Here is a 72,089-nt window from a genome sequence, read left to right as displayed (position 1 = left end):
CTCAAATGTCAATATTTCCCCCAAACCTCTTCACTATCCTCTGTCTTCCGCCATGTCCGGGTATGAAAATTCCCTTCATGAGGAGAGAGTACAGAGGCTGGTAAGTTTCACTTTGGAGCGAAGAAGGTGAACCAGAGATTTCCTGCGGCTGTTGATAATGATGTGGGAGGGAGCGGTGGGGATGGGCGCTTTGACGAACAGGAAGAAAACTTGCCACCGTCCAGGGTCAGGACATGGAGGACTGTGATTAACGGAATCGAATGAAAAGTTGCACTTTTGCACAGTACATTCAGAGGATACTGCAGAAACTCGATGTGTCCAGCAGTATCCGTGGGAAGAGAAACGGTCAAGGTTTTGATCGTGGCACAGTTCTGATTAAGAACTCGAGGTTACAAAATCAAATCGAACAACTCAATTTTCATGTAGGTAGAATAGTGAACAAGGCGTATGGTATGCTTTCCTTTATTGTTCAGAGTACTGAGTACAAGTGTTGGGACGTCATGTTGCGGCTATAAAGGACATTGTTTGTTGAGCTTGTTCTTTTTTCAAGTTTGAGCCCGAAATCGTCCTTTTGGAATCATTGAAAACGTAGTCGGCAGAATTCGAAACCGCGTGGGGTAGTCCCAATGGATTTCTAACCCATCATCTTTCCCACTCGGACACGGCTACACATTTAACTCCTGTGCTTAATACATCTCATGAAATGAATGTTTCCAACCTGAAACACCAGTATTTGGCTTGCTCTGTCCGCAGCCTGACCCCAGCATTCGCTGTCCCCCTCTCATGGTTCAGAACGGAGTAGGATGCTGGGTGATCCAGTTGAATTACACGCGTTGATGAGAGATAATTGTGGCTTAACAGTTAGCACTGCTGCCTCGCATCACCATGGTCCCAAGTTTGCTTCCAACGTCGGGCCACTGTCTGTGTGCTGTTTGCATATTCGCCCCCTGTCTGCCTGGGTTTCCTTCCACAGTCCAAACATGTGTTCGTCAGGTGAATTTGCCGTGGTAAATTGCCCATAGTGTTTGGTGCATTACTCACAGGGAAATCAGTCTGGGTGGGTTACTCTTCAGAGGGTCATTGTGGACTGGTAGGGCCGAGGGACCACACTGGAGGGAATTTAATCCATTAAAGTGGATGGGAAGGATCCATTTACATGTGCAGAGAGATTAATAAACATAGTAATGGATCGAGAAAATAAAAACTTTGTTGTATTGGTCCAGTCCTTTCATCGCCAGCTCGATTACAACAGGATCTCGACCAGATGGGTCAATGGGCTGAGAAGTGACAGCAGGAATTTAATTGAGATAAATGCGAGGTGCTGCATTATAGGAAAGCAAATCTTAGCAGGACTTATGCCATTAATGGTAAGATCCTTGGGAGTGTTGCTGAACAAGGAGACCTTCGAATGCACGTTCGTAGCTCCTTGAAAGTGGAGTCGCAGGTAGGTAGAATAGTGAACAAGGCGTCTGGTCTGCTTTCCTTTATTGGTCAGAGTCCTGAGTACAGGAGTTGGGAGGTCATGTTGCGGCTGTAAAGGACATTGCTTAAGCCAATGTTGGAATATTGCGTGCAATTTTGTTTACCTTCCTATCGGAAAGATGTTGTGAAGATTGAAAGGGTTCAGGATAGATTCACAAGGATGTTACCAGGGTTGGAGGATCTGAGCTGCAGGGAGAGGCTGATCAGGCTGGGGCTATTTTCCCGGCTGCGTCGGAGGCTGAGGGGTGACCTTCTCGAGATTTACAAAATTATGAGGGGCATGGATAGGATTAATAGACAAAAACTTTTTCCTGGGGTCGGGGAGTCCAGAACTAGAGGGCATAGGTTTAGGGTTAGGGGTGAAAGATATAAAAGAGACCTATGGAGCAATGTTTTCACGCAGAGGGTGGTACGTGTATGGAATGAGCTGCCAGAGGATGTGGTGGAGGCCGGTACAATTGCAACACTTAAGAGGCATTTGGATGGGGAAATGAATAGAAAGGGTTGGAGGGATGTGGGCCAGGTGCTGGCAGGTGTGACTAGATTGGGTTGGGATATCTGGTCGGCATGGACGAGTTGGACCAAAGTGTCTGTTTCCATGCTGTGCATCTCTATGACTCTATGATTCTATGTGATCTTGAAGAAGTTTCGCTTTTGGCAAATCTAATGTGCAATTCATGTCTGTTTGTGTCATCTGAGGTCAAGATATGAAAATGTTTCAAATACTCACAGCTGGCTCTGCAGAGTTAAGACCGAGCTTCGGGTGTTTATTCTGCTGTGATTTACACCTGGGAAGATGTGGGACCAGTGGGCCTTATCACAGCGGATGGGGTCAAACATGTGAGACTGACGTGAGGAAAATATTCTCTCTTTCAGAGGATAGCAAGTCTGTGGAAATGGATCCAACAGAAGTCTGTCAAGAATGAGTACATTCAAGGCTGAGATAGACAGTTATTTAGTCAGCCCGCAATCAAGGGCCACGGAGATAAGGCAAAAAGTTGAGTTGAGGATTATACAAATAAGCCGAGATATCATTGACAGCTGTCGCTGACTTGATGGACTAAATTGCTGCTATCTGCTCTAATGTCTTTGCTGTCATTTGGAAAATGCTAGACACCATTTAAAATGAGTAAAACACAACGTTAGGAGGAGATGTTTGCAGTCAAACTGAGTCAACAGTATTTATTGAAAGGAAAATCACACTTGCCAATTTGCCAGATTTCTTTGCTAACATGACCAGTGGAGCTGATCAAGGGAGCTGTTCGGTATCGTCCTTTCGAATTTCTGTCAAATACTCAATTAGGAGCCATATCATTGCACACTGAGAGGGTTCACGGTGCTGGGTAATAAATCAGCATTAACTGTCCACTGTCTACTCACAAGAAGTCACCGAATCGGGATTATTGAACAGTTTTCAAGTTGAAAACATATAATTAGTGAAATCCAGAATGGTCTGTCATCGGGCTTCAATGATTTATCTGTCTGAATGACTTGAAGGAAGTGGCAGAGTGAAATGTGTCCAGTTCTGCTGCCGATACGCAATCAGTGAGCGGGCTTATTTTGATGAGGACGTGCAAAACTGCAAAAAGATAATGATAGTATGAGTGAGTGGTAAAATCTTACAGTTTCATGTTGTGAGTGTGAGGTCATGCACTTTGTTAGGAATAATCAAAAGACAGACTAATATTAATATGGAAAGAAACCCAGTAAAAGTGTGGTTCAGGTGGTTTCCAAGAAAAGACGGAAACTAAGCCGCTTGTAAAGTAATCGATGACCAAGATATGGCTTGTCTTGTTCTATGGACCATACAAATTTTATTGATTATTGTTCTCCAAACATTCTTTACAATAGAACCGAGAGTGGGAGAGGGGAAATTAAGATCACCCATGATTCCTGCCATCTTTTAGCACTCACACACAGTACTCTTTCTTGTACGTCTTATTTCTCACTCTGGTTACTGCGAGTGGGCTTGTCAACTACACCTGCTACTGACTTCTTTTCTCACTGTTCGTTATCTCGACACAAAACACATTTTACATCCTTATTTCCCGAATCAAGGCAATCTCTAATCATTGCATAAATATCACTAAAATCTCGGCCTTTCGCACGCCTCTGTGCGTCATCTTCCAATATTAATTGATTCTTCACTGTGTTGTAATTGCACATGATAAGAGAAATACAAAAAAGACATTGGTGGACCTGGGCTTCACACGCGCGTTATTGAAGTTACAACGCAGATTACTGCCCACAATACGATCATAGAAGCACTCACTTAATCTTCAGGAAGCACAGAATAAGTACAGTGCACCAGAAACACAACAGAAATACTGCTCTGGGCTACTATTTTGTACGTATTTCTCAATGAGCAATAGACTTTTACATATGTTCCATCAGGAAGTACTTCACACAAGGAAGTAACCAGTGCTGCAGACGGTCATATGATCCCATTTCCAACTCCCGGGATCAGTGATACTCAGTGTCCTGCATATCGATATGAGGAACAGCTGTCCGAGCAATATACGGGCTAGATGAACTTTATGAATGCAGCTCTCAGGTTGTCAGCCTCTTTCTCCTATATATTGTTTCGTGCAGTCCCTTGGTGGAATCTCGTCAAATACTTTGTCCTGCACTTGATGGGTCCTGGGTCTTGTGTTCTCAAACCCCAACAATCGGAAGGGAAACTATTGATTGAAACTAATTCAATTCATAACACTCACAGGACCGCAGCGTTTCACATGAGCTTCAGCAGCGCTGAGAATGTCATCGAGGAAGGGGAGGAAAAGGCTGGAAACCTTCTTCCCAGCTCCGCTGAAAATTCCAACAACAACTCCGAGGACTGGAGCTTCACATCTTTCTGCTCCAAAACTCTATGGTTTTCTGCCGCAGAGAATTGCACCCTCAATTCCCGCGTGCAAAGTGAGGATACCAAGCCCGACACTATCAAGGATGGTAGTTAGAGCGAGGACAGCCACAATCACACTCTTTTCATATGGAAGTCCATTCCTTCACACTCTCTTCATGTTACCATCATCTCAGAGATTATTCTGATAAAACAGCTTTGCACTGCCTCTGTGACAAGGAGACCATTGATTTATAATGGTCAGAAAGTCTGTCCACAATAGCCGAAATACTGCCTCAACAACACTCCACAACTCCTACACATGATTCATTTTGTAATGAAGGCTGACATTTCATTTCCTCTCCTGGTTAATGGATGCCCTGCATGAATTCTGTTCGTGATGCGTGACCAAGGACATTCCGGTCCTTTTTGGCAAAAGCACTTCCCAACCTCTCACCTTCTAATAAATACAACATGAAAAGGAATGTATAAGTTAACAAAAAAGAACAAAGGAAATTTACAGCCCAGGAACAGGCCTTTCGGCCTCCAAGTCTGAGCCGATCCAAATGTACTGTCTAAACCTGTCGTTCAATTCCTAAGCATCTGTATCCCTCTGCTCTCCATCTACTACATCTGTCCACACGCATCTTAAATGAATCTACCGTGCCTGCCTCTACCACCTCTGCTGGCAGCGCCTTCCAAACGGACACCACCCTCTGTGTGAAGTACTTGCCGCGTGTATCCCCCTTAATCTTTCCACCTCTCACCTTGAAAGCGTTACCTCTCGTTATTGAATCCTTCACTCTGGGAAAAAGCTTGTCTCTCTCCACCCTGTCAATACCCTTCACGATTTTGTAAAGCTCAATCAGGTCCCCCCCCCCGCCCCCGCCCGCCCCCCCCCCCCCCCCTCAATCTCCTGCACAATGTAAACATGATTTGCCAGCTCGTATACTCAATACGCCGTCCAATGAAGGCAAGCAAACCATATTCCTTCTTGACTACTCTATCCATCTGTGCAGCAACCTTCAGGATATAATCGACCTGCACTCCCAGATCTCTCTGCCCAACAACTTTTCTCAAGGCTCTTCCGTTCATTGTATAATTCGCTCGAGAATTAGTCTTGCCTACATGCATTACCTTACATTTGTCTGGATTGAAAACCATCTGCCACTTTCCGCCCAAATCTCCAGTCCCTCTATATCCTCCTGCATTCTCTGACAGTCCCTTATGCTTTCTGCTACTCCAACAATCTTCGTGTCATCTGCAATCTTGCTGATCATACCAACAGTATCCTCTTCCAGATCAATTATTTATATTACAAACAACAGTTGCCCCAACACTGACCCCTGTGGATCACCACTGGTCACCTTTCACCATTTGGAGAAACTACCTTCAAATACTCCTCTCTGTCTCCTGTTTCTCAACCTGTTCTTTATCCACCTAGCTAGAATACCCTGCACACCATATGACTTCAATTTCTCCATTAGTCTACCATGGGGAATCTTATCAAATGCCTTACTAAAGTCCATGTATATGACATGTACAGCCCTTCTTTCATCTAGCAAATTGCTCACTTCCTCAAAGAGCTCAATTAAGTTGGTAAGGCACGATCTCCCCCCTGCACAAAACCATTTTGTCTATCACTGTAAACCCATTCTTTTCTAAATATAAGTAGATCCTATCGCTCAGTACCTTCTCCATCAACTTTCCCACCAATGACGTCATGCACACTTGTCTTTGGTTACCCAGAATATTCCTACTACCCTTTTTGTACAGGGGGAAAACATAAGCTACCCTCCAATCCTCCGGCACCTCACCTTTATTTAAGGATTCCACAAAGATATCTGTCAGGGCCCCAGCTATTTCCCCTCTCACCTCCCTCAGCAAATTGGGATAGATCCCATCCGGTCCTGGGGATTTGTCCACCTTAACAACCACTAGCCTACCCAACACATCTTCGCTACTTATGTCAGCATGATCAAGACTAATCAAACTTCTATCTCTAATCTCAACATTCATCATGTTCCTCTCCTCAGTGAACACTGATACAAAGTAATCATTCAGAATCTCACCCATTCTCTCAGGTTCGACACACAGCTTTAGTGGACCAATCCTTTCTCTAGTTACCCTCTTGCTTCTTGTATAAGAATAAAATGCTTTGTGATACTCCTTAATTCTGCTCGCGAAAGTTATTTCATAACCCGTTTAAGCCCGCTTGATTCCTCGTTTAAGACTCGTCCTACTTTTCCGATATGCTTCCAGGGGTCGTTCTGTTCTTAGCTGCCTAGACCTTATGTGTGCTTCCTTTTTACACTTGGCTAGTCGTAGAATTTCTCCTGTCATTCACGGTTCATGAATGTTGCACTTCATATCCTTTGCCTTCAACGGGACATGCCTATCCTGCACTATCCTTAACCTACCTTTCAAAGCATCCCACGTCTCAAATGTGGTCTTCCCTTCAAATAGCTGTGTCCATTCCACATTTCCGAGCTTCTGCCGAATTTTGATATAATTGGTCTTGGCTCAGTTTAGTACTCTTCCCTTAGGACCACTCTCTTCTTTATCCATGAGTATTCTAAAACTTACAGAATTGTGGTCACTGTTCCCAAAGAAATCCCCCACCGCAACTTCTACCACCTGTCCTGGCTTGTTCCCCAGTACCAGGTCCAATATGACCCTTCCCTCGTCGGACTATTGACATACTGCAGTAGAAAACTCTCCTGGACATTTCTTACAAATTCCACCCCATCCAGACCTCTGACGCTAAGTATATCCCAGTCAATGTTGGGAAAATTAAAATCTCTCATCACCACTACCCTGTTGCCTCGACATATTTCCAAAATCTGTTTACCTATTTGTTCTTCTACCACATGCTCACTGTTGGGAGGCCTGTAATACAGCCCCAACAGTATAACTGCACTCTTCTAATTTCTCTGCTCCACCCATAATGCCTCACTAACCAAGACCTCCATAGTGTGCTCCTTTAGCACAGCCGTGATATCGTCCTTGACCAGCAATGCAACTCCACCCCTCCCTTTTACTTCCCTCCCTGTCCTGTCTGAAGCGTCTATATTCAGGGATGTTTAATTGCCAATCTTCATGCCCTTACTTCAACCAAGTCTCTGTGATTTCAATGACATGATACTCCCAGGCACCAATCCAAGCCCTAAGTTCATCTGCCTTTCACACTATACTCCTTGAATTAAAGTAGACGCATCTTAGGCTCCCAGTTTTTTTTGTGCTCATCTACTTTCTGTCTACTCTTCCCCTTATGAATGAAATCTTCATAATTCTTACAGTCTCCGGTCTCCACATCACTGCCTACTTATTTTCTCTTCTGGTTCCCAGTCTCCTGCCACATTAGTTTAAATATTCCCAAATGCAGTAGCAAAAAACCCACTAAGGACATTGGTTCCAGTCTGATTTAGATGTAGACCGTCTATTTTCTAATAGTCCCACCTGCCCCAGAACCGGTCCCAATGTCCAACAAATTGAGACCCTCCATTCTACACCATCTCTCAAGCCATGTGTTCAACCTGTCTTTTTTTATTTCTACGCTGGCTAGCACGTGGCACTGGTAGTAATCCCGAGATCACTACCTTTGAGGTCCTCCTCTTTAACTTCTCTCCTAGCTCCCTGAATTCTTCTTTGAGTTCCTCATCTAATTTTCTACTTGTATCGTTGGTGTCCATAGGCACCAATACAACTGGCTGTTCACCCTCCCCTTTTAGAACGATCTGCAGCTGATCGGTGGCATACCTGACCTGAGCACCTGTTAGGCAACATACCATCCAGAAGTCCCATTCCAGCACAGAACCGCCTACCTTACTCCCTTCACAAGACAATTCCCTGTGACAATGGTCCTACGAGTCGTTTTACCGCCCTTCTGAACAGCAGTGTCTGCCACGATGCAATGAACCATGCAACTGCTGACCTCCCCTGGTAAGTAATCTCCCCCAACAGCATGCAAAACGGTACACCTGTTTTGGAGGGAGATGACGGCCGGGGACACTTGCACTGTCTTCTTACTCTTTTTCTGTCTTTTGGTCACCCATTCACTGTCTCCCTCAGCAATTCTAAACTGTGTTGTGACCAGCTCACTAAACGTGCTATCCACGGCATCCTCAGCATTACAGATGCTCCACATTGAGTCCATCCGCAGCTCCAGAGTCGTCATGCGGTCAAACAAGAGCTGCAGCTGGACACACTTCTTACAAGTGTAAGAGTCTGGAGCGTCAGCCACGTTCCTAAGCTCCCACATCAAGCAAGAGGCACAGGCCACGGGTCTGAGTCAACCATTGTTGTTTTGCTAAAAGGTTGACATAGTACAGTGGAAGTTTACAGTATCCATTTGCCTTACAGACATCTTACATTTCATGATTTCCCTTATCCATGGTGTGTGTGTGTGTATGTGTGTGAGAGAGACAGTGACAGAGAGAGAGAGGGGTGCTGACAAGAATCCTATTGTTATTTTGGTATACTCTAATTATATTCAGGGGTTCAGCCTTTTTTACATGAATGTTCATTACTTCGGTGTTTGTTTGGAACTGAGAATTAACCAGAGTTCAGAATGGTTAGGATAATATAACTTGAGCAGCTATTTAAAACAAATCTGTATCTCCTCAAATCTTCAAATTATTGACTCACAGTCCATGACTCACGAAGGAATTAATATAAAGCTGACATGACAAAGAAAGGCTAAAAAATAACTTCAGAGGACATTGGGGCGCTATAGAGAAATATAGGTTAAGTGAGTAGTCAAAGGCCTGACAAATAGAGCTTTACGTGGATAAAAGTGAAGTTGTCCATTTTGACTGGAAGAAAAGCATTTTGTTTTGATAGAGAGAGATTCCATAGCTCTGAGATGCAGTGTGATCAGAGTGTAACATTACCTGAATCACAAAGTGCTAGCAGTACGTAATTAGGACAGTGAATAAATGTTTTCCTTTTATCATGGGGGAATTTAAACACAAAAGTAGAGAGCACTGTTCAGCTTGTATCTTGAATCCTCTAATTCTTATCGGTCACCCTGATTATGGAAGGAAGTAAATACGTTGGAGGCAATTCGGAAAATGCTTACCAGGATACTACTTACAGAATGACTTGTCATACAAAGGGAATTCGGATAGTCTGGGCTTTTTGTCAGTTTGTGGTTAGGAGAGGAAGAGGCAAATTAATTGAAACAAGATGTTTCCTCTTACAGAAGAGACGAGAATGAAGGGTTGCTGTCCAAATGTCAGTGGTTGCCCATTTAAAACACATCCAGATGATTTGTTTTCTCTCAAAATGTGGAAACTCTGGCACGTTAGTAAAGCAGATTTTTGGAATATTTTAAAGGCAAACATAAACAGTTTATTGTTGAGAAAGAGATGGCGAAAGGTTTTCAGGGTAGGCAGGAATGTATATTTAAAGTTACAATTAATGAGACATTTTCATGTTGAATATCTAACTCATCCCAGTTTGTATGGGATGTGGCAGGTTGATTAAACTGTTAAATTGGAGTTTCAATGTAAAGATCCAACAAACAAGTTTATAATGCCGAAATCCTCCATCTTCAGAGCTTTTTCAATGGTTGAATTTTTCACGTGTTTGTTAAAAATCACTTAATTTGTGTTGTAACACTAATTGCCGATATGGACACTGTGAGACTTCCAAGACAGAAGAGATTCCAGTAATGAATGTAGTGATCACAAAGAAAGTTTTAGTCCAATGTCTGGCTTAATTAAGGTTCATCTGGAACACAACAATGTGAAAGAAAACTAGTGCCACTTCCTGTAAGTTCTATGGAGGGGCTTCTGTCTGAGTAATGCCACAGTCATGCAACAAACACCGACCTACGGCAGTCACATTAACAAAGTTGCTTTAATATGTCTATAATGTTTGCATTTTTCTGAGAGATTAGAGATTTTGTTGCTTAAAAAATAGTTGCATCAATACAAAACCTTCAAAAGTGGTCATTGGAAATTGCTTGCCCATTCAATATTCAGATCTCAATTTGTATTCGAACATTTCGATAGCTGAACTCTGAATAAAGAATAAATATATTGAACAATTAGGATTCCTATATCCTCTGCTCCCCTCATTCTGCCTGTGATGTCTTTCAAAGCCCCTATGAAAGTTTTAAAGAAAAAAACCTACTGTTTTCCATTATCCCACTTCCTCTGGAAGTTGATCTACTTAATAAATACAGTTGATCAAAGAATATAATACTGAATGCCTGAGCATCCATCAATTTTATACCAGCCATCAGCCAATTGTGCATTCAAGACCTAGCTTAAAATGTTATCTTTCATGACTAATTTCAGCTGCGTATACTGTGAAGAACCGGGAAATCTAATTTCTCCAGGGACAGTTGCAGAAAATAAGTTTGCTCCAGTTTGTGTATAAATGATCCTTGATTCAGAATTCAAAGACGTGAAAGGAAATTGCTGGAGAGCTGTTGTTTAGATTGTTCTGGGGCTTCCTCTTGAAAGCATGTGACAGCAGTGCAACAAACACCTTTGCAGACCAGACCACAGCAATCGCACTAAATTTGCTTCCCTAATGCTTGCTTTGTTCCTACTGATTGAAGCTCTTATTTAACTAGAACAACAGAAAGCATCCAAATAAAACCCGAAAGAAATGCGAATGCTGTAAATCAGAAGAAAAACAGAGTTGCTGGAAAAGCCATTGCTTTAAAACATCCCAATCTCTTCAGTGAAACGTTTCCCCTTAATCAGCCCGGTCCTGATCGTTTTACCTCCCATTGACCTCTCTGGTCTATACTGCAAGGAAAAATTCCATCTCCCCGACATTCTCTGCCTCTCCCCCTACCTGTGCTCTGACTTCTTGCAAACCAGTTATGTAAGTTTGACAAAAAAAATCACCAACTCATGCAGTCATCCTTCTGCAGTGTGAGCAGTTTTTTTTAAAAAAAAACAGCTCAATAAGTGCTGTAATACTGAATCCAGATCCTTCAGCCATTCCAGCAGCTGGCACACAATTGTACACGCAGACAAATGCTGATTTCAGTGACTAAACGTGCCTATTCAATTGCAAGCCTGGTAAACGTGACAGCCTAAACTGCGATGGAGATGGAAAACCGTGCCTTCCAAATCTAAGGCGGTCTCGAAAAAGTATGTTTGATACGATATGTGACCATGATTTTGCTTCATTCAGAGTACAAGAAAGTGAAAGTAAGTTGCTGGTGGGCAGGCAGTTATGGTAAGATAACGTACAGACCCCTCATGAAAACCCCACACAGCAGTGCAGAGATTGCCACTCCCGACCATAGCAATCACATACTGCCTCTCCATTATCCACATTGTTCTTTGGGTCGGAGAGTTCTTTTCAAAACAAACAGTTTTAGGAAAGGACATCAAGGAAGCTTGAATTCAAAATTGCTTGCAAATTTGGGTTACTTATTCCTGATTATTTTAGTCTCTTAAAATGAATATATTTAAGAAATATGTATCCCATCACACACTCACCCTTCTCACCAGCTATAGTGTCCTATGAAAGGGGTTGAAGAATAAAATCAGTATTGATTGCAGTATCCGTCTGGATTGTAAGAAGTTTAACAAAAGCAGCTGAACTCAAGAGTCTTCTTGAGAGAATCCAAGGCTAAAGAATCCAGAGTCTTCAGCCATTCAAGCAGCTGGCACTCAATCGTAGCTGGAGGCAAATGCTCACATAAGGACTTTAATTTATCTTGCCTGACCAGTTACAGGCATGGCAAGTTTGACAATCCAAACTGCATGGGATATGGAAAATATAGTTCTCCAGGATTCGTTGCAGTAACTACAAAAAATATGTTTGATCTTTTATGTACTTCGTACTTCATTTGATATTATATTCTCCAAGGCAATTACTGGAGAACAAGCAGTTCCTGTGAAGTTATGGAGATATTTCCTTCTGCATCCAGGAACCATGTAGCAGGCCCGAGTTACCACACTCAGCTTAACCCGAAAAATATGTATTACATCCAGAAGTTGGAAGATGGCGTTCTTTCTTACACAAGACCTTTGCAGCCATAATTTTATGAATTCTGGTGAAGCCTGCTGGTTGAACTGAGAGCTGGATTATAACGCGATGGTTGGCAGTGCCAAGGGTGGCATGGTACTGACAGTAGCTAATACAGAAGTTGCTGCCTGGTCACAAACCATTATTGAAATGTCATGATCCCAGGAGCTAACAGCAATAACAGAGTGAAGGCAGGGCAACGACCTTTCCTTTGCTGCCATTAGTGATGGGTATTGCTGAGCCTGTACTAAACAGATTGCAGGCAAAAGCTCACTGTGGAAGTTGAGGAGCTCGACTGTTCAAAACACAGACAGACTTGAGTGGCTCTCAATTGATGCCTTCATTTGCCCACCACTGACAAGATAATATAATGGTGCAGAAGGGGTTGGGCTTTACTCCTGAACTCCCCTCCACTTGGCTGACTCATCAGAATCTTGGCAAGAGCAAATTGACGTGGAAAATTCAGCCCTGTATGTCGAGACAGTACCAAAGATCCTCATTGGAGACATTGGAAAATTGGTTGCCTCGCCTCCATTTGGGCCTGGAGCTCTTCAGTTGGGATATTTTGAGATGTTGCAACAAGTATAAAGTATTGAGGAAATGAATTGGTTGCATCGTATCTCCCTTTCTTTGCTCACTCGCTCCAGCCTCATTACCTTGTCTTGCAAACAGCCAATGAGGGTTTTGGGGTAATAAATCACCATCTACTGTAATTGTGCCTTGAACTAGATTTACAAAACCAGCTGTCCATGGTTTGAAATACTGACTCAATGTTTCAGGTTAATAATGATGATTTTATTGTGGATGTAGATGTACACTTAAAATGACTGAATAGCACTTTTCTGACTATTAGCAGACCACCTGACAGTCCATAGTACAAGGTCTATGGAAAACTGTAGACTCCAAAATCTATCATGAGAAAAGTAAGTTTGAAAACAAGATGTGATTAATGTTTTGTTTCATTCAGAGTACAGAAAATAGAAAGGAAATTACTTTCTAGGTACTTTTCAGGAAACATCACACAGCAGCGGAGGGAACACCACTCCAGGCAAGAGCATTTGCATTACTGTCTCTCTGTTATCTGCATTAGAATTAGGGCTTCAGAATTTTGGTTCAAAAATATTGTATTAGGAGAGGACATCAAAGACACTTCATTGTAAGTTTGCTTGTATTTTGTTATTGAAGTTTCTAAACTCTGAATATGAATACATTCAAGAACTTGATATCCCCTTTCTGTCGCTAATCGTTATCACCAGCAACAAAGGTTTTGAAGAACAAATTCACCATCTAATGCAGTCACCCATCTGGAGTGTGACCAGTTTCACTCAAACGGCTGAATGCAGGCTGCAGTCCTGAATCCAGAATCTTCAGTCTTTCAAACAGCTGGCACACAATTGTGGGATGGAGCCAAATGCTTATTTAAATAACTTCATTTATCTTTTATGACCAATTGCAGGCATGGTAAGTGCGACAATCCAAAGTGGGCTGGAAATGAAACCAATAGTCCGTCAGGAACAACTGAAGAAATTAAAGAGTCAGTTTGATCCAAAGTGCAATTTAATTCCTGATTAATATTGTATTTGGAATAAAGGTTATTGCTGGAGAACCAGCAATTCCTGTGCAGTTATGTAGATACTTCCTTCTGCTACATCCGAGAACAATGTCAAATACGCTATTCCAGGCCATAGTTAACACATGACAGAAACTGCTGGGCTCTGCCTCCCAAGTGTGTATTTTTTCTAGAAGTTAGATTGTGGTGGTCTTTCTTAAAAACAAGCCATTTGCAGTAATAATGTTGTGAATTGTGGTGGAGCCCTGCTGCTTGGACTGAGAGCTGGACCCAGCGCTGCTGTGAATGATGGTACCACTAATGTTGGCATGCTGCTGATGTGGACTGATCAAGAAGCTGTTGCTGGGTCACGATCCCAAGAAGGAAACGGCCAAATCTAAAGAGCTGATGGCTCAATTGGAGCAAAAGCAGAGTGGCAAACCTTTCTGTGTCACTATTAATGTTTGCAATTGCTGAGCCACTACCCTTTGATGAGGAAAAGTCAATCCTGTATGTAGAACTAGAATCCAAAGCTCTTAAATGGAGAAATTGGACAGTTAGTTGCCCTTCTCTAATTGCCCTAAGCTCTTTATTTGAGACTTTTCTAGACTGTGCAACACGTGGAAAGTATTGAAGAAATGGGTTTGTCACATCCTTCATTCCATTTTCCAGCCTGACTGTCAGTGGCTTGAAATCCTGACACTCCTATTCAAGTTTCTAAAAATGTTTTTATTCTGAACATAAATGTTTGATTCAATTGACTTAATGGCACTTGATGACCATTTGCAGCTCTGAAAACATCAACCGCTGAAAGTGCAAGGGAGCTGGTCTTTCTGCTTCTCCAGAAACTAAGAAGGTCATTGAAAAGTAAGCTGAACACAATGTGTGACTGTCTACTAAAAGCTAGCAGATCTGGCTGCATTTGTGGAGTGAAAGCAGAGTTAATGTTTTTCGTTGAATGACTCATGATCACAACTTCAGATGTCTCTGAAGAAGGGTCACTTGACTCAAGGTGAACTCTGCTTTCTCTCCACAGATGCTGCAAAATATGTTGAGTTTCTCCAGCAATTTCTGTATTTCTTTCAGTTTGTCAACTTCCACAGTTTGTTATTTTACATTTAAGAGATTATTGACTGGCATATAATCGTTGCTCTATCGTTCGTCTTGTAAAAAAACATTTTAGGTGAAGCTTGCAGTAAATGCTGCAGACCTGATGCTGGGACTGAAACCTGGAGGTTTTGGCGTATGCTAAGGATGGTATATTGCCAGCAGTGACCAATGAAGAGATTCTTCATTGATGAAGGGCTTTTGCCCGAAACGGCGATTTTCCTGCTCCTCAGATGCTGCCTGAACTGCTGTGCTTTTCCACCTCCATTCTAATCTAAAATGAAGAGATTCTTGCCAGGGTTACTCATCAGTTGACAGCGCAGCTTAGTTTCAAGAGTTGCTACTCCAGTAAGAGGGAGCACAGATCAACACATTTCTGAGCCCTACTGTTCATACTGATCATTGCTGAGGCTGCAAAGGTGGGCACAATCAGGGACATGAGGGAGGCAGGCTTGAGAGATCATGGAGAGTCAAGATGTCAAAGAGAACTGGTCTATGTCAGCATGGCTTAGCAATGAGAAGTGCCAGAGTCCCTACCTGCCATTTTCTAAATCCTACCACCTCCCAGTTAAAAGCCAGTGAATAATTGAGCATGCATTGACACAAAGTCATTCAATAATCATTTCCAGACCTTCAATGTTCAGGCCTTCAGTTGTTCACTTCAAAGCACTGGACTGTGCAATGAGGATAAACATATTGAAAACACATTGACTACCTAACTCTCTGCTTCCCAATACTATTACATCGGCCACCTCCCCTCACCCCATCTCTTCAAAAAGAACAGACCATGGTGTCCTGCAAACTTCTGTGCAAGTTGAAAAAAAGGCAACATATATTGCAGTCATAGGTTTTGAAAGTGGCCTTTTTTAAGAGAATGTAATATGAACAGGAATTTCTGGAAAGCAGGAATTTCTGTAAGATTCCTCTTGACAACATCTCCCAGTGATATAGCAAACACTACCATTCCAGACTACAGTCCCTCCCAATATTTGCATTACTCTGGTGAGTAGAGTGATTCCTCTTTTTTTTAAAAAAATGTTGAATCAGCTCAATAGAGCCTTTTGATCTTCAGGGTTTATTTCCAAATGTTTGCAAGTTGGTTATAGGTGTGAGCCTTTTGCTTAATTTGTGCTTCATGATGACGTATGACTGGGGACGTTTTGACAGACCAGATTGTCAGGAGGATGGGAATCAAAGTTTGCCAGACGTGAGGGCAACCATGAAGAAGCAAGTTTGATTTGATCTGATTTTGATGTGGTTTAATTATGCTTCATTTGGAATATAACAAGGTGAAAAGGGAATGTTGGAGAACCACTGATTCCTTTAAAATATTTTGTGCAATGCGACAAATGCCAGTTCAGACAACAGCAGCTACATTAACGATGCTGCTAGACTGCCTCGCAAGGAATTTAATATTAGGGACAGAGTTGTCTTAAACAGTAGTACCACCACCCTAAATGCTGAGACGGGAAATTATTTGCTGATCAATATTGAGGTTCTGTTTCTGGCCATTGGAGCTATAGTCAAAATACTGAAGAATCGGGTTCCTCTCCTTCACCCCACCTCATCGCTTCTCTTTTATTCTCTTTCCTGCTCATCCTCACTCCCCCACCCACCATTCCACACTCCCTCCAAAATTATTGCATGGTCTCCAGACTTTGGTGACATTTGATGAAATATGGCTATGGATTGCGACCAGCTCCTGGTCTCCACGTCTTGTCTATCTCCCACACAATGTCGCCATTGAATGCTTCGCACTTTTTATAATTTAAGTTGACCAGAGGCCATGTGTATCCACGGAGTCAGGCATGTTCCGTAGTAATAGTTATTTGTTTGAATCAAACTTATAAAGTGCTTTCATGGTGAATTCAATACAGGCAGCATCACATCCACACCGTTTCACTGATGTCATCAATTAATCGAAGCCTAAATACTGAGGTCATTACACTGCTCTGGGTCAGAGACCTGTAATTAATTCTGGGTTTATTATGGTCAGATCTTGCAGTAAACTCCGAATGGATGAAGGAGCATGAAAGGAAAAGGAATATTTTTTTTTTCAACAATACAGCCAATACTGACTAATATGACATGAACCTTCAGTGAATTTGCAAAATGAGAAATTACTATATTCGGATTCTGAATCAAACATTGAGTTACAAATTGTGCGTGTAAGGGTTAAATTTGCAATAGTATGTGAAGAGCTTGAGTTTCTTTTACTAAGATCAGGAAGTTAAACTTAAATCCTTGCATTTGGGATGTTTTCCCTCTGTCCCAGTGCAGAAAGTCTTTATTTGATCTCTTTTCTCCCCAACCACCAGCTCCTGCCCTCACAGCCAAAACTCTCGATGTTGATAAGAAGTGCCAAATATTAACTTGGTGATCATGCACATATTTAAAATGATCTAATTGGCACTTTATGATGAGTTGCAGCTGTGAAAATGTTGACACCTCACACTGTGAATTAGGTGGAAACCTAAGTTTGTCAGAAACAAAACGAAACAGATTGGCAAGTAAGTCTGGTATAACGTCAGATTTAAAACTGCTATGTTAGGGATCCAATATTGTGAAAGGGAAGTGCTGGCAGTTGTTGTAAGATTATGTCAGGGTTGCCTCACGAAGGCATCCCAAGGCAGTGTGGTGAACACTAACACAGATGAGAACAATCCCTGAAAACAACTGCTTGATTGGTTCAGAAATGCTTGGCTTATTTTGAGAGACCAATCTTGAATCAGCATAAAACATCAAAAGTTTTTCAACGGTCGGTTGAATTTTGCTTGTTTTTTAGTATGAAGGTCTTGCATAGCCCAGAAATGGCTATAAACAATGGTGACATCCTAAATAAATGGTTTTCTCTTCTTTTCACCCTGTACTGTCTCTTCCACACCCCAACCCCAGCATTCCCTCAGTGTGGTGTACTGTAGACATCCTGTGGAAGTCAAAAGAACCACATACCAACACGACCACGATGGTTCATGATGCATCTTGAAAACAAATAAAGTCCCAGCAACATTTTCCAGATCATAGGACAGCATTGCCAATACACTCCACGGGGATGGGTGGTGATAGCAGCAAAACTAATAACATTAGCAAGATTACAAGACTGGGATTCGAGGTATACTGCTTTGTCATTACCCCCTCATTAACTTCACCATTTCAAGGCTAAAATCGGGAGCATTGGAATCTTCACTGCTCACCTGGTGATTGGTTTAATTGCAACAATAGTCAAGAAGCTCAATATGATCAAAGAGAGAGCAGTTTGATTGACTGGCAAAAGAACTAACGTACCTAATTTCCACTCCCTTCATCATCACTGAGCTACGATGTTGGGTTACCGAGCACTTACACTCCACGGAATGGACGACAGCAACTCATTAGACTTACACTGAAAGGACCTTTCCTGTCTATAATCTCTATTTCTGAAGAGAACAACGATGAGCTAAAGGCCTGTTACACCTGATTCTGACTTTGCATGGATATCTCTGTTCTTTTATTATCACTGTGGCAAAATAATGCGATTTATTAAAATTGCACAGTCATTGACTAACTTAAGAAAACTAGTCGATCAGGCTTGGAAGATTGAATCTCAAGTCTGCGATTATTTTTTGTTGTTAAATTGCTTTGGACTTAATTCTGGATAAGGTAACTGATGTTAAATGACTGAATTTGTGCTCTTTGATGAATTGCAGTTCTGGAAACATTGTCAGTGCAAACAGTGAGGGAAATGGGAATGCAGGTTCTCCTGCATCAAGTTAAGTAATTGCAAAGTAAGTTTAGTTGCAGGCATGACTAAGTTAGTCATTATACCAGAATATGACAAACCATTAGAAAATAACTGGTGAGCTGGTAGTTTGTGCAATGTTATACAATGATCAATGGTAACAGATCGGACGCAATGATTTGATCAGCTCTCAAAGAGGAACTTGCCTATGTCCACTCCCAAGTCCTTTTACTATGTGATACTGCAAAACCTCTCCTTATGATAATTGTTGATTCCTTTTGAAGACCTCAGTTGAAGCTGCCTCCTCCACTATACCATTAGGCAGAACATTCCAGTTTCCGAACAATGCAGTTTTTTTTTAAGTATTCCTTGTCACCATTGATTTTTTTTGCTGATCATCTTAAATCAGTGTCCTTTTCTTCTCAAGCCTTTTTTAAATAGAATCCGCACAGTATGGAAACAGGCCACTTGGCCCAATAAGTCCACACCAACCCTCCACAGAGTTACAAATCCAGATGCATTCTCCTACCCTTTTACTCTACTCTATCCAAATCCTCATGATTTTGAACACTTGTAAAATGTCTTATTTATCTTCAGTTCTCCAAAATGAGCAGCCCGAGCTTCTTCAAACTAGCCACATAGTTGTCCAGTTACTCATCTCTAGTACCATTCTTGTGTACCTTTTGTGCACCATCTCAAATCCCTTCCTGAAGCGTGCTGCATAAATACTAGACATGAGGGAAAAGCAGGACTGTTTATAACCATTTGTCATAATTTCCTTATTTTGCATGCCACGGTCCTGTTTATAATGTTCAGAATCCTAATGATATCTTCAATCTGCACTGCCAACTATATATTTTGTGTGCATACACACAATATGTATAAAATGCATTAAATATTAGACTGGGATCATTTAAGGAAGCATTGATACTTGTATAGAAAGAATTTATCTTGTGTATAAAATGAACAAAGAACAATCCAGAATAATTCTGAGTTGGAGGAGGGTTGAGTTCAATGGGCCAAGAGGGCATTTGAGCACAAATCTGGGCAATGTTCAGCTTCAGCTGTCCAGTACAGCTTAACATTTCCACAAGCAGGAAATGGTGGCAAAAACAATACTCTAATTCCCTGCATGATGTTGCAAAGAAAATGGATTATTGTTAACCCCAGTGAGAACCATGCTAAATACAGACAGTTCAGAGGGGAAATAAAGATTAAGGGAGACTGACAGCTAACTTTAAAACCGAATCTAAAAGTCATTATTAGTCACAAACAGTGAAAGGGCGGCAAAAGAATGAGTGGGGCCAATGATCATGAATCCCCTGTTTAAAATTCACAGGTGCAGGGGCCTGGCTGTGGTATTATGAAGAGGAAGTTCATGCCCAGTTCATGGTGAAAAAAAGTAGTTGAGACTTGGATGAGATGAAATTTGACAGAATTTTAGAAAGGCTAAAATAAATCAAAATTGCAGATGCTGGAAATCTGAAACAAAAATGAAACTGCTGGGGAATCTCAGCAGGTTTGGCAGCATCTGTGGCGGGAAAGCAGAGTTAATGTTTTTGAGTCCTGTGACACTTGAGCATCTCCAGCTATTTCTGCTTCATTTAGAAAGGCTGATTGTCATTGAGTGTTGGTAACTGATGACAGCTGAATTGGAGACACCTGAGGATACAGAGAAGAGGATCATTGAAGCTGCAGCGGTAATATCCACAACAACCTCATCCTGTTCAAATAGAGGCATGGAATCAGAGACTGGAGAATCACAACATTTAAAATACTTTTGTTCAAAATTGTCTGGATAAATCCAGCAACCAGATTCATCTTAGTGATGGGAAAGCTTCTAATGAACTGTAATCTCAGCCTCAAGCAATAATACTGGGAAATCATATGGACTAACTTTATATGCTGACTAGAAAATCTAATGTGTAACCTGTTTACCTAAATCATCTGATGACGGCTTATAATTTTGAATCTTCAGTTTTCTTGGATATTTAAGCCGGTTCAGAAACGTAGAAAATAGGAGCAGGAGGAGGCCATGCAATCTTTCGAGCTTGCTCTGCCATTCATCACGATCATGGCTGATTGTCCAACTCAATAGCCTAATCATGCTTTCTCCCCATGACATTCGATCCCATTTGCCCCAAGTGCTATATCAAGCTGCCTCTTTAATTGTAGTTGGAAGTGCTTGCTTGAAGTGTCTTAATTTGTCCTTACGTTCAATTGAAGCTGAGAAACAAACATGGAGTCCAAACTCTGTCCGAAGTCTGAGGAAGTTGACAATTTAAGTTCACGAGAAAAGACAGTGACAGTCAAAAAGTAAGTTTGATCCAATGTACGACCATGTTATGCTTCATCATGTGTTCAGTCTCTTTCTGAACCTGTGCCAATCTTCAAAGTTTAAATCTGTAGGATGTTGCTTGATTGGAACAGCATTCCCTCAATCAATATTATGTGTAGTGAGATTAGCAATTCCCAGGTTATTCCCACATATCTCCCCATGTGATTATTTTAACTCTTTCAGGTCATTTCGATTTTCATCTGGAAGTAACTCAGCAGTTTATCCAAGTTTTCCAGAACTTCCTCATTGTTCAATTTAATTTGAGGAATGTCTAATTCACAATCATCTTGATTAGCTTTTGAACAAAATCCATCTCTTCAAGCCACAGAATGGTCACAGAAATAGGTGGAGCAGTAAGCCATTCAGCACCTTAAGCATGCGCTGCTGTTCAAAATGATGATGGCTGATTATCCAACTCTGCACTCTGTTCCATCATTCTTTGATCCCTTTAGTCCGAAAAAAATCTATTATGTTTTGGACTCAAACAATTTCTATGACAGTGAATTCCAAAGAGTCACCACTGTCAGGGTGAAGAAAAATTTCCTCATCTCAGTCCAAAATGCCCGAGCCAGTGTCCTTAGACCGTGAGCCCTGGTTCGGGACTCCCCAGCCATGGAGAACATTCTTCTTGGTTATCTAATTCTGGGCATAAACACTGGCTTGTGCTGCATCTTGTGATCTTCGCCTGGGTCATGTATGGGGAGGGTTGTTCTCTGTATTGCCACACTTTGACAGTGCAAGTTAACCTCTTGCTGATAGCAGGCTGGAAAAGAGATAGGACTGAGTGCTCACTGCCCATATTCAAAAGGGAAGAATGAACTACAAGGAGAGATATTACAGAACATTTTGTAGCTTTAACGGTGGACACTGATAGAAATTACTGACTCCAGTAGAACACACAGTGAATCAGCAAAGGTGACCCAAAGTGCTGATTCCTAATTACACATGTTGCACTTTCCAAATGACAACAGCCCATTTTCCTTTTTTAAAAATTAAAATGTTCAGCAATGTATGACACACCTCTGGAGTAGGTGAGACAGGAATCCAAGTCTACTAAATCTAATTTAGGAACTTAAGCCTACTGACCAAAAGTTGGGAGACTATCATTCTATCATCAGAGGTCTGTTTTGTATCTCATACAGAATTGATGCAATTGCCGTTAATTGCTTCATTAATCCCTGGGGATGTAAATAAAAAGCCACTTGTCAGAGCATTGTGTGCTGCTCAGGTGCAACTGAGTATAATGCTGATCGTTGAGTCGGAGGGTTCAAGATCTACCCTCGGGTTTAGAATACACTAATTGATACTGCCACGCAGTGCAATCCTGAGATAATCCTGCACATCAGACGTGTATGAGGCATTAAACCAAAGCAACTCTGCCCTCTAATGGGACCCTTATTATTTTGAATTAAAGTGAGATTATATCTGGTGTCCCGGCCAATATTTATCTCTCAATCCCGATGAGCAGACCATCTGGTCATCATCTCCTTTCTTCTTTTCTCACGGTACACAAATTAGATATCACATTTCTGACATGTGACTACATGATCAAAAGTGCTTCGGTTGTTGTATAGAACATCTCTGATTGAAAATTGGCTTTGTCAGAACCTGCATGTATTATTACTCAACTTGGCCGTTCATTTTTCACTCTCTTGACCCTCTGTTGTAAGAAAGCACTCCTTTCCAACTTCCACCAAAGGAGAATGAGACAAAGCTCAGTGCTGTAATATTTTACTTTATACTAACATCTGGATCAAACTGAAATACCATTCAATGCAAATATAAAACGAACTGAACCAGTTTTAAAGGATTAAAACAAATCATATTTGTCACCAAAGGAGTGTATTGAAATATTTCAATAGTTCTCATTGTGTCAAGTACAAGCAAACAGTGGAGTCTGTTGCAATCTATTTTATCTTGTCTAAAGAATAGGCTGAGGAAAAGCATTGGAAGATCTTAAAATTCGAGAATGAGGAAAGGAGTACAGTGTGGAACAGTGACTAACAGCAGGAAAAATATTCTTCAGATTAGAATAGATATGTAGTAGAATATACTAAAATGATAGAATGAGAGAAGCTAAAGTGGGATATTGTCAGCGGAATGTTTTATAAGCTTGTTAATATCGGATCAGTCAGGATCTTATTGAATGGTGGAACAGGCTCGAAGCGCCAAGTGACATATTCTCATTTACTGTTCATACCTCGAAACAATTTTGTTAGTTACTCGAGCGGAGGTATTAAACACATTTTAAACTGTTACATGGGCACATGCTGATATTTCCGTCTATGATTCCCTGGGTTTGATAGTATGTAGTTGACAGTGGCCCCAGGGGTTCTGCACTTGTTTCAGAGGTCTGGAAAGAGATGTTTAGGATACTCTGAGGTGGCATTAAGATGTTATATAAATGCACAACTTTTCTACTCTGCATGGGTAGAGAGGATTTTGCTCTCTATCAAACCTTTGCATCATTTGACTTCAATCTGCTTTTCTTTGTTGCATTATTGTACGGAGTTTATTCTCTTAAGTCAATAGCCTGGGCTTTGCCCAAAGTTTAAGAGGTTTTTATTCACATTGGTGAGTTTCTGTATCCCATGAGGTAGATTCATCAAATATAATGTTGTTAACTGTTATTACATCTTTTAACATGGATAACTATGTGCTGTTCTATGAACCTCAAGATTTAAAAGCCTTTTCAGTGGAGCCACTGTTGATTTAACCAATGCGCTATACTGGTGAACTCACTGATACTGAAATGTCTATAATCTGGGACAATGATGAAATAGAAACTGGCTGGAACTGCAACTTATCAAGAAAACAAGGGATCAGCGAGAGGTTAGGGCCGAAGCTCAGAATACAGAGGCAATGCAAACCCAAACACCCATTGACACAGCTTCTGGAGATGAGTTTTGATGTGGTTCTGCACTATTCGGTCCTGATCTCTGTGGTTTGTGGAAAAAAATGATGTCTGCTAGAAGACAACTACAAAGCTCTCTTTCGATAATGTGACACAGAATCAAGTGAAATTTGGAGTTCTCCTTATGGGGCTTCTTTCATCCTTTCAAGTGGCAGCTGAATTTGGTGATCAGGTATCAGTTACTATCAAATTGGATGAAATCTTGATAGTGATTCCTTTATTTACATTTCCCTATTTCTGAGGTTTGCCCCATTTCTTTATTAAAGGGCCAATGGGTGTGAAATCTCTTTAGTGTTGTCCGTAGGATAGTCGTGCTGCTGCTACTGTGCAACTTCATATTGATATCTGCCTTTAAAACAATCTGAATCTATGATCAAATACTGGTGTCGGAACTAACCGGGATTCATAATAGAATGACTAATTCTTCAACTGCTGCAAACCAATATGGGCTAGACTTTCAAACTGTCATTATCACAAAGGTGCTTTTGGTGCCACATTCAGTATTCAGAATGACAATTAGGTTTTCTCTTGGTGCAGAATTTCTCTCTATTACTTTAAATAATAGTGTGCTGTGTGTATGTGCACGTGGTTTGTTCCTATTTATTTCTGTTCCTCAATGGCTTTGAAATTGTTGTTGTATAGGATCAAAGGCAAAGTCATGTCTCCACAAGGACATTGTTGCTGGTTTTCCTCTGAGACCAGTGCAGAACTTTACCAGTTCATTGTCGGCCTGATACATTATAGTTAAGTTTCATCTCTGCCAGCTGGTACAACATGGAAATTTGAGTATTGATGAAAATAAAGTTTTTTTTATTTAAGTCTTTAATATTGTACTTATCAGGACACTCTCAAGAATTCCAATGGAAAAGGAGAAAGCATTTAATCTGTCTGGGTAGTGAGTGCTGATTGGTAACGGAATGGAGAGTGGACCAGGTGATGGTTGGCAGTTAACTGCCAATGCTTGTTGTGATTCGACTAAATTGGTGATGGCCATTCTCTGCCTCATTTGGCATAACAATACCTTGACCACTTAGGCAACCTGCCAATTGAAAACATAACAAAGTTCAGTTGTCAACTGTCCATCACCATCTGACCAGTCCATTTTCCAATTGGGAACATCTCGATCAATCATTGTGCACTTTCCAAAGCATCAGAACTCTTTTCTTGTTCAGTATAAAATGTTGTTTCCCTTTATGTCAAAATATTTCAGTATTTGCAAACAATCGTTTGAATTTGGGAACCTTTTGTTAATGGAGTATCCAACATCCAGCTGATATGATTAAAATGGAATCTAGTTTTCGAATTTGAAATGATTTAACCCCCTGACAAGCCCACTTTGTTCATGAAGATCCTCTTTGAATATTGTATCAGTCTGGCTGTAGAAAGACAGCTTTGGAAAGTTGTTTACTTTGGTTAATTTCTATTTAATGAATTGCTGAAACGGTGAAAAATGCATTCTATTGCATTTACAAAACTAAGATATCTTGTGAAATCAGGAGATGTGCACAGTGCAAATAAAAATCCCATTTACTGCTGGCCTGGACAAGACTGGTAAACTTAAACTTGTGCTTATAGAGAAAGGACTGAGATCTAATGTATTGAGTTTAAACTTACGTCTATCTCTAAATTCTTCAAAGCCTTGATCCACGCTGTCTCTTGTACCCCTTATATACACCCTCTGTTCGTTGGTTCTCTGATTGCTTTATATCTTTTTGTCCATGAGTATTGCCAAGCCCCTTAATTAGCTGTACTTTACTGATAAACTTCCTCAGATGCCCTCTGGTACTCATTCTCTCTTTGAAAGCTTGCTTAAAAGCCGGTTTCATGTTTTTGGTCTTGGTCCTAACTCTTCTGATACGTGCCAATAAACTTCCCCTGTTTGGCATTTGGTGCATCCTTTTCTAGTTTGGAAGGTCGGACTCGAATAAATATAGGGTTAAAGACAGGATTCTTGGCAGTGTGGAGGAACAGAGGGATCTGGGTGTGCAGTACATAGATCCCTCAAAGTTACCACCTAAATGGATAGGGTTGTTAAGAAATCATTTGGTGTTTTGGCTTTAATTAACAGGGGGATCGAGTTTGAGAGTCGCGAGGTTTTGCGACAGCTCTTTAAGTCCCTGGTGAGAGCACACTTGGAATATTGTGTCCAGTTCTGGTCGCCCTACGATAAGAAAGAGGCTTTGGAGAGCATTCAAAGAAGGTTTACCAGAATTCTGCCTGGACTGAGGGCTTGCCTTATGAAGAAAGGTTGAATAAGCTCAGACGTTTCTCTCTGGAGAGAAGGAGGAAGAGAGGAGACCTGATTGAGGTATACAAGATAATGAGAGGAATAGATAAAGTCAATAGCTAGACACTTTTCCCCAGGGCAGGATTGACTGGTACGAGGGAGGTCATAATTTTAAGATATTAGGAGAAAGGTATAGAGGAGACGTCAGAGGTAGGTTCTTTACGTAGAGAGTTGTGAATGCATGGAATGCATCGCCAGTGGTGGTGGTGGAAGCAGAGTCATTCGGGACTTTTAAGCGACTGCTGGACATGCACATGTTTCGCAGTGAGTTGAGGGGTGTGTAGGTTGTTATTATATTTTACATTAGGATTAAACCTCAGCAAAAGATCGTGTGCCAATGAGCCTGTTCTGTGCTGTACTTTTCTATGTACTATGTTAAAGCATCTCATAAATGTGAGTATTTAATGTTCACTTTGGCAGATTTAATTGATTCTAATTGGAATGTATCTGCCAAAGCTTTAGCAAAACTGAATCAGCAAACAGCTTCAAACTGTGCACACATCCATCATATAACATTGCTGCTCCACATTAACGTTTCAAATGCACTGCTCCATTCCAAATAGCGGACCACCCGTTCCCATTCATAGAAATTTGTTTCTGATGGATGGAAATGGTTGTTTCGGTACTTCTGCCATTTTTATTGAACTCATCTCAAGTTGCACTTTAGAATTTAACACTCAGGACAAGACTGTTTGTGTTAAGCTTTATCAATTTTGACCAGTCTGCCAGCTCTTCATGTTCTTGAATATTGCAATGGGACTGGGTTCTATCAGCCCTCTAGTGACAGGCTGCAGGTCATTAGGTGGATAATAATAAGGGAGGAAGGAGTTTCAGTGGCTCTCATATTTCCACCTCCATAGTATTTTATTGATCCCAAATTAGGGAAAGGATGGCCAATCAGGTGGTCAATGTAGAGTCTGTTCCCGCCAATGCTGGCAGTTTATCAGTAGGTGGGTCCTCCATTGTGTGTGAGACGTTCTCCTGCATCCTAGAGACACACCTGCAGGATGTCCCTCCTAATGAAGTACCTTATGGCTCATAACAGAGCATCCCATCTGCATACTGGAACAGTCTCCTGTCCATGGTGGCGATCATTACGGGAACTGGAAATCAGAGTGAGTGAAAGAAGCCGTGAGGGCTAGAGTGTTCACAACATTCCCAGGACCAGGTTGGCAGGTCCTACTGAGACCATTAATAAGTCAGTAAGATCCCCCAATTGGTGCATGGACACTGGGTTACTCCTACTCCTAGTTAGAGTACTGTGATTACTGCTGTTTCAGTGCTAGCAAGCAAATAGTGAAGTGTGGCCATGTGATAAAATCATTAACATTCAGTGGTGAATACTTGAGACTTTTTTGTGAGAAACATTATAATTCTTCTCGATGTTTTTAATACACGTTTTGTTTCATACAATGGTGATTTTCTACATCGGATTACAGAGGTAAAATAGACCATTTGGCACAATCAGTTCATGCCAGCGCTTATGTTCCACTCAAGATGTTTCACATCTTTCCTCATCTAAATCGCCCATTGTAATTCTCTATTCCCATCCCTTCCAAGTGCTCACCTAGTTTCCTTGAAATACATCTCAACTAATGATTTCAACTATTCCGTCTGGTCACATATTCCCCGTTCTCATCATTCTTTCAGTGAAGAGGTTTCTTCTGAGTTCCCTTTTGAATTTCTTGAGGTACCATCTTGTATTGACAGCCTCTAGTTATGTTCTACCCCGTAGTGAAATGTTTTCTCTGTACCTTCTCTTTTCAAAACCTTTCATAATTTTAGAACTGTCAGCCTTCTTTACAAGAGAAAAGTGAACAGCACAGCAATTCTTCCTTGATATACACAGCCAGAAACTTGTGTAGCATTCTTATAAATCTTCTCTTCACACTCTCTCATCCATTCTATAATATGTCAACTCGAACTGCAAGCAATACTCTTAATTATAGTCAAACAGATTTTTATAGGAACCCTACTTTCAAATCTATCCCTTTAGAGATAAAGCTTAGAGCTTTGTTTGCATTTTTATGGCCTTCCGAACCTGTGGTGAAATTGTTAGTGACTGACGTCATTGTCTGAGATCCCTTTGTTTCTCTCCCTCACTTAGACGTGCATCTTTGAATAAGTGACCTGCACATTATTCCTACCAAGATGTAACACCTTACGTTTATCTGTGTGAATCTTCATTTGCTAATTATTTGAACATACCGTAAATTAATTAATGATCTCTTGCAACTTCTTGTACTCCTCAGAATTGGCTACATTACAACATTCCTTTCCAATTTGGTGTCATTGAATTGCTAATTTTTTGTAGTAATTAGATACAATATTAATTTGCAGTTTTACTTTATTTTGTTTTGAATTTTTAGAGAGGTGCAGTAATCCACACGGTAACTATAACAACGAAATGTAGAATGACAGATAGATGAAAATTATTACACACACAGGACTAATTAATAGACTCTATTAACTTCAAGGTCAAAATAGGGAATTATTTTTTACACGAATGATATGGTGAGATTATCCGTAGTACAATCACTTTTTGTCCATTTTTTTGTTGCAGTTTATTTCCCCAGGTCTTTCTGGGCTACTGGTATGAAATTGCAAAGGCACCCATCCTCCATTTTAAACTATATGATAATTTAAAAAAGCATTTATATAAAATGCAACATGATTTATGAAGCCATCCCTCTAGGCTTATACATATTCACAGCCATGTAGAGTTATATAGGGAGAGGCTGAATAAGCTTGGGCTGAATTCCCTGGAGCGTTGGAGGCTGAGGTGTGACTTTATAAAGGTTTATAAAATCATCAGAGGCATGGATACGGTGAATAGACAAGGTCTTTTCCCTGAGGTGGGTGGAGTCTCATCTAAACCTATAATCGTGAGTACAGGTTTAGAGTGAGAGGGGATAAAGTTGAAAGTACCTTAGCAGTAACGTTTTCATGCAGAGGATGGTGTGTATGGAATGAACTGCCAGAGGAAGCTGGTGCAATTTCAACATTTAAAAGGCATCTGAGTGTGTATACGAATACGAAGGATTTAGAGGGATATGGGCCAAGTACTGGCAAATGGGATTAGATTAGTTTAGGATATCTGGTCAGCATGGGCAAGTGAGACTGAAAGATCTGTTTCCAAGTTGTACATCTCTATGACTCTATGATCTACCCCTTTGCTCTTAATGTACTAGTCAAATCTCATTGGATTATCTTTAACATTATCTCCCAAGGCTATCTCATTTTCCTTTCTTGCCCTCCTCATTTCCCTCTTTAGAATGTCCCTGCACCTCTTGTACTCTTCGAGATTCACTTGATCCCATTTATCTATATCTAATATATGATTCATTCTTCATCCGAACCAAAGGCTCAATATCTTTATTCCTCCAATGTTCCCTCCTCTTACCAGCCTTACCTTCACACTAACAGGAACATCCCGCCTCCGAACTCCCGTTATCTCACTTCTGAAAGCTTCACTCTTCCCGGCCGTCCCTTGAGCAGCAAACAGTCTACTCCAATCAACCCTTGAAAGGTTTTGTCTCATACTATCAAAATTTGCCCTCGTCCAATTAAGAACATTAACTTATATATAATGCCAATCCTTTCCAAAAATATTTTACAACTAATGGCATTATGATCCCGGCCCCCAAAAGCTCCCCTACTAACCATTCAGTCCCTTGCCCTGCCTTATATCACAAGAGTAGGTCAGGTTTGCTCCTTCTGTGATAGTTACATCTGCATATTAATGAAGAAAATTGACTTTAGCACTTACCAAATTCCTCACCATCCAAGCTCTTAAGACCATGGCTGTCCCACTTTATGTAAAGAAATTAAACATTAAAATTTGCTATTATTACAATCCTATTATTCTCACGTATAAATAAGATCTTTCGACATATATGCTACTCAATTTCACTCTGACTACTGGGGGGACTATTGCAATCGCATCAAAGTAATCATGCTTTTCTTATTTCTGAGTTCCATCCACATAGCTTCACTAGACCATCCCTCAGAAATGCCTTGTGTCAGAACAGTAGTAATGTTTCACCACAAGAAAAATTGACTCCAATCTCCTTCCAGCTCTTCTTACTTCTGCCGTACCTTTGATGATGGGAGGGGCTTTGAACATAAATTATTCAATTTACTGGTGTTGGTTAGTAGCTGAAAGTAAAGATACTATGGGTGACTTGGGTGATGGGAAATAAAAGGTTACATTGTATGGAAGGAAAATTCTGGATAGAAACAAGAATTTTAAAAAACGAACTCCATTCAGTGTTTGGAGTCCTTGTTGGTTCAACCTGTGCTTTGGTCTATAATACAAAATTACAGAAAAATATTAATAGCAATTTAAAATAAAATGTTAGGATATTGGAAGAACAGCTAAGAGCTTCAAAGCTTGACAGACGGCTTGTGGGAAAGGACATGGAAAGCAGCAGGGTTTCCAGAACTTCTCATCTCTGCCTTCCCTGATCGAAATCAATCTGTGATTTATAATTGTTGAGGATTGTTATTCATTAATATCGGTGTGTCAGGTAGATCTCAGTCTCAGGGAGGGGTGACCTGCTTCTTTGTTTTGTGATGAACTCAGGGGAACATACAATAGTAAGGGGGTAAACCCAAAGGGGTGAAGGAGCAGAGGATCCCCCGTGTGTATGTGCACAAATCAGGGAATGTACCATGACACATGGACAGAAGAGCAAATAAACCCTACTTCATCACCCTACGCTGTAGAGAACAAACACAAAGCAATTATGTTAAACTGAAATAAAAAGACTCTTGTCTCACCTGGAAAGTTGCATCTAGTTTCAGGTGCCATGTTTTTGAAAAAAATGCAAAGTTATGAGATTGGGTGTGTGACTGATTCACAACACTATTCCCGGGATGATACACCTCACCAACTCTGAGAAATTGAGAATGTTCTCCTCTGCTGATAGTTTGCAGACTCTGTGACCAGTTGCTATGATTGGTTCTCAATTCCGTCTTGCGTCATATGGATCTCAATGGCTGAATATTTCAGGTACTCATGAGCTGTGCCTTGCCTGATCACAGCGCCCTCTGATTTATTATTTTTGAGGGTTGCTGTTCAGTAATATCCCTGTATCAGACAGATCTCAGTCTCATTCCCTGGGATTTGACAGGTATGGTGTGTCAAGTAGATCCCAGGAATTGCGCTCCATGAGATTTATGTGTGAGAAAAACTCCAGTTCTGAGAATCCACCCTTGGATTGTGCACGTGTTGTGTCTGAATACCTGACTGAACGTTGACATTTTTGGCTGATGAATGTTTCGTTGGGCGCTTTAGGTGGCGATTTCTGCATTACTAACCCAGGCTGCCCTGACATTGGGAGTACTTTTAGTTTAGACAGTGTAGAGAAAACCTTCAAGCTCCGTTGTCTGCCTTTTTTCGGCTTCTGGTGGAACCTATAAAATTATCATGAGGTGACCCGAGGCCGTGACCCTTGGTGCATAAGCGGAATTGTTCTCTAATCATTCTGCCTCTGGAGTGTTCCATCAGGCATATCGTGTGAAAGGCGCATTTACATTAGTGGGCTGCATGGTAGCGCAGCATTAAACTAAATGACTGGATAATATACATTCAAACAGAACAAGCGAAAGTATTTGGCTGGGAAAGGAGTAGGATGTGGGTAAATGTATTATTACTGACTGGCCTTGAAGAAAGAATTAAGCAAACTCAAGATTAGTGCATATTCATTCGAGATTTATTAACCATTTCAGAAAGCATTTTTATCCAAAAGATTGATGTAAAAGCTAACAGAAGTGAATATAATGGCTGGATGCCACATTGAGACGAGAACACATGCGCTGTGAGCTGGGAATTTTCTGTACATCAGTAACAGTCACAAGAAAGGGAATACAAAGGCTCATCAGAAAGGGTAGGCAACCATTCTGAGTAAGGAACAAATAAAAACAAAACAAACGGGCTTCAAACAACTGGGAAGCTACAAATTCTTCCAACCACAACCATATCAAAGATATCAAAGTAAGAAGGAAAATCCATCAATAATTGTCTCAGTTACACGCTGATAAACTGAAGTCATCTCACTGTTAGAGTCAGCAACAGGACAGATTGGAGATTGGGAATTCAGAGACCTTGATAAGCAGATCAGGAAAATCAAAGGGGTCCACAACTCATTCACTTAACCTGGAAAAGAGAGAGAAAGCAATGACGCAGATGTTTATGATCAGGGACTTTCAGATTTAATGTTTTTTCAATGGCACACTTAGAGATTTCACAAAACATATCGGGCTGCTTGGCGTGAGAAAGATGTGATTATTCTCACCTTCACCAGAGTGACGGCAGCGCTGTAGAAAATACTCAGGAAGAACAAGGTGATGAACGTGGAAGCAGTTGTCCAGATGTTGCTGTTATCATCCTCATAGTCTTCAATCTAAGTGCGATCTATTGAATCTATGAATATAAAGCCGAGAGAACGCATTGAGATTGTTTATTGATCCATATCGATCTATCTGCATCCAAGTCATGTAATTGGAGACCATTACATCTTCATAAAGCAGTCAGGTATTTCTCAAGTGTGACTCTTATCTGTATCTATTAGTGCGTTATTGACTCAGCAAGAAATTACAAATACTAACTGCACATGTTCTTTCTTCATTGTCCATGTCAGAACGTTTTAAATTATTTTTCTTTTCATCTATTATTTAAGGATATTATTATTTGAGGAATGCTTATGACCAATGATGATTTTAATTATATCAATATATTTTAAATATAGGCTGTGACAGCACTTTAGTTGAAAATTGTGGCCAGCACTGAATAAAAGTTCAAATGTGATTCTCATCTTTTGTATTGGTGACCAATTGCTTGGCAAATCATGAATATAAGTGACATCACAGTCAGGACATTGCTTCATATTTTAGTTTGTAGGATCTGTATATTTAGGAATATGTTTTTGTACGTGTGTCCCTTAATTTATTTGATCTACTGCTTGGTGTGTTTGGTTTCCCTTTAATGTTTGTGTATGTGGTTATAAGAGTCTCTTACTTCACTCTAGCCCATGTTGGAGTCTGTGAATGAATAAACATATTCCTGTTCCTTTACTGCTGGTGTGCTCATGTGTTTGTGCACCGACATTTTGGTCTTTTCACATTGTGTAAGCATCATCATGCTAATATGCCACTTCGTTGCTGCCTATGCTTATCTTGTAATGTCTTTGTGAGTGTTCACTTTTCATTAGTGCTATCTAAAACGTATGCTTATGTGTCTGTTTCAGATCCTACCTACACTGGGTTATTTTCATGTTTATGCTTAATAAATGTTAGCATGCAATGTTATGTTTTGTTGGATGTTTATATTTAGATGATGATGTTTGCTTGTGTGGCAATCTTTCCCAAACCATCTCCTGATCAGCTTGTTTGTACTATTGTTTGTGGATACTTGCTGCTCCTTGTGCCCATTATCCTTATTTAATAAACGCCCCTCTATTTGTTCATCTATGCACTTGTGTGTCTGCATGTGAGACTCTGAATTTGTGTGTGCGTGTGATATTGTATATATGCTGATCAATGTGGTTTCAAAATAACTAATTAAGCTGCCTCTGTCATCGCATGTTTGTGATTCTGAAAATGGGAAAATAATGATATTAATGTTTATCTCTGTGCACTTACGTGCCTGTGTGAGTTGACATGTGTGAGGACATTTTTCAGATTTTGTATCTGTGTGTTCATGTGTGTATGTCTGTACGCATTGTGCTGTATGAATGTATATGTATTCATGCCCATTTGTGTGTTACCGTGTGTCGATGTTTCTCATGGTTATGTCTGAGTACCCCTGTTCATTTGTGCAAATGATTTTCTTTCGGAGTATGTGAGTTTTTGTATGAGCTTAGGTGAGTGTTCAAGTACCACTTGCATGTGTGGCTCTGTGCGAGTATGCGTGTGTGACATCTTATCTATATGCACATTTGAGTGTGCACATAAACATGTGTCTTTCGGTGAGAGCCCATATATGTGTCATTACGTGTGTATTTGCGATCATCTCTCTGTGTCTGTTCTTATACCAGACTGCAATTTTCATTATTCTAATTTATTGTTCTAATTTTAATGCATTGCCCATAATTAGATTTGACCTTGGTGTTACAGGAAACATTTCCCATCGTCGTGCAGAGATAAGCGTTTTATGAGCAACACTTCTGTTGCAGTGATAGAACTTCTGTCTCTGAGAGAAAAGGCGTGAGTTCAAATCCACACTGCCCCAGAGATAACATTTCTGAATATGTTTATTAGAAAATGTCTACTTGTGTTCTGTATGTGAAACAAAATGATATCAGGTATTCGAATACCAGAATTGATCCCATGTGTTCCAGAAAACTGAGATAAAATTATGGAATTCAAACTGGGATGATGCAAACACCAGTTTTGGATTATGGGAATCAATGTTAATCATTTGTTAACAGAGCCAAGCGTGTCTAACATGCTTCAAAGGTATTGTTTTGCATGGAAATGTAAAATCTTTGGACAGTAAGCAAGAAGCTGACTGTCCCTGTTAGCAACTGGGTTACATTACAGAGGACATCCACCATGAAAACTCTGCACAGGGAGCAAGAGGACAGACCATTCATCGTTCCCCTCCCCTCTGCTCCACAACAACTTATCTGTTGATTCTCTTTGGTGTGAAAGTGAAGATACATTCTGTCAACTCATGCGCTGGCGCAAGATCCCTGGCAGTTCCCCAGAAACAAAGGTTACATTCAAACTGTTCCGCACTCTTTACGATTGGTATGTTCCAATCAAATTTAATTTTAAAGTGTCTTAAATTTACATTTCCAATTGGTGCAATTTGGCAGTTTAAAACTGACATGAATTTTGTAAGAATGTCCAATTGGGGGAATCAAAACACCAAGTTCAAAACTCGTGCCCTACCCTTGACATAAAATGGACATTGTCAGATTTTGTCACAGAGGGATTTAGGATGGATAACGTCCTTGGCGGAATCCTGCAATGAGTGAGCTTTACTCTGTCTCTGACCCAGGGTGTATCTGATCAGGGAACATTAACTGCACAAGACACTCGTTCTAGACCTGTTAATAATCCACTTTAACTACACAGATGGAATGTAAGTCAGAGTGAGAAACAACTAATTCAGTATTTAACACACAACTGGAGGAAAAAAAACACTTCATTACTTCTGTTGAATTATTAAATGCAACTTTGAGATTTTTATTGACATGAATTAACAGTGTCCATCAGTGCAAGTGAAATGTTTACAAAACTCGGTTTACCGCTGGATTTATCGACTGTTCTGTTGATGATCTTCAATGGAATCGCTTCATGTCCCACCACACAGGAGTAAGAAGCACCGCTGGCCCACTCCTCCGCTGTAATGGATAACAGGCTGTAGATGAAGAAGGAGGTGTTGTCACTCTCTGCCATCACCTCGGTGTTCTTGTAGTTACTGGGATTCACCGGCTTGTCATTGTTTGTCCACTTGACGAAGATCTCTCGGGGGGAGAAACCTCTCACTAAACAGGTGAGGGAGAGAAACCTCTGAGCGGAGATTTCTTCTGTTGGTGGCAGGAGGACCGACACTGATGGCTCCAGCGGATTAATCACTGCAGAATATTGGAGACAAATATAAATCAACCAAAAAAATCCTGAACCAATATCAAAATTTCACTAAATATTAAAATACGCCATGTTAATTTGGGATTTATTCACTTTTGTTTTTTAAAGGAGCAGAGTGGTACACATTCTGTTCAGTAAAAAAAGGAAAGTTTAATGTGAAAGTTGTCTCCATGTTTCCAGCCCACAACGAGGACATTCTGGCAATTTGTCATTGCTGATGGTGACGTCACAACTCAGGCTTCTTCCCACCTTATCTGACTTAATCAGAGTACAATATCCTTTGGTCCAACTTTTCCTTAATCAGCTAATTAGCTATCCTGCCTTCAGATGCATCATTAATGCCCCCAACGGTGTTGGTTCATTTCCAATCAAAGCCTGTCATTGGTGTAACTGGATCTGGGTTACACATGGGATGCTTTGTGCTTTAATCTCACCGCTCACCTTTCTCCTTGTGGATGGAGTCTCTCAGCGGAGTCGGTAGATTCTGATGGTACACCACACATTCAAAAGTAACGCCACTCAGCCAGGCTTCAGTAGAAATGTCTAATTTGCTGATCACGCTGTCGGGATTCTGTCCAGGCTGCTCAGCAATCTCTGATTTCAGAGGCTTCTTTTCTTGTCTCCAGGTCACATTGACTCCAGAAGGAAGATTGGACACAACGCAGGTTAACGTCACCGTCGCCTCCAGTAAGACTTGTTCTACTGGCGGTGGGAGGATTTTAACGGTGTTAGGGTGGCACTCGGTATCTTCCATGAAACAAAAATCAAAGTCAATGAAAAATGCCCCTTTCTGATACAAACCGCCAATCTTCAGATTACTCCTTCACAGGGTGAAGTCACCACCTTCAAAATGGCAACTCCAACTATTGCTGAAACTATGCTTACTATTGTTGATGTATTTTGATCTGTGAAACATTTGTGATTACCTATAACATACCCTGTGTAATTATTCCTGAAGAACACTGGCTTTGTAACAAGTGAAACCTGTGAAAAAAGTAAAATCATCGAAGATACCATCATGTAACCCATGGAATTATCTTTCTTTTGGAGTTTGTCTCTCACTTAAGACCATCTATTGACACTTGTGACAAGAGTAATCTGAATATAATGAGTTCATTTCCATGTTCATAACCTTTAGGTGCAAGTGCTGCTGGTCACACTGACTGCCAAATCACATCCCAAATTTTGGACAGATTATAATAAATAATAATTATTCTCTTTGCAGAGTTCTAAAGTGTTACAGGAGTGGTGAACAGCCATGGAAATTCTGTTCATTATATTTAACGTGATCAAAAATACTTTGCGTTATTGGTGTGATGTCATTCTCTAATTTATGTCATTGTTCCTCGTGGGCTGTGTTTGGAATAGATCTGAAAACAAGACATTGAGTACAGCATTGGATATCGGGAAGGACACCCATCTCCTTAAGACTTTCCCTCCATTCAGTTAGTTCATGACTGGTCTGTACTTTCACTTTATTTACCAAGCTGCATTTTTAAATTTCTTCAAAAAGCAGGGGAGAAAAAAACAAACAAAAGCGTCTTAAATTAATCTACAAACGCGATGGAAATGTCACTAATTTTATAGACATCCACTACTCACTGTGTAAACATCGCCACCCCAAACCAGGCTAAATCAGCCTGTCTTGAGTTCCGAGTTCATTCATCCCTATTGTAGCATTCCCACCAGAATTTATTCTCCTGCCTCAGCCACTAATTACAGAGAGCATCTTAAAGAAGCTCAGTGAGATCACGTTTATCCCAGTTCATCAAATGTGATACCCACTTGGTCTGTGGTCTGATCCCATAAATGAAGTTAAAGAGCTCAGTACCAGATAAAAATCGATGTCGTACAATGTCCAACCAACAGGTCATTCCTGAGCAGGGAATGAAGCATTGAACGCATTTTAATTTATTCTCAAGTAAGGGTCACTGCATATGTTAACCACATCAATTTGATAGAGGATCAGAATAAGGCTGTTCGGCCAATCCAGAGTTTAGATCAGAACGATGCTGGAAAAGCACAGCAGGTCAGGCAGCATCCGATGAGCAGGAAAATCGACATTTCGGGCTAAAGCCATTCTCCTGCCTTCTCCCCGTACTAAGCAAGAGCCGATCTGTCTCTGGCTTGAGTACACACAATGGCCTGGCCCCCACAGCCCTCTGCAGCAACATGTTCCACAGACTCATCACCCTCTGGCTGAAGAAACCCTCACCATCTCAGTTCTAAACGGTGCCCCTTTGACCCTGAGACTGTGCCCTTGGGTCCTAGTCTCGCCTACCAGTCAAACACCTATTCCACATTCACTCGACCTCAGTCTCTCAGTATTTTCTATGTTTCAATCAGATATCTCTCCAATATCCCCCCTCCACCCCAAACTTATCCTTGAAGCAGCTACCAGGCAAGTATTCAGCACTCTGAATGCCTCTCCCAGCATGGTCAGGCAACAAACTATTTAACAAAGCTCACTGTCTATATATCTATCTTCAACAGAGAGGAAACATGCTTTTCTGACTTGCCAAAAGGTTGAATTATGAGCAATGCTAATGTAACACTCAAACTGAAATGAGATACGTGGCATGTTGGGAAACGAGAAGCTGTACCGTGCTGTTTACTCCGCCTGATAAATTAGTGTGTTTGATTCACATCAGAGTTCAGAATGATTTGTAGCTCTCTCAGTCTGTGTCTCTTACCCTGGAGTGCGGTGATGTTTTTACTTTGAGTGTTCTCTCCATGAGTGACCTGGCAGGTATAGACCGCACTGTTGTACCATTCACCATAAGGGACCATCAGCCGACTCGTCACCGAGAAGTTCCCGTCCGCCTCACACACGGGAGACGTGAAGAAGCCAGAATCCAAGCGTCGGCCATTTTTCAACCAACTCACGGAGATTGACTTCGGATGGAACTCGATGATTGAACAGACGACGGTTGCAAACTTGCTGCTTGCGATTTCTTCACTGGAGCTCACAGTTCGGAGAAGGGTTGGTTGGAGAATATCTGGACCTTTAGGAAACACATCACATACATTATCTGACGAATTTCATAACAAATACAATCAGTTCTCATATATCAAGGTTTCTTGTGGTTAATGGACACAGGAATCATAATTGTGCAGAGTGCTGGAGAAGCTGGGATCCACACAGAAAGATCAGCAGGACAATGTGAAAGGCTAAAGTTAGAGCACACAGCAAGGGAGTCAAGGAGGCATAGAAACTATAGGCCGGTAACATCAGAAGGGAGATAGCAACGTTGGATGGTATTCGTTTTAATGACAGAGTCTGATGAACAAGGCAGACGAATTACTGGCATAAATGAAGATATGATGCCGTTGCTATCACGGAGACATATTGAGAGCCGGGCAGGAGTGGCTATTCAATATTCCAGGATTTAGTGCCTTCAAGCGAGACAGGGAAAGATGGAAAAGGATGGGGGCGGGGGTGTGCGGTACAGAATGTTGTTTCTGTCGCAATTCTGACAAGAGTATTTTAGGCTGTAAAGAGAAATGAAATCATGGATACCTCCTTGAACAAAGGCAAATGGACAGTACTTCAAAACCAAAACACAGCAAACATAACTACTGGGAGAGCACGATAGACCTTACTATTGGTCCAAAAGACCAAGTGCAAATACATGGGCAAATTTCAGAGACATGCAAATTAAATAGGGGAATGAGAAAAGAGGTTTTTAACTTCCTCAGCATAGGCTTGGATATTCATTTTGTCAAAAATTTACAGGGAGCACAATTCTGAAAATGCCCCCAGGAGAATATTTGAACAAAGTATGTGTTCAATACAGAGAATTTTACCTTGCAAGAGAGGGGTGAATCTGAACTTAACTTTAGGGAATGAAGTCGACCCAGTGGGTAAAACATCAATGGTGGAGCACTTTGCAGACAGTGATGGTAAATCAGTTGGATTTCAGATTGTACTGCAAAGAAATAGAAATTGGCCCAAAGTTCTGAAAAGGGGAAGGACAATTTTAGTAAGATCAGGTAATGACTTGACCAGAGTGGACTGGAAGCTGTCACTTATTGGTAAATCTGGGTCAGAGCAGTGTGACACATTTAAGAAAGAGATAGGAAAATCACAGGGAGGACATTTCCCAGGAAGCCACTGCGTGTTACCAAGAATGCAGCGGGCTCTGGACACCAAAGGGCATGGAGGGGGAGATAAAGAGAAACAAGGGAGGCTTCCCGTCTATACTGAAATCTCAAAACAATAGAAACTAATATGGAGTACAGAACGTGCAAGGGGGAGTTTGAAAGACAAAGGAATTAGAAGAGCAAAAGGGACCATGAGAAAATAATAGCAGTCAAAATAAAGGAAAATATTTTTAAAAGTTACAGACTCATTCATAATAAAAGAATTATTCGGGAAACAATAATGCCCATTAAGTGTTATTATTGGAGTGGAGCCGGAGGATTTGGTTGTGGTCAAAACGAATGTGTTGTGTCAGTGTTCACTAGTAAGAGGGACAGTGTGGGGACAGAAATAATGGAGGGGTATTGTGATGTACTTTCAGAAATTAGGACAAATGACGTGATGTTCTGTGTTGTCTTGCTGAATGAAAAGTGGTTATATTTCCAGGGCAGGTGAAAAGTATACCAAGCGGTTGAGCGATGCAAAGGATGAAATAGTTGGGTCGCTGACAATAATTTAGAATTCCTGTCTGGCCACAGCAGTTGTGCCAAGTGAGTGTAGATCAGCTAACGTTGCACTGTTATGCAGGACGAAGGAAGGGATAAATAATGAAAACACAGATCTGTCAAGCTAGTCTCAGTGGTAAGGAAACTATTGACAAGTGAAATTAGTCTTCATTTGCAAGATAAATCAACAATTTTCAGCACGGTTTTATTGAGAGGAAGTCACGTGTAACAATTTGATAGTAGTTTTCATAGAGATAACTCGATGTCCAGATGATAGCAATAATCAGAGCCAATGGGATCCGAGTTAATTTGACAGATTGGATCTAGAACTGGCTGAGTGATGGGAGCAGGGGTTAATAGTCATCGGGTGTCTGCGTGACTGGAAATCCTGGTGTTCTGTAGGGATTAGTGTTGATTTCCGTGCTATTTCTCTTACATACCAATGATTGAGACTCAAATTTAGGAGGATTAACCAGTGAATTCACAGATGAAATGAAAACTGTCATGTTGGTAAGTCATGAGCATAATGGCTTTAGATTGCAGGAGGATATAAACGGGTTGGTTGTATGTGAAGAGAAAAGTTGCAAATGGAAATTATTCTGAATAAATGTAAGGTGATGTAATTCGGCAGAAGAATCTGTGAGGTATGACGTTTTGAATGGTGGAACCCTGGAAAGGCCTGAGGATCTTTGGTGCATGTACCCACCGATCCCCTATAGTACTGTGTCGTCTGGATAAAGATGCTAAGAAAGTGGGAGGATATTTGCTTTTATTAGCCGAGACATTGACAATGAAGAGTGGTGAGATGATACTGGAACTTAATAAAACACTGGTTAGGCCATACTGAAGCGTTGTGTGCATGTTATGGAAGGATGTGATTGCACTGAAGGCAGTATTGATGAGATTTGCCAGGATCTTGCCTGGGTTGGAGGGTTTTAGTTATGAAACTAGTTTAGATAGACAGGGGTTTTCCTTGGAGCAGAGGAGAATTAGGGAGAAGATTATCATGATGTCTAGAATTATTTTAGGCATAGACAGGGTAAACTGGATGAAACCTTTCCCCTTGATGGAGAGATCAATGCCTCAGGGGCACAGGGTGAAGGTAAGGCCAGGAGGTTCCAAGTGGATCTCAGGGGAAAACAAAATCAAACAGAGGGTGGTGTTAGCCTGGAGCTCAGCACCTATAAGTCATGTAGAGACTGAGCCCCTCATAATAAGTATGAAGTATCCTTGCAAGGGCAAGTCACACAAGGCTGGCACATGAGACTGGAATAGTTAGGTGGCTGTTATTGATAGGCGTGAATTGGGTGGATCAAAGGGCCTTTTTCCTGTGCTGTATAAGGTGAGTCTGTGAAAACGGTTATACATAATGCCTTCTTCATGTTAATCACAGATGATCTGTTTATCTCAGTTCCTACAACACGTACCTGGACATGGCATTTCTTTGCTCTTGTGTGTCCCGCTGTGTTGAACCTCACAGGAGACTTTGCTGGGGCAATCTACCGCTGACCCGGGCAGGGTTAACTGGCTGCTCAGGGTGTAGGTTCCCTTCTTGTTTCTCACTGATGGGTAAGTCTTCAATCCAGTCGTGATTAGCTCCCCACCTTTCTTCCAGGTTACCTTGGTGACGTCAGGGGAATAGTCCATCGCCAAACAACCAAAGATCACAGAACCGGTGTTGTGCTCCTGACAGGAGGAGACCAGGTCATAAAGCGTGGGGGGAGATGGTGTCTCTACAATAGAATGACCAATTGAGCATGTTAGTTTCTGTTAATTTGACCTTATCAGTTACTCAAATGTATCCTCAGCTGTAAACGTTTGCCAGTATGCTCCCGCTGAAGTCGACAGCATAACTGGGGTTTATTTTTGTTTCCTACCAGTTGCTGATCATGATCATTGGTTCCCTCTTTAGAAACATGCCCTCGACCTTGACCATTGCCATATAATTTAGGAAGAAGAACATCCTGATCCCACCCCAGTAACTGTTTGAAGATCTCACCAACTGACACTTTCACTGGATTGCTGTGAAGAGCAGAGATGTTTCACAAAATACAAACCAAGGAAATGCAGATTCATCGAAATTCTACAGTGTGTGCAAACAGGCCATTTGGCCCAACAAGTCCACACCCACCCTCTGAAAAGTAACGCATCCAGACCCATTCCCCTACCCTGTTATGCTACAGTTAACCCTGACTAATGCACCTAAACTCCCAATCACTGAACACAACATTTGCAATTCCCCCAACTTGCACATCTTTGGAGTGTGGGAGGAAACGCACACAGACATGGGGAGAAAGTGCCAACTCCACACAGACAGTCACCCGAGGCTGGAATGGAACCCGAGTCCCTAGCACTGTGAGGCAGCAGCACTAACCACAGAACCAGCGTGCTGCCCCACGAGGTGCCGTGCTGCTGGAAATACCCAACAGCTGGCAGTACCCCCGGAGAGAAGTCAGAGTGAATCATAGAACATAGAACATTACAGCGCAGTACAGGCCCTTCGGCCCTAGATGTTGCGCTGCCCTGTCATACTAATCTGAAGCCCATCCCACCTATACTATCCCATGTACGTCCATATGTTAGCTCAATGACGACTTAAATGTACTTAAACTTGGCGAATCTACTACCGTTGCAGGCAAAGCATTCCATACCCTTATTACTCAATGAGTAAAGAAACTACCTCTGACATCTGTCTTATACCTATCTCCCCTCACTTTAAAGTTGTGTCCCCTCGTGTTTGCCGTCCCCATACCTGGAAATCAGGTCCAGTGAGCCTTCCTCACTTATCAATGCAAGGTAGAATGTTCTCTCTGGGAGGGAGGTCACTGCAGCAGCAGCACAGGCAGGAGCTGAGCACTGGGACGGGGAGGATGGCTGTCACGGCTGAACTCATGCCAATTGTCTGGAAGTTGAAACATCTCATTTACAATTATCTGAATTCTGGAGGCCTCTGAAAAATGGAGGACTATTAAGGTTCAGAGACTTTGGAGTTTTACAGCTGAGTATTTACGGAAATATGATTTGAGAAATGAACAAGTAATCTTTAACTTTAATAACTATCAAACTGACACACAGTTCACCACCAAACCTCATGTCTCAGACTAACCACTGCACTTACTCTGTCTAGACCTAAATTCCCACTCACATTGACAAACGCTACCCTGCTATACACCCATTCATGCCCGGAACACACTACCCCTATCACACAAAACACATCCAAGGCAATCCATATTGGTAGTGTCGCTGAGCAGAGAGATCTCGGTGTCCATGTACATAGATCCCTAAAAGTTGCCAGCCAGTTTGATAGGGTTGTTAAGAAGACATACTTTGTGTTGGCTTTCATCGATAGAGGGAATGAGTTTCAGAACCACGAGGTTAGGCTGCGGCTGTACAAAACTCTGGTGTGGCTGCACTTGGGAGTATTGTGTACTGTTCTGGTCACCACATTATGGGGAGAATGTGGAAGCTTTGGAAGAGTTCAGAGGAGGTTTACCAGGATGTTGCTTGGTATGGTGGGAAGGTTTAATGAGGAAAGGATGAGGGTCTTGAGGCTGTTTTTATTTGAGAGAAGAAGGTTGAGAGGTTACTTAATTGAGACATAAAAGATAAACAGAGGGTGGACAGTGAAAGTCTTTTTCCTTGAATAGTGATGGCTAGCAGGAGAGGACATAGATGACAGATGTCAGAGGTTGTTTCTTTACTCAGAGAGTAGTAGGGCCATGGAACACACTGCCTGCAACAATAGTACACTCGCCAACTTTCAGGGCATTTAAAAGGTCATTGGATAAACATATGGATGAAAATGGAATCGTGTAGGATAGATAGGCTTCAGATTGGTTCCACAGGCCAGCGCAACATCGAGGGCTGAAGGGCCTGTACTGCACTGTAATGTTCTATATTCCAGATGGACATATGATCTCAATTCCTTTCACTCATTTACACTCCTGCCGCCCTGCACCTGGCCAATGGTGAATCTGGCCCTGACAGGACCTGGCACCATCATTTTCACAACCTCGGACAAAAGCCCACTACCCAAGACGTGAACTCAGTCCTTGATCACTGACCTCTCATCTTACCCAAGTCAACCTGTGCACATTGCATCCCAGCTCCTTTCACATCTGTCCTTTACCACCCACCATTTTGCCAGACTCCGAGCTTTGCATTTTGACAACACGTCCCCCTGTCACTTCATTACAGTGACCTTCCACCCCCGAAACATCCTGGAACTCTGCCCACCGCTACACTAACCAGCCTGGCACACTGCCCACCTCTGCACTAACCAGCCTGGCACACTGCCCACCTCTGCACTAACCAGCCTGGCACACTGCCCACCTCTGCACTAACCAGCCTGGCACTCTGCCCACCTCTACAATAACCATCCTGGCATCCTGCACACCTCTCCATAAACTAGCCTGGCAAAGACAGACCTCCTGCATTTCAGCTCAAACTACCCCTCACCTACCAAGCACAATTCGACCAAATTATCCTGTGACCATTACCACTTACCTTGACGCCACCTTGCCAGACAGAGTTCATGCCAGCTTACCCAGCAGCCAGCGAACACCTCACAGCCTACCAGCCCAAACTCTCCCACATGCCTAATCTAGCCCCTCACTTGCTCTCCACCTTCCAACTTTGAGCCTACTCCACCATAAAGTCAGTGAGTCATAAAGTCGTACAGCACAGAAACAGTTCCTTTGGTCCAGCTCATCCATGCTGACCAGAGTTCCCAAATTAAACTAATTCCACTTGCCTGCCTTTGGCCCATATCCATCCAGACCTATCCAGTTCCTGGAGCTGTTCAAATGTCTTCTAAATGTTGGACCTATCTCTGCATTTACCACTTCCTCTGGCAGTTCATTCCAATGTTTTGGACAGGTACAACATGAAGCTACAACTCCTGCACTCAGTGCTCTGACCAATGAAGGTACATGTGCCAAACACCTTCAACACACTAGCTACTTGAGACAACGCTTTCAAGAATCTATGAGTCTGGACCCTCAGGGCCCTGTGTTCAACATCACTATCCAGTGCCCTACCATGAACTCTGTAAGTTGTGACCTGATTTGTCTTCTCAAAAAGCAACACGTCGTATTCATTTAAATTACACTCCATCTGCCACTCCTCAGCCCATTGGCCCAGCTGATCAAGATCTCATTGTAGGTTTAGATAACTTTCACTGCCAATTATAACACCAATGTTGGCGTTACGTGCAAACTTACAAACCATGTCCCATTCAATGTTTTCATGGCTTTCAACAAATATTGTACCCTGTTTGCCTTTCTCCCACATATCCGGAGCATTTTTTAAGGATTGAAGGAATCTATCTCCTTATTGAAATCATTTAATGTTTTGTCCTGAATCAATTTCTGTGGTGGAGAATTCCAAAGCTTCACCATTCTTTTGCTGGAGAGCAAACAATCAGGTTCAATGTTATCGGTGTGTTGGGAAGTCTGGTGAGCAGCAAGATTCATGATGATCCCATGAATGGAATAGCATTCTAGAGGGGCCGAGGGGCCTTCTTCAGCTTCCAGTTTGCATGCTGACATGTCCCTCCAGCAGCATGTTCCAAAACTGTGATCCTTGAGGATAAGGGCGCACATGCATGTAAATACTTCACCTGAAAGCTCTCCTCCAAATTAGACTTCAACTTGACTCTCAACTATTTCTCTGCCGTTTCCTCTTCCTCAATCACAGCCATGGGACTCACTTCCTAACAGCGCTGTGAATGTGCTAATACCACACAAACTTCAGCAATTCAAATACGCTGATGATAACTGGTTTCTCAAGTCTGACACTTCCACACCTGTCTAGAGATTCAAACAACCACTGGAAGAATTGAAAATTATTTGAGGCACTTGTGTGTCTACACAAGATGACATGGTTTCCTTTTGTGTGATTTGACTGTGTTTTCACTGAATGAACAGAGCTATTTCTTAATCATGTAATAGGAATGAAGCTTCCCTCATTTTTAGCAAGGCAATCACACATTATATTTCCTTATTCCAGGGAAGTATAGTGTTAAATTAAAGAAATATGATGATTGGGATGTTTCACTTGGAAATTGTCAGAGATTTAAAGTTTACTTTCAGGAGTAATTAATTCCAGCCTCATTGTGTCACAGTACTCACAGGAATGTCTTTCTGAAATGGTGTCTCCCTTTGTTACGGGCAGTGGAATCAGTAAATCTGGGATAGTTTTTGCTTGTTAATCAAAGGTGTTGAAGCGTTTTAACCAAAGGGAGACCTGTGGATTTAGCTCACAGATGCTCTATGATCTAAGGAAGTGGTGGAAAAGCTCGAGGGGTTGAGTGCCCTCCTCTTGCTCCTACCTTCCTATCATTGTGTCATTCATTAAGCTAGCACTGGCGGCGAACACTTTTTATTAAAATATTTCAACAAATTAATTGTTTCACACATGCTTTAAAAAAAAACATTCTGTTGATTATTTGGAACGGGATCATTGACATTCTCTATTTGAGTGATCAAAATAACTTCCACCCACTTACAGCAGCCACTGCGCTCGGGAGTGTGTTGTTACTTCATCATAGTTTCTTGTGAAACTACAGCTCGAGATCAGGGCGCTCAAATTCAATGATTCTCTAATATTTAATATCTCTGAACATTCGCAATTTGTTCAAATGCATCTTTTCTCTGAAGAACGTGCTTCATCGAACACAACTTTTTTCAATGAAACAACAAACTTTAAATGCTAGAAAACCAAAATGGAGACAGAAATTTCTGAAGAAACTCAGCAGGTCTAGCAGCTCCTGTGGAGAGAAGGCAAGGTTAACCTTTCGCATCCAGAGACCCCCCCCCCCCCCCTTCACCAAATTGTTTTCATGTTTTTGGCACAAGAGCTCACACCTGTTGAGATAAACAGTGATTACGTTGGCTTGACTCCTGTTGGAAAAAGAATTCTTAGCAGAGGTACTGGATGGTCTGAGATAGCAATTGAAGACCAACTGAAGAGCTATCACCATCTGATGCAAGTGTTGGATTCAGCAGAACTCCCACCGTACTGAACAATCCAATTCAGCTCCAGCACTGGTTTAATATAAAGTAAACCAGCCTAAGCATAACCTCATCAAATATGCTTCGAAAATGATTCATTCTGGATTAGTTATAAATGATATTGTCATAACAGCAAGTCAAAAGCTGGGATTTCTTTGAGCACTTACTCCATTAACCCCATCTAGCGATGCCCAAAAGCTTGTGAACAAATATTGATCTGGAAAAAGCTGCTAACCACCAAACTTCTGTTTAATATCTAAGAGACACAAGTCAGGCCTGCGATTGAATAGATTTCATTGGCCTCTGTGAGTGGAATTCCAACAAACACCCAGACATGTCAATCTGCTTTCTTGCACTGAAGTAACCTGATAAGAGATTGTGTTACATACCTCTCTAACAGGTTGTAAGTGAACACAGGCCACCTGGCACAGAATCAGGGACTCTCCTACAACATCACAACAGACCTGAACACAATGAGCTTGACACTATCACGGAGAACACAGTCCACATGTTTTGACAGTACATAAACCATGTTAGTTATTATCACCTTCCAACAACCAGGGATTGTTCCAGAATGTTTGTACAATGAAAGTTACATTTCAACATTTATCCAAGAATGCTTTGACAGCAGCTCCAAATTGTTCAAACTCTATGGGAACTACAGAGGAATAAATCTAGGAATTGCATTGCCATCAATTCACTGTCACTGGATTCCAACCTCGAACTCCCTTCCTCTTTCCCCTGTGAATGTTACTGCACCAGACTGTCGACTTAGTTTGGAAAAGATTAAAATGTGTTGAAGTGTAATATGACCGTTGCCAGTGACATTAAAAGCTGATAATAGGTTTTCAAATAATAAGATGCAAAAAAATTCTGATTCTACATTGTGTCACGGAACATGTCCTGCATAACTGAGGCACAAAGAAAATATGCAGCATATTTCCCTCTGCCTCGCTCAATCAAATATCTCTTGTTGCCAACAACCAATTTCAAAACTCTTGCTATCTGCCTTTTGTTCCTGAAACGTTCGTTCTGATTGGAACAACTTAGTCAGGGTTCTCAATTCTGAGGCACCTAATCGAATATTGTATTTCTGGCAGATAAAAGTGGTTTTGAAGCGCGAGCTGAAATTGAACTGTCTGAGATTCAGGTATCCGAACTGGACAATTTACAAATGGTCAGGACCATTGACAAGTTAGTCAGACATAGCACTGAAATAAACTGGTAAAAACAATGACTGCAGATGCTGGAAACCAGATTCTGGATCAGTGGTGCTGGAAGAGCACAGCAATTCAGGCAGCATCCGAGGACAGGCAAAAATCGACGTTTCGGGCTTTTGCCCGAAACGTCGATTTTGCCTGTCCTCGGATGCTGCCTGAATTGCTGTGCTCTTCCAGCACCACTGATCCAGAAACTGAAATAAAATGCACAACAGACTTAATCCGAGAGGATACATTGCTCAACTCCTCGCGTCAAATATATTCACTGTAATTGAACATTCATCAGAGGAACTAACCAGAGGATTAATGTGAACGAGAATGAGTTCACAATGAACATAAATAACCACTGAGTTAATAAACTTCATAAGTCATTGTATTTAACAAAATTATTGAGGTGGGAAATATCGCCAATTAAAGCACAGATCCGGAGGAAATGGATTATTCTCTAAATTATTTTTACATATTCTTAAAACGTTCCTTGAACTGTGGAGATTTTGCATGCACTGCATAAAGTCAATACTGAATTCCAGTGTGGAAAGCATTTCTCTGGATGGAATTAGGGCAAGATCATTTTCTTGTTAACTGCTTTTAATGAACGAAAATGTTTAAAAAGGTATGGATTGAAAACATGCTTCTGTCTGGAGTTGCCCGCTTTAGTGGATGTCTAAATAAATGTGGGCACTGCTGCCTCACAGATCCAGGTACCCAGGCTCGGTTCCAGCTCGGGTGACTGCCTATGTGGAGTTTACACAATCTCCCCTGTGTCTGTGTGGGTTTCTTCCCACAATCCAAAGATGTGCATGTCAGGTGAACTGGTCATGCTGTATCGTCCATCATGTTAGGTGCATTAGTCAGGGGTAAATATAGGGTAGGGGAATGGGTCTGGGTGGGTTACTCTTCAGAGGGTCGGTGTGGACTTGTTGGGCCAAAAGGCCCGATACATACTGCAGGAAATCTAATCTAAATGATTGTCACACTTAACTAATGTGAGCAGATTCCTTCCGATCACTACATTGCAATAAAATCGGTCAAGTATATTAATTAAAATAAATATTACTCTCTTTTCAGTGTCTGAATAAACAATGTGCTCTGTTATCCTCTAGTTCATGTCTTCTGCAAATTTGTGAACTCTGCATCCGTCTGAACACATCGATGTAAAATGAATTCTCTGCGTTTGCAGCAAGCACTCCCATGGTTTTAAAAGTAGGGCTCCTACAGTATAGAAACAGGCCGTTTGGCCCAACAATTCCACACTGACCCTCTGAACAGTAAGTAGCCCACCCAGACCCATTCCCCCTAATGTATATTTACCCCTGACTAATGCACCCTAACCTACACATCCCTGAACACTGTGTGCAATTTAGCAGAGCCAATCACCTGACCTGCACATCTTTTGGACTGTGGTAGGAAACCAGAGCGCCCGAAGGAAACCCACACAGACACAGGGAGAATGTGCTAACTCCACACAGGCAGTCACCTGAGGGTGGGATCGAATTTGGGACCCTGGCACTGTGAGGCAGCAGAGCCAACCACTGAGATACCATGCTGCCCTGCGAGGTCATGAGTGGATTATTTTAATTAATTCGAAATTTGGCCTTGGTCACATAATTTACGACAGCAGTTGTTTCGAAATAATGACTCCTCAGTTGATATTTTGTTGGAAAATGTAACTATTTATTTAAAATGCACAGATTGGGAACACCTAAAGCACTGTGCAGATTAAATAATTCAGTTAATGTTTTATTTTATCCTGTAAATCCAGTTTAATCAGGGACATAACAATTAATTAACTCAAGTTACGTGTGAAACTGATCAAAGCAGTGAAACTGACCTGTTCTTCATAGAATTGAGCAGAATTTCCAAATGGTCTTTGCCAATGATCTTTTCCAGCCAGAAAAATATGTATGTAGTGTACAGCGGAATTGAAAGGTGTGTGTTGATCAATTATAACACAGTCATGGCATTTTTGCTCAAGAGCAAGAACTATTAGAACATTAGACTTTTGGAATTCTATTTATATTTCTCTATGACTTGTAAACTGTTTAAAGACAGACCTTGTGATTGAACTAGATAGTGGGGTTCTGAATTTGGATTGTAAAGCATGGATTAGATTAATCCTTAATTATTACTTTTAAGTAAAAATGGCGCCCGAAGGTATCTGTTTTCCCTTCATTTCTAAAACCTTTGCGATTTGTCTTTCACTTAATAATAGGCTTTATGAAATTTCACCTCGCATGCTGATCGCAATGAATGAGGAACCTGGAGCGGTTCACTGTCACCAACCGTGTTAACATTGCAAAAACAATGTAGAAACCAAAAACAGTTTCCCAAATATAACATATTTAATGTTACCCAAGCACAGTCCCTCCTCAACAGATCAACGATCACCAGATAACAACACGGTGTGTTTGCAGCGGAACTAGCTCTGCAAACATTTTCAACAGAACCAAGAACATGATGTAACCTCACAAAAAAAAACAAATTGAAGTCTAACAAAGCTGCTCAGAATCCAGCAAACTAATGATTAAATTGAAGAGAAATAACAAGTCATAACAGCAGCCTTGTTTGTAAGGGGACTTAACACTTAAAGCTGTAACGTTTCTGGCAACAGTTCAATTTATTTCCAACCTGTACACCCTTCCTGATCATGGCAATCTTGTGCAGCGCACAGTAGAGCGGTTGAAGGCATATATTGATTAATCACTTCATGGTCAAAACAAAATTACTGAATGGACAAATATTACCACATTATAATTTTAAGTTAGTTTCAATTACATAATCTGACCAATTCTGCAATTTCAGATTTTAGTCCCAAATTTTATTTTGAATGAGGCTACTCAAAACAAAATTCAGTTAGTTTACAATTAGAACTGAGTTTTTTTTAAAAAGTCAATGCATTAAAAACTCGTTTTTTTCATTTCTCACACTTCCGGGTTTCTGCCTTAAGTTGTTTTTCAGACCGTTACAAATGGATGTAATGTTTTCAATCAAGCAGAGAAAAATGTGTCATATACGTTTAACAAATGCAGAAATGATTCATGAAAAGCCAAAGAACTTCACAAATATTGGGAATGAAAAGTAATCCAGAGAGTCAATCTCCTCACCAGAAAGAAAACACCGATTACAGAAAGCATAAAAACGCTGATCAATTTCACAAACTGAATAAGATCCAATCAACTCAATTCAACAGAATCAAGGAAAATAAAATCAGAATCCAATCAACTCAAAACAACAGATTTGAATGAAACATAATCAGAATCCAAACAATTCAATTCAACAGAATCAAATAAAACAATTTCAAAAGCCAATCAACACAATTCAACAAAACCAAGTAAAAACAAAGTCAGAATCCAATCAACACAGTTCAAACCGAACCAACTAAAACAAAGCCAAAATCCAATCAACTCAATTCAACAGAATCAAGAAAAACAAACTCAGAATCTAATAAACAGAATGCAATATAGCACCGCAAGAAAATTTTATGACAGTTTCTAACCTGCTTGTCATCAACTAATTAACAAAATAAATGCGAAAATATAATCAGGGTAAGAACATATATTCAAGAAATTAATAATGATATTTTAGCATATTTTAATCATGTTCAGTAATGTCTCGAACATCTTTGAATTCTTAGCGTTTGTTGTTGATAATAAAACTCACAGTCAGGGTGTCACTGACATTAAACATTATTTATAGCTGACTGATTAAGAGACATTAGGTGTTTCAAGTAACCCAGCCACACAGAATGCCCATCTGATCAAAAAAAGAGATACACCGAGTAACTGACTCCATCATCCCCATTGTAACTATTTGCTGAGCCTTAACTGAAGTCTGTAATCAGTCTGAACAAAAATCAATCCGAACCAAACCAAACTCAGCACAGAAACTGAGTTTCATTTAATTCAGAAATTAGTCACATGAATAGAAAGTTTTTAAAAAGTCACTAAGAAAGTTCAAGGGTCTTACCTGAAGTCACTGTCACCATGGTCCCTTGGCCCCAGTATTCAAGATAGTCACAGTGTTACATTCTCTGGACTGGGTCACACAATAACTAGCTCTGTATAAAACAAATCAAAAATCTGCCATCATTTTAAATTTTCAGAACCACAGGCAAAATAAAGTCACGATAAATCTTCATCACATAATTGTGCTAGTGAATTCTGAACATTCTTGATTAATGTTAATACTGTTTTATACTTCACAGAGTAACACATGAGCTGATTCTCAAAATCCCCAACTGGTGTATCGATAATTACCCAACACTTTTACAAATTAAATAGTGATACTGGCATTAAACCGCACAGAACTAATACTGCACTGCAAGTTAAGACGGTTTGTAGAAGTAATCACTGACTAGTTTCAAACAATGGAGGCTGAATAGCTTTTTGTATTGATCATAATTGCAGTGTCACTCCAGCTATATCACTGTGAGACACGTTGTGTCAAATACTATGACAGACTGTAAACTGTAAAATGCAGAGAATTTCTTCACTTCCTAGAAAGCAGTGATTCAGACTCCTCTAAAAATGATTCAGTGTGTTATTTCAGCTTTTACAATCCATTGTATTTTGAAAGCTTGGAATACTTTTCCAGGTTTGGTCTGTATTTAACTTGACAATCGACACGAAGAAGGTAGAAAAAAAATTATACATTGTACAAACTAAAACTACCGGATTGCGTTTAAATTGCATCTCACATTATTTCTCGCTCCTGCCATGGTAGAAATCAGCAGTTTGAGATAAACACTTGTCAGTGGTTTTTGTATGAGGTTGTCGCTGTGCACAACACTGTGACCCACTGTAGTATCACAATGATGTAGACTAGTACACTCATTCTCTGTTCTTTACTCGAGGTCTCAATTTTCATTTGAAAGAGCCATTTAGTTCTGATCATGTTTAGAATGAATGCCATAGTTGACATAACAATTAGCAGTGATTTCCTGAGCTGTCAGATATATTAAAACGAACATTTTGTCCGAGCATTTAATTGATGGAAGTGTTAGCAGTACATATGACATGCCCAAAACATTGTCCCATTGTGTCACCAGTTTGCTAGTTTAAATGATACATTTCCTCTTTGATAGTTTTGTAAGAGGCAGCCTGAGGTCTACTTCAGATTGCAGTTGGTATAATTGCATTTAAAACTCGTACTGACCGTCAGTTTATGATGGAATTGACAAAATGTTCCCTCGAGCTGTTTTTGAACGGGTCCAGCCCTGGTTCCTCTCGCTGTGGTCTCTTGCACAGTAATAGATGGCGGTGTCTTCGATCTTCAGGTTCCCCATGTCCAACGCGAAAATGTTGTTTGAAGTGTCTTTGGACGCAGTAAATCGACCCTTAATCGCTGGTGCATAGTTACTGCTGGCTGAACTATAGTAGTACAGCAGCCACTCCAGACCCTGTCCGGGAACCTGTCGGACCCAGTACATGCTGTAGCTGCCAAGATCGAACCCGCTGGTTTTACAGGTCAGTTTCAGGCTGCCTGCGGGACGGCCAGTCTCTGCCTCTGGCTGGGTCAAAACAACCTCCGACTGGACACCTTTAAAAAGAAAACAAATAAACCATGAGCATTAATGTTGGTGATATGATGGCTGAGTCTTTTACATTCCTGCCGTAGACTAACATTGAGACAGTCACAAGAGAGACTTGAACAAAAAACACTCACATGATAAGAAAGTCAGTAACAAACTGAGGAAAAGTGTCGACACAATCATTCTGATAACTTGTGGGAAGCGGTTCTGCTAAGATCTTTCTAAACAGATCCGACCCAGGAGTGTTGAATTACGGTCCAGTGCCCAGGATTTATCTGGCCATCGGAAGGGGCAGGCTTATAGCTTCCACGTGTTGGTTTCCTGCTGGAGGCTCAGACTGGATCCTGGTATCAGCTTGTACAGCCCGAACACATGGGGTCATGTCTTTACATGAGGTTCTGCTTAAACATGGACACATACATATCTTGGGATATTGGTTTTGCTGAATAGCTTCTTTGGAAGTAAATTTGAGTAGCTTCAGGTCTGTTTCACATGATAGTTGCATGTATTTTGTTTAAAAAAAACAAATTCAACTGGAAGTTAGCTCACTTTATTTCTACATTCATTCACAAGCAGATAAAACTAAAATTAAAGTTCAAACATATTACTAGCTAATAAAACAGTTGAGCTTTTCTTCCCTGGATACTGCAAGTCTCTGTCGCACTAAAAAATAACATGTAATTCATACTAAACATTTCAAAATTCAATTTAGGCAACGGAATACAGAGCGTGTCCAAAGTGATTATATTTAGAATATTCAATTAGAAGTTAACTCCCTTTAATCCTACATTCCACCACAAGCAGATAAAGCTAAAAAGAACTTCAATAATATTATTAGCCAAAAAAATGAATGACTTTATTTTTGCTGTCACTCAAAGTCTCTCTCACATTACAAAATAACATACCATTTCTAATCTGCGTTTCTAAATTCAGTTTCGGCAACCTAATATGGAGCATGTCTAAAGTGATTATGTTCAGAATGTGAGTGTATGTCACTAAATAGTTTGGACCCGGAGATTAGAAGCGCCTCCTTACATTGCAGAATGTCTCTCCCTGCATTTTTTTTTTCAAATTGCTCCGACACTAAAATGCACAGTAAAGGAAAGCTGTGTGCTTGAGAAACAAAATGTGAGTCCGCAGTGATACATAACACCGAGGTAAACTTTTGAAAGAGCATCTAATGAACTAGAACAAGACAGTCCATAACTTTTTTTTTTAAATCCTCAACGTCTAAACCATTGCATTTAACAGTCTGTGTACATCAGGAATGTTTGGTTTAGTTAGAGAGTATTACAGTAATAATTAACACGAATGTAGGTTATAAACAGTACATTTCTCTGCTCACTGATAGCTCTGACAGGGCAGTTAACTCATAAAAATCAGCAAAAATTCACGGTTACACTACACCAGTATTAACCATGTATAAAGGACCCACTCAGTTTTAATGAGATACATGAATCAGAGAATGGTGTAACAAGTGATGTGAGTTTGAACCAATTGAATTTTGTTAATTTACTTTGAGATGATAACAAATGTTACTGCAATGTGGGATTTTGGATCCATTAACTTCATTTTCAGGAGCTTTAAAGATACTCAATAAACAGACTGAACTAACCAGAACGTCACTGCATTCAATGTCCTGTTTTCTGATAGTCATACAGTGAATGCTGTATTCAGTGACTTTCCTTTTAAAGGGAGAAATACCAAGTGAAATGTGTCCATTGTGAGTAAATGGGAAAATTTAGTTTGTTTGGTAGGATTTTACTTTAGTTGATTCATTTTCCCTTTAATCGGCCGGATCCAATAGTTGGCAGCAATTAAGCTGACTGCAGAAAAGGTCCTTGAGTTCCCAGTTTCATTTACTGGAAGCAGGTGGAGTTTCTGCAGTGGATCAAAGATATTTTGTCTCACGGTTGACCAGTTGGTGGAAAGCCAACTGCAAACTATAACCACCGCCTCCGCAGAAACAAAACGACTCAGCAACAATGCTGGAGAAAAGTTTATTTTCAGTTGTGTAACTTGGAGAACTAGTCCCTCCTCTCATTGAAGGAAATATTCGCAGAGTCTCAGACACAACCTTAACATCAACAGTTCATTCAAGGATCACTACAGCACTGTTTAGTATTGAGAAAAACTGATCAATAGTCATAGAGTCATGTAGTGATACAGCGGGGTTATAGACCCTTCTGTCCACCCAGTCCATGCCAGTCCTAATCCCAAACTAAACTAATCCCACCTGTGTGTACTTGGCCCATATCCATCCAAACATTTGATATTCATTTACTGATCCAAATGTCTTCTAAAGGTTGTAAGTATCCACCGCCAGATCATCCCACACACAAACCATTCTCTGTGTAAAAGGTTGTCTCTGATCTCTTTTTAAACATTTTTCTCCTTTTATTTGGAAAAGCATGTTCCCTATTGGTGAAATCCCCCACCATAGGGAAAATACACCAATGCCTGGGTCAAAAATTGAAAACAATCCCAGCTCCAAACATTTACAAAATATCACTATGGATCTTCCTCGAATCCAAAAAAGATTGTCCCCTTTGATCAATGATTTGTAAAATTTACTCGCGTATCTACTGTGATAGACGTTTTCAAATAACTCCTTAAGTGCATATGGTTCACATCAATCGGATTAAAGTAACATTTCGTGCGCTACCCCCACACACAAAAAAACAAGTTTGTTGACACGAATTGCTCTGAGGAAGTCTACGATGGATTCTTTTATCAAACACAATCATTTCCAATGTTGTGAGCGCTCGTCTATCTTCTGTGCAATGGTCTGAATTTTAAGTTGAGTCTGACTGCAGATGAAACTGGCTGATCTGGGTAAAAGTACAGTTTGTGCCTTTCACATTGTGAATGTATATTGCTGACTTGAGTTGAATGAAGAGATGTTGTTCCAGCATCGTCTGGCACCATTAATTAGACCATTAATTTCCACATCACTAACCGTAGGGTCAGGTGTAGTTTATTGATATGTGATATTTTTGAAACGAAAGCTTCGTACATTTCCAGTATGAATCATGTCAATTAGAGCCATTCAACTTTCCACTCATGGCTTTATAAACTTATATGAGGTCACCCCCCACCCCGACCTCTCGCCCTCCAGTGACAAAAGTTACAGTCTATCTGGATTTCCAACGGTGACTCTGTTCCCTCACATTCTGCTGTGAAAGGTCCTCCTGCCACCCCAGATCCACAGACAGTATCCCTTGTTACTAGTTCAAAGAAATGAAAGGAACTTCTCCCACCATATTGTTCAATTTTAGTTGGCTTCAAACACCATAAAAAATAAATGTTCGTGTCATTGCTGATTTATGGGAGAATTCCGTGTACACAGTATCTGCTGAAATACCTGTAGTACCATCCTGAATCTGGTTCGCAGATTCATCTGTTGCTCACAAACGCAGCCAGACATCAGGGAATAGCGAACATCGCCCACCCCCACCCCTCCACCCTTCCCCTCTGTACTTTGCACTTTGTGAAATCCGTGTTGTCAATAATCAGTTAAAAGAAAGTTTTTTTAAAACTTTCTTAATTCATGTTGCTGATCTTGGCATTTCTGGGGAACATGTCTGCATTTTTTTCATGTCAGTTTACAATGATATTAAGTCAAGAATCGTCAAAATATCCTGAGGAACAACGTTTAGAAATGGGCCTATTAGCTCCTCAGGGCTGCACCAACTGTTTGAATATTGATACAGTTCTGCCCCTACTTTTTCCCCATAAGCCAGGATTTACAGCATTGGAGATCATATCGATGTTGATAATGGATTAGACCCTACACAATGTTCCCGAATGTTTACAGTGCTATCACCTGCACGGTTATGGACAACATGCTATAAAGTGGGTGTTGGCTGGAAGGCTCTATCTTCACGCGGTACAGGTGCGATGGGCGAAGTGATCTTTCTCTCTCGTGAAAACTTCCTACTACTCGAAATTCATCTTTCCTACTTTGTCTCCAGGATGTTGCCTGGAATGGAGAATAGGTCGCACGAGGATAGGTTGAGAGTGCTCGGCCTTTTCTCATTGGAAAGGCGAAGGAAGAGGGGTGACTTGATCGAGGTTTATGAGATGATCAGGGGAATAGATAGAGTAGACAGTCAGAGAGTTTTTCCCCGAGTACAACAGAGTGTTACAAGGGGACATAAATTTTAGGTGAAGGGTGGAAGGTATAGGCGGGGTGTCAGGGGTATGTTCTTTACCCAGAGAGTGGTGGGGGCATGGAATGTGCTGCCTGTGGGAGTGGCAGAGTCAGAATCATTGGTGACCTTTAAGTGGCAATTGGATCGGTACATGGATAGGTGCTTAAGCTAGGACAAATGTTCGGCACAACATCGTGGGCCAAAGGGCCTGTCCTGTGCTGTATTGTTCTATGTTCTATGTCTCGTTCAGAGGCTCCACTTCACATGATTCATACCGGAAATATTCCAAGCATTCGTTTCAATGAGATCAATACACCCCACCTGATAGTCTGGCTAGTGATGTGGAAATTAATGGTCTAATTAATGGTGCCAGATGATGCCTGGGACAACATCACTTTATTCAACTAAAGTCAGCAATATACATTAACAATGTGAAAGGCACAAACTGTACTTTTACCCAGATCAGCCAGTTTCATCTGCAGTCAGATACAAAATTCAGACCATTGCACAGAAGATAGACGAGCCCTCATAACATTGGAAATGATTTTGTTTGATAAAACAGTCCATCATAGACTTGCTGAGAGCAACTTGTGAATATTGCTTGATTTCTTTTTGTGTGGGGTAACACATTAAATGTTACTGTATTCCGACTGATGTGAACCATTTGCACGTCAAGTTATTTGAAAACCTCCTTCACAACAGATATGTGAGTAAATTTTAGAAATCATTGATCAAAGGGACAATTTTTTTTGGATTCCAGGAAGATCCATAGTGATATTTTGTAAATGTTTGGAGCTGTGATTGCTTTAAATTTTGAACTAAGACATTGGCATACAGTGCACAACTTCACAATTTGCTGTAACATGAAACTCGCAGCCACTGTGAACCTGGAAGGCGATGGTTCCGAATTTAACAAGGACCTCGCAAGGTTCGTGGAATGGACCAACAAATGATTCATGAAATTTAACAAAGGCATTTCTGAAATGATTAATTTAGCTAGGAAGAATGGCGAGACACAAATTCACATCTCTGTTTGCATTTCAACATACTATAAATTACTTTTCTATTATATCCTAAAATACTTGTGTCTTTATTCATATTTAATACACTCTATCTTGTTCCGGAGCTAACACAGTTTCTTTATTTATTTCACTCAAGACTGTATGCTGTATTTTTGCCTCAGTATTGACCAAACTCGGTTTGGTGCCAGCTTATACCACTTGAGCTGCTTTTTCAGGAAGTGAATCTCTCCACCTGTTTTGTCAAAATAATCTGTTCATGCTTAGGTCAAAATAAATCCTGTTAACATCATCCCAAATTCAGGCTCGGTTATTTTGTATTTATTCATTGGAAATGAACAGAATATGACCGCCCTGGTCTTGGTGGAGTGGGAGAGGGAGTTAAAGTGGTCAGCCACGGGGCCGTGCGGTTGGTTGGCACGGGTGTCCCAGAGATGTTCTCTGAAATGATCCGCAAGTTAGTGTCCTGTCTCCCTGATGTAGAGGAGACCACAGCAGGTGGAACAGACACAGTGGATGACATTTGTGGAAGTATAGATAAATTGCTCCGGGATGTGGTAGGATCATTTGGGACCTTGTCGGAGGTGAGGGGGGAGGTGTGGGCTGGTGGAGGGGCATGGACCTGACGAGGGAGTCGCGGAGGGAATGGTGTCTCCGGAATGCAGATAGGGGTAGGGAGGGAAATATACCCCGAGTGATGGGGTCTGTTTACAGGTGGTGGAAGCAGCGGAGGATGATATGATGTATGCGAGGTTGGTGCGGTGGAAGATGAGGGCCAGGAGGGCTCCCTGTTGCGATTGAAAAGTTGGGGTTCAAGGGCATCGTCGACCACATGGGAGGGGAAATTGCAGTCTTTGAAAAAGGAGGTTATCTGGGATGTTTTATGGTGGAACTGGTCCTCCTGGGAGCAGGTGCGGTGGAGGCAGAGGTATTGACAATAAGGGATGGCATTTTTACAGGAGATTGGGTGGGAGGAGTGTAGCCCAGGTAGCTGTGGGAGTCAGTGGGCTTGCAGTAAATGTTTAGTCGGTCACTGGAGATAGAGGTGGAGAGGTCTAGGAAAGGGAGGGAGGTGTCCGAGATGGTCCCTCTGAAGTTTAGGTCAGGGTGGAAGGCTTTAGTAAAGTTGATGAACTGTTCAATCTCCTTGTGCTAGCATGAGGTGGCGTTGATACAGTCATCAATGTAGCAGTGGTAAAGATGGGCAATGATACCGGTGTAGCTGTGGAAGATTGACTGTTCCACATATCTGACGAAGAGGCAGGCATAGCTGGGGTCCATACAGGTGTCCATGGCTACCCCTTTGGTTTGGAGGAAGTGGGAGGATTGAAAGGAAATGTAGTTGAGGTTGAGCATGTTCTTCTTGGGTTGGCGTGACAGGAAGAAACGGAGGGCTTCGAGGCCTACATCATGGTGTTTGGATGTGTACAGGGCCTGGACATTCTGTTCTCTCTGGGGCTTAGCAATAGCTTGCAGTTATTGTGGAACTGCAAGTGCAATGGCTGGGAACTCGGAGAAACCAATGTTTAAGTCTTCTGCTTAAAGCAAATTTTGACCAGAACATTTAAACACCACAAAGTTCACTGCAGTAAATGCCAGGGCTGCAACTTTTAATAATATTTGAAACTTTGTTAAAAATAGGGATTTTTAGTCATAGTTTCTGAAATAATCAAGAAAAGAATTAACCGTTAGAACAAGCTCTTTCAAAGAGAGAAGATTTGCAAAGATTGAAACCATACAGTGCTGTGGTTTATTTGAATTCAATGTCGGTCAGAGTTCGATACAGCCAAGGTGATCTCTCCATATATTGATTCTGTTAATCTGACACACCAACATACCTGTCTGTACAAAACTGTATTATTTGTTTAGTTGATCAAAATTTAGGAAACAGATCAAACAGAATGTATTCGGCTGGGAAGGTGATGGATACAGAAGACAGAATCAAAAACTGGGAACATTAAATCTGAAAAGAGAGTAACAAGTAGTACAAGATCAAAGACATGACAAGGTGCATGTCGATATGTCCCAGACGTTAGTGAATCGAATGAGCTTGTTAGATGGTCGAGAGACTCGTCCAATGATGTCCTGGAATCAGACCGCGAAACAGAGATCAAAAGGTCAATTTGCAAATGTCACTTCAATGTGATCACTTCATACTCTGTGTCCTGATGCAGGCCACATTCGCAGATGTTTCCGCTAGATTGCATCCCCCGGGTTTATTTTCTGATCAGAAGTGAGATGTGTGGCTTGCTGCTGGCACATAGAAACAGGATGTTGTGTGCCAGCTGAGAATGATACATCAGGCGCTACTTTCCGTATTATCAGCACAAAGTCTTCCTGCCTCTGAGGGGGAACACACACTGACAGTGTCAAGAACAAACGGATAGATTGCTGTTGGTTTCAACACTGTATTCAATTCCATTCCCATTTCCCAGAATGAAACAGAAGAGACACAAGATTATTTCAGCTAGAGTAAATTATCTGTCAGAGAGATAAGAAGAGTTTTCATCGGGTGAACGGAGCTAAGTGACAATGTGTGGTTTCACTCATAAACCTATGTTTAAAAGTAGAAAGCTTGAGGGAAGCTAATAAGTAAATCTAAGAGACAGCATTCATTAAAAGTTGGAATTGTAAGGTTTAAGCAATGAAATTCAGCATGGCTTTGGTGGAAGTGATATCATATCGGAAGTGGTTGATTCTGTTTTCCGGAGAGGCAATGAGATGTAACATCGGGTGTAAAAAGTGGATGTAATGCTTCTTGACTTCAATCAGGTTTTTGACCAGATCTTGCATCTTTAATATGGTAAGGGTTCATGGGATCTGGTGCAGTTTGGCAAATGATTCGAAGGTTTATTTGTTGGCAGAAGGTAATGGTCGAAGGTAATCATTGTGAAGACATCTTGTGTCCAGTGGCTTACTACATGACTGGTTGCTGGATCCTTTGATGTTTGTAGCGTATATGAACGGTCTAGTCAAGAATGTAGCAATTTTCATCAGTAAGTTCAAAGATGAGGTGAAAAACGTTTGGTTTTGCAATTAGTGAGGAGGAAAGCCAGTGTGACATCGATGGCCTTGCCTGTCGGAGAGAAGAATTGAAAACAGAACATTATATCCTAAAGTCTGTGAAGTAAAATATTTTCGAGACTAACAATTTAAGCGAATATACGATGCATTGTTGGAATCTACACAATACAAAGGATAAGTGATCTTCTGTTGTGAATATCCACATTATGGAGTGGGGGTTGGAATTATAGTCTGGAGATATTGTGCCTAGACCATTCATTCAGGAAACAGGGGTCTGCGCCCACAGTGCTGCCACATCAAGACATGAATTAAAGTTGATAATTAAACAACTCATTGAAGGAATAAGCTCCACAGATATTTCCTTGCTCTGCTTTGGAGAGCACAACACATCAGCACAAAAGTTAAGGCTGAAGCATTCACAGCAATCTTCAGCCAGAAGTGCCAATTGTGTGATCCATCTCGGCATCTTTCATAGATCACCAATATCACAGATACCTGTCAGTAGGGAATTCGCCTCTCTCCATGTGAAATCAAGACACTGTTGGCCGGTGTGGGGAGGGGGGGGGGAGGAGGGGGGGGGGGGGGGGGGCAGGGCTTACTGCAAATGCTATGGAGCCTGACAAAATTCTGGCAATAATACTGATGACTTGTGCTAGCCAAGCAATCCCGGTACAGCTTAAACACTGGCATGGACAATGTGGAAAATAGGCCAGGCACGTCCTGTGCACAGAAAATAGGTGAAACCACCCTGGCGAATTACTGCCCCATCAGTCCATGCTCAATCATGAGTTAGATGTAGGGAGGTGCTATCAAGCAGCACTAGCTCAGCAATAACCTGTGTAAATGTGGGTTACGCAAGGCCTACTCAGCTCATGTCTGAATTACAGACTTGATTTAAATATGGACAAAGAACTGAATTCCAGAAATGAGGGGAGAGTGACAGCCCTTCACATTAAGGTCACATTCGATAGAGGGTGATATTATGGAGCCTAGCAAAACTGGGTTCAATGGGTAACAGGTGACAACCTCCCTGCTGCCTGCAGTCATACCTCACACATTGAAAGATGGCTTTGCTTGTTAGAGGGCAGTCGTCTCAGCCAAAGCAAATCTCTGTTGGAGTTCCTGAAGAAAGTGTCCTTGGCACAATCATGTTCAGCTGCTTCAGCAATGACCTTCCCTCCATCAGAAGGTCAGAAGTGAAATCTGCATTAATCTCGCACTTTTTAGTGACTCCTCAGTCCACATTCAAACACAACAAAATTTGGACAATTTCCAGACTTGAGCTGACAAGTGGCACATAGCATTCACACCACAAAGCTGCGAGACAATGACCAATGACAATAAGAGACAACCTAACCAAAACCCCTTGACATTCAATAGTGTTATCATCACTGAATCCCTCACCATCGACACCCTGGGTTTTATTGTTCATTAGAAATTGAGCTGGACACTCCATATAAATACAATGGTTGTACGAGCAGGCCGGAGGCTAGGAATACTGCAGCGAGTAACTCACCCTCCTGACTCGCAAAGCCAATTGACTGTCTAAGAGACAGAGGTCAGGAGGCTAATAGCACAGCTCGCCCCTTGACTGGATAGGAACAGCTTCAACTGCACTCAAGAAGCTTGGCATTGTCCAGGACACAGCATCCCACTTGATCAGTAGAACATCCACAAGCGTCCATTGCCTCCAAATCTGATTCTTAGTACCTGCCATATGCACTATCTAAAATACTACACTGCAGAAACTTAGCCACTTCCTGAGACAGTACCTTCCCACTACCACTTGCATCTCGAAGGACAGGAGCAGCAGATACAAGGGAACAGCACCACTGTAAGCTCCTCTCAAAAACACTCGGCATCCTGACATGGAAATACGTCACCGATCCTTTACTGTAATTGGGTCAAAATCTGGAATTCCCTTCCTCAGGCCATTTTGGAACATATAGAACATAGAACATAGAAGAATACAGCGCAGTACAGGCCCTTTGGCCCTCGATGTTGCGCCGATCCAAGCCCACCTAACCTATACTAACCCACTATCCTCCATATTACCTATCCAATGCCCGCTTAAATTCCCATAAAGAGGGAGAGTCCACCACTGCTGCTGGCAGGGCATTCCATGAACTTACGACTCGCTGAGTGAACATGTTATTTCAGAAAGGCAGTTTACTGCCATCTGCTGAAGGACAACTACGGACAACTAAAAGCAACCACCATGTTCCAGGAGTTATTAAAAAAATCATTGAAGCTAACATGACAGTTTGATAAAGTGGTTGAGGAGGCATTATGAGTATGTAATAAGCAATCAAAAGGTTTGGAGTCAAGTTCCAGAATCAGTCCCTACCATGGTAGCTTCAATTAATAAAAGAGTATGAAATGAAAATGCTGGAATAATGAACGATAATCACAGACCTACCAAAGGTTTGAAGCATGTTGCATGGTTCAGTATTGTCCTTCAGAGGAGGTCGTCTGACCTTCCTACCTGGCCTGCCCTACCCGTTCAACAATAAGGTGATGGTCCTTTCCTGTGCCGAACCTGACTAAGAAACCCATCAGGAGAAAGTGAGGACTGCAGGTGCTGGAGATCAGAGTTGAGAGTGTAGTGCTGGAAAAGCACAGCAGATCAGGCAGCATCCGAGGAGCAGGAAAATCAACGTTCCAGGCATAACCCCTTCATCAGGTATCCTAATGAAGGCCTTATGCCCGAAACGTCGATTCTCCTGCTCCTCGGACGCTGCCTGACCTGCTGTACTTTTCCAGCACTACTTTCTCGACTGAGAAGCCATTTGGCTGTAATAAAGCTTCTTAAGAAAGATCAACCATAATTAGCCGAACAAGATGGCAGGCCTTCAAAAAGGTAGCTGATGACCACCTTCTTGGGATATGTGACTAACTTTTTCATAAGCCAGTGAAGAATTCAAAAAATGCAAATTATGGTGAATCAGGCTCTTCAGACAGAGTCCGGTACACAGTTTTGATTGATGATTGGATGCAAAGTCTCCTGTGATGTTGCTGTGAATAGCAGGAGAGTTCTTGCCAGTATTGCACTCCAATATTTGTTCATCAGGTAAAGTGTCAGATTGATTGCATTTCTGTTTGTGACTGCTTTCTGTGCATTCCCAATATTAGGATCACAGCGGTGACACCATGACACCAGTATTCCCAAACCCCAGTTTGATGCTGAATGGATGGGGTTTGGAATACCATCGTTTGCCCAGGGTGAAATTTGAATTCAAAGAAATCCTGGAATCGGAAAGAAAGCCAAATGGTGACCATGTAACCCGAGTCAATGGGAAAATACAAAAACAGCTGGTTCACGAATGACAAGGCATCTGTCACCTTTCCATGGTCTGGCCAACATGAGATTCCAGACCCACTGTGTTCTGAAGTGGCTTTTACAAGCTATTGAATGGGCAGTTGGGGATAGGGACTCATTGCTGACCCTTACCAGAAAGTAATACGTGTAACAAAACCTCACAACAACTATATCAATTAAATGTAATTGTTGCGCAGTTCCTGATGTCATTTCAAGTATTTCATGTGAATATTCTAAAATGCACTTTGAGTGATGTTGCATCATCTAAAAGGACTACAATATAAATTAGTGGGACATTCAGAGTAGGAGAAAGTGAGGACTGCAGATGCTGGAGATCAGAGCTGAAAATGTGTTGCTGGAAAAGCGCAGCAGGTCAGGCAGCATCCAAGGAGCAGGAGAATCGACATTTCAGGCATAAGCAACACATTTTCAGCAGCGACATTCAGAGTAGATCCAGTTCAACATTGAAGTTTAATTGCAGAATTTTCAGCACTGAATATTTAACCTAAATAAAAGTTTTAAATTTTGTTTATCATTCAGAAATAAATAAAATCTGTTGCAATTCGTCTTTATAAATTGGTATTCACTTCTGAAAATGGTCACTATTCTTAAAATAAACTTGTTTCGATTTGAATCTTACCAACAAATCACTTCTTTCATCTGGCTTTGCTGTCCCCATCATTTCATTGAAACCAATTAAGCATTTATGTAAATAAACACAGAAATAGAATTCTCAGAATAAATTACAGAACAACAAAACCGCAATTTATATTTCCCCACAAGCACAGCACACGAATTGTGGAAAAAATGCAAATAACTCAATGGATTCCAATACTAATTAATGTTAGGACGTTTTAATACATAATTTGTATAATTGTTGAATGACAGAGGTATCAATTGTCATGTTTAGTCAAAACAAAACTATAATTAAGTGATACATTGGCACAACTAATATTTCTGTCTCTCTTTTTCTCTCTTCCCCTCCTGCCTCCCCCCATTTTCCTTTATATCTGATGCCTTGTTTTGCCTCTCCACAGTCGGACAACGTTTTCCTTAATAACATGAAGCCAACACCTCACCAACATATGCTCTCAGCCAAATTCATCCATTTCTTTCGAGAGATTTGAGTCAGTACAACCAGATTTTCTCAAAAATCTGTCTTAGTATTGAGTGATCTGGAAATGCTTGATCGGAAAGACTTTACTGTAATAGTGTTTTCATTGTAACTCAGTAGTATTATTCTTGGCTGAGGAATGTTTAATGGTTCAGTGCAATGCATATTTAGTCTATAATTAACTTTTACTGCACTAATATTGTAGAGGGTGATTTATTCTGTGTCGACTCTTTGTTGTACCTGCTCTGGGAGGGTTTTTTTTAGGGAATCCTGGATGCGGATCGAAACTGTGTCTAAACCAAAATGTATTTGACATGTTTGCATTGGACAGCACAATATAGAGGGAGATTTACCCAGCACATTACATGAGCTGTACAATCACAGAAAACATTTGATGTAGCCGTGTAAAGGGGCTTGAACTCCTACCCACTGTCTTTCTGATTTTGAAATGCTTGATACCAGAATAAAAAGGGAACAACACGATGCATCGAAACTTTGTTATACAAGTAGATTATCATCTACAGGCACAGACATACATACACACAAAGGCAAATCATCTATGAACAACCCTTGCAGTGTTTAATGGATAAGTGCAGAGAGACCTTTAATATGCAATGTGTGTATTCCATGCAATGCATACCGACAATGTGTTTGATATGGCAGTTTAAATGTAGTTTTGATCTGTCTTTAACCTTTTCTGTGACAGCTGTGGTTGTGTTTGACAAATATTCAACAGAACTGGAGGACTATAAATGCAGTCACTGCATTAGAGGCAGAATGCAATGCCATCAAACAGGGAGAAAGGCGATCCCTGTCTTTTTTCATGATGAGGAGGCATTGAAGCAGCCGGGCTTCAAACATGAAATGGAGGTTAATTTAAATGAGGCCGAGATAATTCTGAAAAGACTAACTTAGAGCAAAGGTCAATGATAGAGAACCAGAAGCAGCCTGTTCAGCCAATGGGGTTTGGTCTTCCAAACAATGACATCATGGCTGAACTGATAACCCTCACCTCCACTTTCCAGCGTTTTAACTGTCAGCATTGATTCAATTACCAATCAAAATCTGTCCATTTCCGCCTTCAGAATACTGAATGACCCAACGTCGACAGTTTTCTGTGGTAAAGAATTCCACAAATTCTCGACATTCTGGGAGACAAAATTCTCTTCTGCCCGAAATTTGTGACCTCTAATTCAGAGATTCTACTCCCTGGTCCGAAACTCTCCCACAAGGGGAAACAACATTTCTGCATTTACACCATCAAGTTTCCTGAAAATAATAGATGTTTCAGAATGTCAGTACTGAATCTTCTATGTTCTAATGAGTATAGGCCCAAACGACTCAATCTCTACTCTCAAGACAGTCCCTCCATCTTTAGGATCAGTCGACTAAACCTCGTGTGGATTGTCTCTCTGTCCAGTGTACCTTTTCTTTGTGATATGAGTCCCAAGAACAGGTCACAGTATTCCAGCTGTGGTAAGAATACAGCTTCTTTTCAGTTTTAACAAACATTATAGTCATACAGATATCCAGCACAGAAACAGACCCTTCGGTCCAACTGCACTGACTAGATATCCCAATCTGACTGAGTACCATTTGCCAAACATTTGGCCAATCTTCCTCTAAATGTTACCTGTTCATACACCCATCCAGGTGCCTTTTAAATGCAGTAATTGAACGCGCCTCCAACACTACCGCTGGCAGCTTTTCCCACATACACGTGAAAAGGTTAACCCTCAGGTTCTTTTCAAACGTATCTCCTCTCACGTTAAACCGCTGTCCTCTCGTTTTGGACTCTCCCGATCGAGGAAAAAGGCCTTGGCTATTCACCATATCAATGCCCTGCATGATTTTATAAGTCTTGCTCAGGCTACTCCTTAGCCTCCTTTTCTCTCACTGCAGGGAAAAGAGAAGCCCCAGCCTATTCAGCCTCAGCTTATACCTTAAACACTCCAGTTCCAGCATCATTCTTGGAAATCTTTTCTGCACCCTCTTAAGTTTCACAAAATTCTTCATAGAAACGGTCAGCCAGATTTGTCTATAATAATTCTAAATGTGGCCTCACAAATGTTCTGTACAGCTGAGACATGACATCTCGACTCCTACACTTAACATTATGACAAATGAATGAAATCATGCCAAACACCTTTTTCCCCACCCTGTCTCCCTGCAACTCCACTTTCAAGGAATGATGCATCTGCACCCTTTGGTTTCTTTGCTCAGCAACACTCCCCAAGGCCCAGCCATTAATTATATAAGTCCTGCCCGGGTTAGCCTTACAAAAATGCAACACCTACATTTATTTAACGAAGCTTGGGTTCATGAAAGGCAAGTCATCTTTAACTGATTTATTGGAATTCTTTGAGGTTGTAATGAGCGTGGTAGACAATGGGGAACTGGTGAACGTGGTGTATCTGGATTTCCAAAAGGCATTCAGCAAGGTGCTGCACAAAAGGCTGCTGCATAAGATAAAGATGCACAGTATTACGAGCAATGCATTCGCATGGACAGAAGAATGGTTAACTAACAGAACCCAAAAATTGGGGATAAATGGGTGTTTTTCTGGTTGACACTCAGTGGCTAGTGATGTGTCTCAGGGATCAGTGTTGAGAATGCAACTGTTTACAATTGTTGGGACTGCAATTGTTTACAATTCAGGGAGATTGCTTCGAGTTAGAGACCAAGTGTAGTGTGTTGTAGTTCGCAGAAGCCACTGAAATGAGTGATGGAGCAAAGTGTGCAGAAGGATATAGACAGGTAAAGGGAGTGGGCAAGGGTCTGGCAGATGGAGTACAATGTTAGTAAACGTGAGGTCATCCATTTTGGTCGGAATAATAACAAAGTGGACTACTTTAAAATGGTGAAAAATTACAGAATGCTGCTGTGCAGGAGGACCCTGGGTGTTCCTGTGCATGAAACACAAAAGTCTGGTTTGCAAGTCCAGTAGCTGATTAGGAAGGCAAATGGAATAATGTCCTTCATTGCCAGTGGATAGAGGTTAAAATTAGGACTTTCTGCTGGAGCTGTATAGGGCACTGGTGTGGCCACGCCTGGAGTACTCTGTACACTTTCCATCGCCTTACATGAGATGGCACTGGGGTGGGGTTTGCTGAGGAGTTTGACTACGTTGATTCTGGAAATGAGGGGGTTGGCTTATGAGCAGACTGGGATTATACTCATTGGAATTCAGAAGAATGAGGGAGGGGATTGTAAAATTATATATGCAATAGATAAGACAGAAGCAGGGAGGCTCAAAGTTTGTGAGAAGATTTGTAGCTCGGGTGCACCTTGTTGTAGTTCTGTTCGCCGAGTTGGGAATTTGTGTTGCAGACGTTTCGTCCACTGTCTAGGTGATATCCTCAGTGCTTGGGAGATCCTGTGAAGCACTTCTGCGATGTTTCCTCTGGCATTTATAGTGGTTTGTATCTGCCGCTTCCGGTTGTCAGTTCCAGCTGTCCGCTGCAGTGGCCGGTATATTGGGTCCAGGTCGATGTGCTTATTGATTGAATCTGTGGATGAGTGCCATGCCTCTAGGAATTCCCTGGCTGTTCTCTGTTTGGCTTGTCCCAATAGCAGTTTGTCCCAGTCGAACTCATGTTGCTTGTCATCTGCGTGTGTGGCTACTAAGGATAGCTGGTCAAGCCAACGTCTTCACCCAAAGGGTTGTGAATCTCTGGAATCCCCTGCCTAGTGAAGCAGCTGAGGCTAACCTGTTGAATGTTTTAAAGGTGAAGATAGATTTGTGAACAGTAAAGGAATGAAGGGTTATAGTGAGCGGTGGGTAAGTGGAGTCTCAGTCCATTCAAAGATGATCCATGATGTTATTGAAAGGCAGAGCTGACTCATGGAGTCAGATGGCCTACTCCTGATTTTATTTCTTATGTTCGGATGTTGTTATGTTCTAACAGGCCTCCAATTCAAAAAGTAATGTTCTCTAACTACTAAATAAAAACTGAAAGAACTGTGGATGCTGTGTATCAGAAACAAAAGCAGAAACTGCTGGAAATGCTCAGAAGCTCTGGCAGCATCTCTGGTGTGAAAGGCTCACCAGTTTATGGTTCCCTTGTTTTTCCATACAACTTTCGTCAATAATGCTGCCACATGAGTCATTCTCCAGTCTTCTGGCATCTCATCTATGATTATCAACGATACAAATATCTCAGCAAGGGGTCCAGGAATCTCTTCCCTAGCTTCGCACAAAGTTCTGGGAAATACCTAAAAAGGTCTCCAGGATTTATTTCCATTTTTCTACTTTAAGACCTCCAACACCTCCTTTTCTGTAAAATGAACTCATTTTAAAGAACTCATTATTTATTTCCCAAGTTTCTTAGCTTCCATGCTCCTGTCTACTGTAAATATTGATGCAAAATATTTCCTTAGAGTCTCTGCCATCTCCTGTGGTTACATGCAGGAAAGCCATGTTAATCTTTAAGGCCTGTATTCTCTCCTTAGTTATTCTTTTAAACTTAAAATAATTTTAGAATCTTTTCGGATTCTCCTTAATTCTATTTGCCAAAGCAATTTTATGTCCCCCTTTTTCCCTCATGATTTCCTGTTTACGTATACTCCTACTCTCCTTATACCCTTCTCAGGATCACTCAATCCCAGCTGTCTATATCTGATGAATGCCCCCTTCTTTTTCTGGACAGGAGTTGCAATTTCCCTCATCATTGAGCTTTTCCTACGCCTTGCCCTTCACACAAACAGAAACATACCATCACTGAACTCTCATTGTCTCATTCTTAAAGGCCTCCCACTTGTCAGCCATCCCTTTACCTGTGAATAACCTCCCCCAACCAACTTCTCAAAGTCTAATACCATCGAAACTGGCTACACTCTAATTTGAAACTTTCATTTTTAAATCAATGTTATCCTTTCTCATCATTATTATTAAACCAATAGAATTATGATCACTTTCCCTGAAGCCTGCCCCTATGGACACCTCAGTCACTTGCCCTGCCTGGGTTACCAACAGAAGGTCAAGTGTTGCGAACTGTCTCGTAGGTGCATCCACATATTGAATAACAACGTTTTCTTGTACACACTTAACCAATTTCTCCACATTCCAAGATCTTAACACTATCCCAAACTCTGTTTGGAAAGATAAAATTCCCTACCGTTATCCTTTTTTCTTACAGATAGCATAATCGCTTGTAAATTTCCCACTGACTATTAGGAGGCCCATTTTACAATCCCAGCAATGTCATCACCTCT

At 41.2% G+C, this 72,089-nt stretch overlaps 1 long non-coding RNA gene and 1 pseudogene across 2 annotated transcripts; both read right to left on the bottom strand.

Moving 5' to 3' along the window:
- Nucleotides 1-31,936: 31,936 nt before the first annotated feature.
- On the bottom strand, nt 31,937-32,663 carry LOC148135213 (uncharacterized). The gene is made up of 2 exons (XR_015755527.1): nt 32,535-32,663; nt 31,937-32,395 (listed from the first exon to the last, which is right to left on the bottom strand). It is a non-coding gene; the product is annotated as an uncharacterized LOC148135213 (long non-coding RNA).
- A 2,743-nt stretch (nt 32,664-35,406) lies between these two features.
- LOC148135212 (Ig heavy chain C region-like) lies at nt 35,407-54,506 on the bottom strand (annotated as a pseudogene). Its single transcript, XR_015755578.1, has 7 exons — nt 54,380-54,506; nt 53,921-54,253; nt 52,682-52,750; nt 41,910-42,215; nt 38,529-38,840; nt 36,277-36,582; nt 35,407-35,822 (listed from the first exon to the last, which is right to left on the bottom strand). The product of XR_015755578.1 is annotated as an Ig heavy chain C region-like (transcript).
- Between the last annotated feature and the right edge of the window lie 17,583 nt (nt 54,507-72,089).

The sequence above is a fragment of the Chiloscyllium plagiosum genome, unplaced genomic scaffold (assembly GCF_037043375.1).
Source record: "Chiloscyllium plagiosum isolate Xiang-an unplaced genomic scaffold, Cpla_swu_hap1 HiC_scaffold_51, whole genome shotgun sequence".
Taxonomy (NCBI): Eukaryota; Metazoa; Chordata; class Chondrichthyes; order Orectolobiformes; family Hemiscylliidae; genus Chiloscyllium; species Chiloscyllium plagiosum.
This window is presented reverse-complemented; position numbering and strand designations above follow the sequence as displayed.